This window comes from Tachyglossus aculeatus, chromosome 16 (assembly GCF_015852505.1).
Source record: "Tachyglossus aculeatus isolate mTacAcu1 chromosome 16, mTacAcu1.pri, whole genome shotgun sequence".
Classification (NCBI taxonomy): domain Eukaryota; kingdom Metazoa; phylum Chordata; class Mammalia; order Monotremata; family Tachyglossidae; genus Tachyglossus; species Tachyglossus aculeatus.
In genome coordinates this window covers 5013884-5084701 of record NC_052081.1, presented here as the reverse complement: position 1 = coordinate 5084701, position 70818 = coordinate 5013884, and the positions used below count along the sequence as shown (strand labels likewise).

At 48.4% G+C, this 70818-nt stretch overlaps 3 protein-coding genes across 4 annotated transcripts; all 3 read right to left on the bottom strand.

Annotated features, from left to right (window-relative positions):
- Positions 1-15555: 15555 nt before the first annotated feature.
- On the bottom strand, positions 15556-37251 carry TBX19 (T-box transcription factor 19). The gene is made up of 8 exons (XM_038757860.1): positions 37028-37251; positions 30027-30291; positions 26123-26257; positions 25140-25201; positions 19778-19839; positions 19072-19263; positions 16829-16964; positions 15556-15781 (listed from the first exon to the last, which is right to left on the bottom strand). Exons 1-8 carry the CDS (start codon positions 37249-37251, stop codon positions 15556-15558), a joined length of 1302 nt encoding a protein of 433 aa, XP_038613788.1.
- A 6937-nt stretch (positions 37252-44188) lies between these two features.
- On the bottom strand, positions 44189-55641 carry SFT2D2 (SFT2 domain containing 2). Its single transcript, XM_038758148.1, has 8 exons — positions 55562-55641; positions 50094-50180; positions 49842-49927; positions 49183-49264; positions 48203-48238; positions 47972-48030; positions 47222-47251; positions 44189-45067 (listed from the first exon to the last, which is right to left on the bottom strand). Exons 1-8 carry the CDS (start codon positions 55622-55624, stop codon positions 45028-45030), a joined length of 483 nt encoding a protein of 160 aa, XP_038614076.1. The 5' UTR covers positions 55625-55641; the 3' UTR covers positions 44189-45027.
- Positions 55642-60576: 4935 nt separating this feature from the next.
- Positions 60577-70452, bottom strand: TIPRL (TOR signaling pathway regulator). 2 transcript variants are annotated; one of them, XM_038758174.1, is made up of 7 exons: positions 70264-70452; positions 66673-66852; positions 65281-65380; positions 64763-64894; positions 63612-63707; positions 62011-62073; positions 60577-61625 (listed from the first exon to the last, which is right to left on the bottom strand). In XM_038758174.1, exons 1-7 carry the CDS (start codon positions 70365-70367, stop codon positions 61476-61478), a joined length of 825 nt encoding a protein of 274 aa, XP_038614102.1. In that variant the 5' UTR covers positions 70368-70452; the 3' UTR covers positions 60577-61475. The 2 variants fall into 2 exon arrangements, with proteins under 2 accessions (XP_038614102.1, XP_038614103.1); XM_038758175.1 differs by lacking the exon at positions 63612-63707.
- Positions 70453-70818: the final 366 nt, after the last annotated feature.

Genomic DNA, 70818 nt, shown 5'->3' with positions numbered 1-70818 from the left:
AGGAAAGGACGTTCTGGAGAAAGTGTATCCTTGGAGCCCTATGAATCAGAAATGACTCGACGGCACTTAATAATAATAATAACATTCCAACTCCCAGGCCTGGGCTCCAACTCCCAGGTCCAGGCTCTATCCGCAAGACCATGCCGCTGTGAGCCAGAAACGTGTCTGCCAACTCTCCGGAGCGCTTACCACAGTGCTTTGCACACAGTATGAGCCCCATAATGACAGGCTACACCCACTACAAGCCCAGGAGGCACCTCAGAAGCCAGGGCCAGGCAAGGGTTAAGGTCTTGTTTTATGATCTGGCCTAGACTTTAGCTGCCCACAGGGACCACAGAGAAAAGACAACCTGGTTGCGGTGCTTCAAAAATAAACGTGTCAAATTCAGCCCTCGATTGTGTAGAGTAGTGGGAAGTGGGGGCAGAAGGCAGGAAGGAAAAGCCTTCTGGGGTCGCTAAGGCCTTCTCTCCAGAAACAAACCCCCCTCCCCCCATGTTGTTGTTGAGGAACAACATGGCCTGGTGGGAAGAGACCAGGCCTGGAAATCAGACCCACCACTATTGTGTGATCTTGGACAAGTCACTTTAGTAGACTCGTCTGTAAAATGAGGATTCGATCCCTGTCCTCCCTCGTACTTAGACCATGAGTCCCCAGCTGGGACTGAGACTGTGTTCAACCTGATGGTCTTATCTCTACCCCGACGCTTAGGACGGTGCTTGACACATAGTATGTGCTTCTTTTTTAAGATTATTATTAGCAGGGGCTTCCAGGGCTTTCAGCGCTGTCCGCTTGGGAAGAAAAATATCTTCTCTTCCATGGGCTTCTTATGGACTCTGCCTCCAACTGCCCTTTGGAGACAGTTTTCTGTCTCCTCCGCAGTGTTCCTGAGCCCAGGTTTGAGAGCTGATTGGTATTCCTGGGTGGCAGTGTGGCCTAGGGGAAGGAGCATGTGTCTGGAAGCCAGGAGTCCCAACTTCTAGTCCTGGCTCTACTCATTCCCCGCTGTGTGACCCCAGGCAAGTCACTTAACTTCTCTGGGCTTTCCTCATTTATAAAAGGGGAAGAAAATCCCCGTTCTCTCTTCCTCTTAGACTGTGAGCCCCGTGTGGGGCAGGGACTGTGTCCTATCTTGTCTCTTTCCCCAGTGCCCAGCAACCTGTCTAACACTTTTGGAGAAGCAGTGTTGCCTAGTGTATGGCATAGTGGATAGAGCACAGGTCTGGGAGTTAGAAGGACCTGGGTTCTAATCCCGGCTCCACCACTTGCCTGCTATGTGTCCTTGGGCAACTCACTTCACCTCTCTGGGCCTCCAATGCAGTAGTGTGAACGCGATCCACTCGAGCCGAGGAGTATGAAAGTGAAGCTTGCGACAGCAGTGTGAACCCACAGTACAACACAAACTCACACACACACATGACCAGGGAATGTGTGAAGACCCATTTGTCACAGCAGCAGCCATTAGACAGCGGATCCTATTTTTGCATGTGCCACACTCCTATGGCAACCTCTGGTCCTGCTACAGGGTACCAGCAAACCCAGATAATAATAATAATAGCATTTGTTAAGCGCTTACTATGTGCAAAGCACTGTTCTAAGCGCTAGATGCACTCGTGCCCGCAGTTTCTGCTGTCTGTGTGTCTGAGGGGGCAGGGATCTTAATCATTAAAACTAATTGTTGAGCGCTTACTATTTGCCAGGCTATTACTATTTGCCATTTGTACTAAGCACTGGGGTAGATACAAAATCAGCAGGTTGGACACAGTCTACGCCCCACATGGGGCTCACAGTTTTAAGCCCCGTTTTACGGTTGAGGTAAACTCGTTAAGGGCCAGGAACTTGTCTGTTAATTCTGTTGTATTGCACTGTCCCAGGGCTCTGCACATAGTAAGTGCTCAATAAACACCACTGATTGATTGATTGATTGATTGATCGATTGTTGAGGTAATGGAGGGCCAAATAATTTAAGTGACTTGTCCAAGATCACCCAGAAGACAAGTGGCAGAGCTGAGATTAGAACCCAGGTCGTTCTGACTCCCGGGACTGTGCTTTATCCATTAGGCCACGCTACTGCTGTGATTGTCTGTTTGATTGATTTATTGATCATCTGGTTCTTAAAAGGATGCTGTATTGCTACCTGGTAACAGTTCCCACTTCTTCCTTTTCCCTTTAAGACGGTCAGCACCTGGTTCTTTCCCAGCACATTTTGATGTTAGCCAGGATCGGGATAGAAGGGCTAGAAAAGCAACATACCTTAGTGGATAGATCCCAGGTCCTGGGAATCAGAAGAACCTGGGTTCTCATCCCGGCTCAGCCACTTGTATGACCTTGGGCAAGCCACTTGACTTCTCTGTGCCTCAGTTACCTCATCTGTAAAATGGGGAATAAGACTGTGAGCCCCTTGTGAGACAGGGACTGTGTCCAACCTGATTAGCTTGTATCTACCCCAGTGCTAAGTATAGTTCCTAGCAATCAATCAATCAATCAATCAGTAAATCGTATTTATTGAGTGCTTACTGTGTGCAGAGCACTGTACTGAGCGCTTGGGAAGTACAAGTTGGCAACATATAGAGACAGTCCCTGCCCAACAGTGGGCTCACTCACATATAGAGACAGTCTAAAAGGGGAGTCTAAAAGTAGTAGTTTAAAAGTCTACTAGCACATAATAAAGCCTTAACAAATGTCATAAACAAAAGGACTCAAGTAGAATGAAGCTCTCAGAATTGAATTCCTCACAGCTCATTTCTAGTGGTCCCAAGCCAACTACATATTTCCCATCGGGAAAATCAATATGGGCATTACTGGCATGACCAAGCTGGCCTCCATGGGACACTGCTTCTGAATTGTGGTATTTCTTGAGTGCTTATTATGTGCCAGGCACTGTACTAAGCACTGGGATCGATACAAGTAGAAGTAGAAGTAACGTGGCTCAGTGGAAAGAGCACGGGCTTGGGAGGCAGAGGTCGTGGGTTCTAATCCCGGCTCTGCCACTTGTCAGCTGTGTGACTTTGGGCGAATCACTTAACTTCTCTGTGCCTGTTACCTCATCTGTAAAATGGGGATTAAGACTGTGAGCCCCACGTGGGACAACCTGATCACCTTGTTTTCCCCCAGCGCTTAAAACAGCACTTTGCACATAGTAAGTGCTTAACAAATGCCATCATTATTATTATTACAAGCAAATCGGGTTGGACACAGTCCCTGTCCCACATGAGGCTCACAGTCTTAATCCCCATCTGACAGGAGAGGTAACTGAGGCCCAGAGAAGTGAAGTGACTTGCCCAAGGTCAAAAGCAAACAAGTGGCAGAGCAGGGATTAGAACCCAGGTCCTTCTGACTCCCAAGCCCAGGCTCAATCCACTAGGCCACACTGCTTTGAGTGTAGTAATTGTTCAATCAATTCTGTAACCTCGTTACGGTTAGGATTAGGGCTAGGATTAGGGCTAGAGCTGGGGTTGGGGTTAGGGTAAGGAGTGAGGAGTGAGGAATTGTGGAGAGAGGTGAGCCGATCTCAATTCCTTCTTTGGCAAGGGCACGGAGGAGTGTAAATCCGGACCATGTTCAAAAGTCCAGACTGCCTCAGAGCCCAACCTCCGGACAGGGTCCTACTCTAGAGTCTGGAGAACAAAGACATAATGTCACACTTAAAAGAAAAAAAAAAGGACCAAAATCCATCCCGGGGCCAGAAGAAGTAGCGTGACCTGGAGGAAAGCACACAGGCCTGAGCATCAGAGGACCTGAGTTCTAATCCCAGCTCCGCCACCTGTCTGACGCTTGACTTGAGCAAGCCACTTCACTTCTCTATGCCCCAGCTTCATCATCTGTAAAAAGGGGATTAAATAATAATAATAATAATAATGTCATTTGTTAAGTGTTTACTATGCGCCAAGCACTGCTCTAAGCACTGGGGGAATACAAGGAAATCAGATTGTCCCGCATGGGGCTCACAGTTTTAATCCCCATTTTACAGATGAGGTAACTGAGGCACAGAGAAGTTAAGTGACTTGCCCAAAGTCACAGAGCTGACAAGTGGCAGAGCTGTGATTAGAACCCATGAAAATCCTACTCCTTCCTACTTAGACTTGAGAGAGACAGGGACTGTGTCCAACCTGATTATGTTTTAGGTCCCTCAGCACTTAGTACAGTGCTCCATTTATGATGGATTCCCCCCCAACCCTTACAGGCTGAGCCCAGCTGTCTCCTCCCTTTACATCTCTGTTTAGTCCCAAATCCCATCCTCTCCCATTGCTTCCAAGCTGTTTTACAGCCAGGCAAGTCTCCCCTCCCTGAACCTCACCAACTATTCAAAATAAACCTTAGTACAGTACTTAATAAATACCCTAAGTGTAGATACTGCTCTGTGCACCCCATATTATGCTGTTAAAATCCCACTCTGTGACTTCTGGCAGGCTCAGAGAATTTATGGAAGGCTCCTGAAAGCCCACCACCTCTGCTGAGTTCAATGCCAGCAACTAATAATACTCCACAGAGGGACAGTGGACAGGATTTAATCTTGCAGCTCGTCATTCAACGCCCGATCCTCAGCCCTATTCGAGGTCGGAAGGAAAGTAGGTGGAGGCTTTAAAAAAGCTGCATAGGAGGGGAAGTGACGTCCTTGAAACAACCTTTGGAAAATGCTGACTGACATCCCATTTGGTCCTGACAAATCTGGGAGGGAATCTCTAAGACCAACAAAAAGGATCCTTTTCCTCCGCAGAGCTGAGCTGAGAAAAGATGCTTTATTATGAAAATTATGAAGTGTGCTTTCCCTACTCATTGGCTTCAAGACAGCTCTCCCCAATTCCCAACATCTAGAAAGGATGGAAGGAAGGCACATTGTAAGCTTCCAGAGTGCAGAGATCATGTCAGCATGGCCTAGTGGATAGAGCAGGGTCCTGGGAGTCAGAAGGACCTGAGTTCTAATCCCAGTTCCGCCGCTTGTCTGCTATGTGACCTTGGGCCAATCACTTAACTTCTCTGTGCTCATTTGTAAACCAGGAATTAAGATCGTAAGCCCTATATGGGACAGGGACTATGTCCAACCTGATTATCTTGTATCTACCCCAGCACTTAGAACAGTGCCTAGCACATAGTAAGCACTTAACAAATACCATTATTATTAACTCTATTATACTCTTCCGATCACCCAGTACAGTAGCAGCATTGCTCAGTGGAAAGAGCCCGGGCTTTAAAGTCAGAGGTCATGGATTCAAATCCCGGCTCCGCCACTTGTCAGCTTTGTGACTTTGGGCAAGTCACCTCACTTCTCTGTGCCACAGTTCCCTCATCTGTGAAATGGGGATTAAGACTGTGAGCCCCCCATGGGACAACCTGACCACCTTGTAACCTCCCCAGCGCTTAGAACAGTGCTTTGCACATAGTAAGTGATTAATAAATGCCATTATTATTATTATTATTATTAATACAGCATTCTACCCACCATGACCTCTCCGTAAATAGCAGATTGATTGATTGATGGTCTAATGCAAAAAGCGCAGGATGGAGTAGACAGAAAGCTACAGTTCAGCTACTGACTAGCTATGCCACCTTAGCCAGTTTCCTCACCCTCTCTGAGCCTTCATTTCTCCAGCTACAGACACGGAATGCCTTGTCTCTGGCTCTACCTCCCGGGGTCATCAACCTCCCCAAAATGTTGGAAGGACAAAGAGCAACAGAAAACCGAAAGCACTCCTGATCACTCAGGGCATCCGAACGGCCGAGGATGCGGTTTGGAAGTAAAGTGTGATGGACACAGGTGCCTTGATAGGAGCCGGATGGCAGCGAGAATTTTGCAACAAGGCAATTTCAAGGTTTATTTTGAATAGCTGGCGGGGTTTAGGGAGGGGTGATTTGCCTGGCTGTAAAACGGCTTGGCAGCAATGGGAGAGGATGGGATTTGGGACTAAACAGGGATGTAAAGGGAGGAGACAGCTGGGTTCAGCCTGTAAGGGTTGGGGGGGAATCCATCATAAATGGAGGAAAACAGGCCTCCCCTCGCAAGTCTGCAATATGCAGATATGCAGGGGACAGGATTTGACACTGGAGAGGGAGCAGGTGGATGTAGTTTCTAAGCAAGAAAAGAGGCAGGAGGGAGGAGTGAAAAAGGGCCAGAATCAAAAACCTCTGGAAAATTCCTGCAGCCTCATGATTCCCGCGGCTTCCAGCCTAAGCTGGAGTCATCCCCCGGTTGCCTAGGCAACAGCTCTTCTGCTGCTGCTGCAGTTCATCTGTCCAAACGTCCCAGGAAACCATGAGCTGTGAAATTGAGGCGCTCTGAGTGGCACAAACTGCTTCCAGGCAAAGGTGGCATTGCCAGTGTGGAATTAGGGAGGCTAGCGCATTTTCAGGTGTACACATACACAAATGCATAAATGCCCAGGCTCCTTTCACAGTTATGCTTCCTGGAGCTGGCTGGTGTGCTAGATGCTTCAGAGGAGGTGGGTATTTAGTGCTGGGAAAATAAATGCCCCACCTGGCTGGCTCTGCCCAGAGACAGGATGGAAGCTGGAAAAATCTTTGACATTTCAGAAGTCCGCATACTCCCGCTGATGGACCAAAACCACCCAGGTGGTCAGGCTGAGAAATCACTCCCCAACTCAGGTCCAACTGTGGCTTCCTCTGGGCTGACCCTCTGACCACGCTAGTGCTCGGGGGGAGCACTGTGGCTTAATGGGTAGAGCCCGGGCCTGGGAGCCAGAAGGACCTGGGTTCTAATCCCAACTCTGTTGTTGTGTGACCCCGGGCAAGTCACTTCACTTCTCCGGGCTTCAGTTATCTCATCTGTAAAATGGGGATTAAAATTGTGAGCCCCGTGTGGGACAGGGACTGTATCCAACCTGATTGACTTGTATCGACTCCAGCACTTAGTACAGTGCCTGGAATGTACTAAGCACTTAACAAATGCCATTAACAACAAGAACAAAAAACATGTGTAGCGGAAAGGGCATTCATTCATTCATTCAATCAATCATATTTAGTGAGCGCTTACTGTGTGCAGAGCACTGTACTAAGCGCTTGGGATGTACAAGTTGGCAACATATAGGGACGGTCCCTACCCAACAGCAGGCTCACAGTCTAGAAGGGGGAGACAGACAACAAAACAAGGCATATTAACAAAACAAAATTAATAGAATAGTAAATACGTACAAGTAAAATAACCCTGGGAGTCAGAAGATCCAGGCTCAAATCTCGTCTAACTGCTGTGTGACCTTGGATGAGTCTCTTAAACTTCTGGATCTTCATTTTTTAAAAAAATGGTATTTTTTAAAAGTGCTTACTAAGAGCCAGGTGCTGCAGTAAGTGATAATGTAGATACAAGCTAATCATGTTGGATACAGTCCATGCCCCACATGGGGCTCCCAGCCTTAATCCCCATTTTACAGATGAGGTAACTGAGGCATTGAGAAGTGAAGTGACTTACTCAAGGTCACACAGTAGACAGGTGGCAGACCTGGCATCTGACTCTCTGGCCCGTGTCCTATCCACTAGCTAATGCTGCTTCTCTCCATCAGTTTCCTCCTCTGTAAAATGGAGATAAAATACCTGTTCTCAGCAAATGTGACTGTTGTGTTATTGCGTTGTCCTCTCCTAAGTGCTTAGCACAGTGCTCTGCACACAGTAAGTGCTTAATAAATACAATTGATTGATTGATTGGTTTTTCTCCCTCACTCTGAGACTGTGAGCTCCGGGTGGGATAAGGACTGCGTCCTATCCGATGATTTTTGGATCTATCCCAGCATTTAGCACAGTGCTTGGGCCCTATTAAGTGCTTAATAAATGCCATCATATTATTGGGAACTTACAGCCAGTTTCAGCTTTACAATACTTCGACTGGGCCCGATCTAATTATTTATTCTAGCACTTGGTAAATACAAAAACATCCGCAGGATCTTCTAGCCAAATTCCCTCTGGTTAGATCCATCAGTCAATCAGGCAGTCAGTCGTACTTATCATCATCATCAATCGTATTTATTGAGCGCTTACTATGTGCAGAGCACTGTACTAAGCGCTTGGGAAGTACAAATTGGCAACATATAGAGACAGTCCCTACCGAACAGTGGGCTCACAGTCTAAAAGGGGGAGACATTTGGAGTACTTATGGAGCATTTACTGTGTGCAGAGCACTGTACTAAGTGCTTGGGAGAAAGAGCATGGCCTAGTAGATAGAGCCCTGGCCTGGGAATCAAAAGGACTCTAACCCACCTTTGCCATCTGTCTGCTGTTGGACCTCGGGTAAGTCACTTAACTTTTCCGTGCCTCAGGTCCTTCAGCTGTAAAATGGGGATTAAGATTGTGAGCCCTATGTGTCCATCCTGATCAGCTTATATCTACCCCAGCGCTTAGTACAGTGCCTGCAACCTTCACACTGAGAAAAGTGCTCTCGGCTCAGAGAGAGCTATGTGGTTTCCTGTGCGCTTTCACTTCGAGGTGTAGGGCTCGCCAAATCTGAGGCCTTGGAGTCGTGCACGGAGGATATGCTGTGAACAAAGTGCAAAGTGATCAAATCGCTTTCTGTTTTGGTCAAGATGGTTTAGTCAGATTCTTCATATTCCTTAACCCTTAACTCTGTTAACCCTTAACAGACGATTCCTTAACCCTTGTCATTCGTCACTGCTGCGGGATGGAGACCCAGGGAGCAGTGAGAAGAGAGGGCTTTTCAAATTGCCTGTTCATGACGGAACCAAAAATCGCCACCTCTTCTGGGCAGCCTGCTGTGGACCGGGATCATGTCTACCAATCCCATAGTGTTATCCGCTCCCCAGCGCTCAACACAGTGCTCTGAACACATTAAGCGCTCAATAAATGCCACTGACTGGTGCTAATGCCCTTGGTGAAGAACTACATGTCAGGTGCTGGGGTTGAGATGAGATCATCAGTCCGGACTCCTGTCCTGGCCTCCCTGATCTAATGGGGCAGCATGGCCTAGTGGATAGAGCCCGGGCATGGGAGTCAGAAGGTCATCATCATCATCATCAATCGTATTTATTGAGCACTTACTATGTGCAGAGCACTGTACTAAGCGCTTGGGAAGTACAAATTTGTAACATATAGAGACAGTCCCTACCCAACAGTGGGCTCACAGTCTAAAAGGGGGAGACAGAGAACAAAACCAAACATACTAACAAAATAAAATAAGGTCATGGGTTCTAATCCCACCTCTGCCACTTGTCTGCTGGGTGGCCTTGGGCAAGTCGCTTCACTTCTCTCTGCCTCAGTTCCCTCATCTGTAAAATGGGGATTAAGACTGTGTCCAACCTGTTTGTTTGTATCCACCCCAGGGCTTAGTCTGGAGGCTGGCACATAGTAAACACTTAATACCATTATTATAATAATTATTACTATCATTTTTAATGGGGAGGGTCAGATTCAACGTCACCTGAGACGCAGATCTCAGGTGTGAGCATCTATTTCCCCTCAGAAGAGCCAAATGGGGAAGCCAGCCAGCTCCGGGGAAGCCAGGAGGTTTTCTTTGTGGTCCATTAAGGAATCGACCTCAGGGAAACGGAACTTATGCTAGGTAGTACTCTGCAACAGTCATGCAGTCCATCATATTTATTGAGTGCTTACTGTGTGCAGAGCACTATACTAAGCGCTTGGGAGAGGGCAGTGGAACAATAGAACAGATGCATTCCCTGCCCGCAACAAGCTTATAGCTTCTGGTTAGACAGACGGATGAAATTCCCATTACTGCTTGGGGAGAAGAGCCAAGTAGGAAGAGCCTGGGCCTAGTAGACTGAGGGCTGGGTTCTAATCCTGCCTCCACCACTTGTCTGCTGGGAAGCCTTGAGAGTCACTTCACCTGCATTTCCTCAGCTGCAAATCAATCCACCCACGGTATTCATTGAGCGCTTACTGTGCACAGCGCAACGTACTAAGCGTTTGGACGAGAACAATATAAAGAGTAGTAGATGTGTTCCCAGCTCACAAGGAGCTCATTTTTTACGGTATTTGTTAAGCGCTTACTCTGTGCCAGGCACCGTACTCTGCACTAGGGTAGATATAAGCTAATCAGGTTGAACATAGTCCCTGTCCCACATGGGGCTCACAGTCTTAACCTCCATTTTACAGATGAGGGAACTGAGGCACAGAGAAGTAAAGTGACTTTCACAAGGTCACACAGCAGACAAGTGACAGCGCCAGGATTAGAACCCAGGTCCTTCTGATTCCCAGGCCCGGGCTCTACCTAAGACCACGGGCTTGGGAGTCAGAAATCATGGGTTCTAATCCCAGCTCCGCCACTTGTCAGCTGTGTGACTTTGGGCAAGGCACTTAACTTCTCTGTGCCTCGGTTCCCTCATCTGTAAAATGGGGATTAAGACGGTGAGCCCCAAGTGGGACAATCTTGATTACCTTGTATTCCTCCAGCGCTTAGAACAGTGCTTGGGACATAGTAAGTGCTTAACAAATACCAACATTATTATTATTATTATTACATACTTAGTTCATGCCACTTCTCCTTTATTGAAGATGAAATACCTGTTCTCCCCGCCCCCGCTTAGACTGGGAGCCCCACGTGGGACAGAGACTTGATCTGATCTGATTTTAATAACAATAATAATAATAATGATGGCATTTATTAAGCACTTACTATGTGCACAGCACTGTTCTAAGTGCTAGTGAGTAGTGAGGGGGGGTACAAGGTAATCAGGTTGTCCCACGGGGGGGGCTCACAGACCTCATCCTCATTTTACAGATGAGGCAACTGAGGCCCGGAGAAGTGAAATGACTTGCCCAAAGTCACACAGCTGACAATTGGCGGAGCCGGGATTTGAACCCATGAACTCTGACTCCAAAGCCCGGTCTCTTTCCGCTGAGCCACGCTGCTTCCCCTACCTCAGCACGTGACACAGAGTAAAACATTTAACTGATGGTACTATGAATTATTAGTATTATTCTTATTATGAATCTCACCAAGTAGGTTGGGAAATTTCCCTTGCAGGTCTGTAAGAATGAGACAGAGGCTCATCCATGGAAATGAATCAATTCTGCCTGGACAAATAAAAGCAGCAGTAACAGTATTTCTATCTCTATGGGGTGCCTTGTGCTGAGCGGATTATAGATCCTCTAGGATCTGAGCCAGGCTAGCCAGGAGCCCATTAAGAGCGCAATCCTTGTGCCCCCCAAAAAGGAGTTAATATCCGCCGATTCCCGGAATACAAGCCAAACAACAATCTTCAAGATCCAAGCGCTGTCATCCTAGCAAACCAGTGATTGTGCTAGCTAGTCACGCACATTCATTCGTATAGACCCATTCGCCAGTCGCGTCACTCCTCTGTGCCTCAGTTTCTCCTCTACAATAAAAGGGATGAAACTTCTGCTCTCCCCCCCACTTAGACCAAGAGACCCACGCGGGGCTGGGGATGCGTCCGATGTGATTACGTTTCGAAGACGCCAGCGCCGAGACCGCACGCTTGGCACGTAGGAAGCGCTTAACAAATACCTCAACGATTATGATGAAGTGTGAAGAATTTTGAGGTGGTGGGAATGTTTAGAGGAATGTCTGTTCACCCAGTCATATTTATTGAGCGTTTATTCTGTGCGGAGCACTGAACTAAGCACTTGGGAGAGGACAAAAGAACAAGAAACGGACATATTCCCTGCCCGCAAAGTACTGTGTGTTCAGAGTCACCCCAGAATCCCTCAGGCTAAGGGTTAGGGCTTAGTACAGTGCTCTGCACACAGTAAGCGCTCAATAAATACGATTGATTGATTGTTCCTGGTTCGGTGCAGGCGGAACCCAGAGAGAACCCCAGCTCAATCAATCAATCAGTCGTATTTATTGAGGGCTTACTGTGTGCAGAGAACTGGACTAAGCATTTGAGAGAGTACAATACAACAGAGGTGGTAGATAGGTCCCCTGCCGACAAGGAGCTTATAGTCTAGAGATGGAGACAGACATTAATATAAATCAATAAATTACAGATATGGACACGAGTACTGCGGTGCTGAGGGAGGGGTGAATAAAGAGAGCAAATTCAAGATGCCCTCAGTTCTATAGCAGTGTAGGATACTATGGGATACAGAACAAGAAGCAGCAGAGCTTAGTGGATAGAGCACAGACCTGGGTTCTAATCCCGGCTCTACTGCGTGTCTTCCGTGTGACCTTGGGCAGGGCACGTCACCTCTCTGGGCCTCAGTTACCTCATCTGTAAAATGGTGATTAAGAGCACGAACCCCATGTGGGATAGGGACTGTCCAACCCGATTTGCTTGTATGGACCCCAGGGCTTGGAACAGTGCTTGGCACATAGTAAGTGCTTAATAAGTGCTCTAATTATCATCTTTATTATTATTATTCTCTCCTTTCCCACTCTCACTGAGGCTGAAAGGGATTAAAATGAGAGATTTTCTTTTCTTCATTGTTTTTTCTTCATTCATCCTCCCTTCCTTCCCCCCAGCACAAATGTATAGATCTGTAATTTATTTATTTATTTATATTAATGTCCGTCATCCCCTCTAGACTGTGAGCTCGTTGTGGGCAGGAATGTATCTGTTTATTGTTATATTGGACTCTCCCAAGCGCTTAGTACAGTGCTATGCACACAGTAAGCTCTCAATAATTGATTGATTGATTGATTTTCTCCATAAGACAGGAGAGCTAAGTCCCAGCTGGAGAGCTAGGCCCATTCCTCCCCTCTCCATCCCCTGTCCCAGCTCAGGGATCAGTGGCCTGATCAGTGTTTGTTGCGTTAGCTTTCCTGCCCACCCACCAAGAGAGCAGAGGGGGAAAGGGCCATGTGGATCCTTAACCTCCTTTATCTCATACCTGAGTTTATTAATAATAATAATAATAATAATGGTATTTGTTAAATGTTTACCATGTGCCAGGCACTGAACTAAGCACTGGGGTGGGTACAAGCAAATTGGGTTGGACACAGTCCCTATCCCACATCAGTCTTCATCCCCATTTGACAGGTGAGGTAACTGAGGCCCAGAGAAGTGAAGCGACTTGCCCAAAGTCACACAGCAGACAAGGGGCGGAGCCGGGATTAGAACCCATGACCCTCCGACTCCCAAACCCGGGCTCCAGCCACTGCTGGGCCTGTTTGGTCCCAACCAGAATCAAGGCTGCATTTCAACCTCCCCAGACCACAGAATCCAAGCCTCTTCCCTCCCTGGTTCTGGTGGTATTCACCTGGCTCACTCGGGAGTAGACACTCTCCCCCTCACCCCACTTCAATCCACCTCTTCCTGCCCGTTGGGGCCCTCGGGAGGATCTGCTTCTACCGAGAAATCCTGGATTTGGGAAGGGAAGAAGCCCCAGGAGCTCCTTGGAAAGGAGAGGGAAAGAGAGGGAGGAGCAGCGTGGCTCAGTGGAAAGCGCACGGGCTTTGGAGTCAGAGGCCATGGGTTCGAATCCCAACTCCCCCACATGTCTTCTGTGTGACCTTGGGCAAGTCACTTAACTTCTCTGAGCCTCAGTTACCTCACCTATAAAATGGGGATTAAGACTGTGAGCCCCACGTGGGACAACTTGATCACCTTGTAAACCCCCTCCAGCGCTTAGAACAGTGTTCTGCACATAGTGAGTGCTTAACAAATGCCATTATCATTATTATTATTATTCTGTCCCCCTCTCCATCCCCCCATCTTACCTCCTTCCCTTCCCCACAGCACCTGTATATATGTATATAGGTTTGTACATATTTATTACTCTATTTATTTATTTGACTTGTACATATCTATTCTATTTATTTATTTTAGTTTGTTAGTATGTTTGGTTCTGTTGTCTGTCTCCCCCCTTTTAGACTGTGAGCCCGCTGTTGGGTAGGGACTGTCTCTGTGTGTTGTCAACTTGTACTTCCCAAGCGCTTCGTCCAGTGCTCTGCACACAGGAAGCGCTCAATAAATCCGATTGATTGATTGATTGATTGATTGATTGATTGAGAGGTCCCAAAGCTTTCCAAGCTGAGGCTGCGGGGGCCCTTTAAGGCCCAGGGGCGTTTCTGGAGCTGTGCTGCCCCCTGGTGGCCTGCGCCCCGCATGACCCAGAGGATCTGGAAGAATTCAACTCATAGAAAATTTCATGAAATTCAATCAATCAATCAATCAATCGTATTTATTGAGCGTTTACTGTGTGCAGAGCACTGTACTAAGCGCTTGGGAAGTCCAAGTTGGCAACATATAGAGACGGTCCCTACCCAACAGTGGGCTCACAGTCTAAAAGGGGGAGACAGAGAACAAAACCAAACATACTAACAAAATAAAATAAATAGATCTCAACTTTAAGGGGCTGCCGGGCGTTTGTCCAGCCTGATGTCCAGGACCCCAAGCTCTACCCCTAATAATAATAATAATTGTGGTATTTCTTAAGCGCTTACTATGTGCCTAAGTGCTGTACTAAGCGCTGGGGTAGATGCAAGATAAGCGGGTTGGACAAAGACCTTGTCATGGGTTTTAATCCCCTCGTTTGCTGTGTGTGCTTGGGCAAATCACTTCACTTCTCGGGGCCTCAGTTAACTCATCTATAAAATGGGGATTGAGCGTGTGAGCCCCCATGTGAGACAGGGACTGTGTCCAAACTGGTTTGCTTGTACCCGCCCCAGTGCTTAGTACAGTGCCTGGCACCTGGTAAGTGCTTAACAAATACCAAAATTCTTATAATTAATTATTATTATTATCTCTGAGGGAGGGACCTAGCCTCACTCCCTCTGGGAGAGGAGTGACAAGCAGCCATGTTGACACAGAAAACAAAACTTGTGCATGATGCCATGGGGAAAGAAGAAGAAGAAAAGAAGAAGAAGAAGAAAAGAAGAAGAAGAAGAAAAGAAGAAGAAGAAGAAGAAGAAGAAGAAGAAGAAGAAGAAGAAGAAGAAGAAGAAGAAGAAGAAGAAGAAGAAGAAGGAAGAAAAAGGAAGAAGAAGAAGAAGAAGAAGAAGAAGAAGAAGAAGAAGAAGAAGAAAGAAGAAGGAAGAAGAAGAAGAAGAAGAAGAAGAAGAGGAAGAAGAGGAAGAAGAAGGAAGAAGAAGAAGAAGAAGAAGAGGAAGAAGAAGGAGGAAGAAGAAGAAGAAGAAGAAGAAGAAGAAGAAGAAGGAAGAAGAAGAAGAAGAAGAAGAAGAAGAAGAAGAAGAAGAAGAAGAAGAAGAAAGAAGAAGGAAGAAGAAGAAGAAGAAGGAGGAGGAGGAGGAGGAGGAGGAGAAGAACTGAAATTTGTTAAGTGCTTACTATGTGTCAGGCACTGTACTAAGCGCTGGAGTGGACCCAAGCAAATTGGGATAGACCCAGTCCCTGTCCCATGTGGGGCGCACACGCTCAACCCCCATTTTACAGATGAGGTAACTGATTCCCAGAGACGTGAAGTAACTTGCCCAAGGTCACATCGCAGACAGGTGGCAGAGCCAGGATTAGAACCCAGGTCCTTCTGACTCCCAGGCTGTGCTCTATCCACTAGGCCACGCTGCTGTCAACCTGTCTCCCCACCCCCCCACCCAGCAGGGTGTCCGGGGTGGGGGGATGGAGGATGGGATCAGGGGGACAGGCAAGGGGACGGAGCTTCTTCTTTGCTCTGTGGCCCCAGGTGCAAGAGAGCCGATCTGGTGCCACCCTTCTTCCCCTCCAGCTAGAAGGAATGGGCAGGTAGGGCTGTCCAGGTGGGCAGAGCGATGCTGGGCAGGGAGGCGTCCCCCGGGGTCTCGGGGCCTGCAGAGGGGGCTCCTGGTAGGGGGACGGTGGATGCTGCAGGGGCAGGGAGGACTGGGTTGCTTCGGAGGAATGTGCCCGGTGAGGCGGGGGCTCCGTCCGGCCCCCCGCTCCCGCTCCCGATGGTCCACAGGCAGGGGTAGTGGCTACAGACAGAGACACAGACAGACACAGAGAACAGATGAGGAGCCTGAGGATTGGAGCCTCAACCTCCCCCCTAACCTCTCCTCGGCCTCAGCCCCTCAGGCCCCGATGGATGTCTCAATCTGAGCTTCTCGCCTTGCCCTCCACCCATAACGGCAATAACTATAGTACTTAAACACTTACTACTTGCCAGGCGCTGTACCAAGCGCTGAGGCGGATACAAGCAAATCAGGTTGGACGCAATCCCTATCCCACATGGGGCTCACCATCTTCGTCAGCAGCGTGAAGCAACGTGGCTCAGTGGAAAGAGCCCGGGCTTTGGAGTCAGAGGTCATGGGTTCAAATCCCGGCTCCGCCAATTGTCAGCTGCGTGAGTTTGGGCAAGTCACTTAATTTCTCTGTGCCTAACAGATACCTCATCTATAAAGTGGGGATTAAGACTGTGAGCCCCCCGTGGGGCAACCCGATCACCTTGTAACCTCTCCAGCGCTTAGAACAGTGCTTTGCACATAGTAAGCACTTAATAAATGCCGTTATTATGATTATTATCCCCATTTTACAGATGAGGGAACTGAGGGACAGTTTAGAACAGTGCTTAGACCAGTGCCTGACACCTAGTAAGCACTTAACAAATACCATCATCATCATGATTATTATTTTTATAACTGAGCCTCTTCGCGGCCTCCCTGCCTCCGGCCTCCATCTCTCCGCTACCTGAACCCCTCCTACCTCCCTCAAGTCAGACTCTTGGCTTCTCACCAGCTCTTCTCCCAACTGCCCTTTACCCTCACCTCTCCTGGGAGTTAGAGGACCTGGGTTCTCTTCCCGGCTCTGCCACTTGTCTACTGTGTGACCTTGGGCGAGTCACTTTACTTCTCTGTGCTTCAGTTCCCTCATCTGTAAAATGGGGACACCTGTTCTCCCGCCTACTTAGACTGCGAGCCCCACGCGGCACAGGGATTGTGTCCAACCTAATTAACCCCAGCGCTTAGAACAGTGTTTGACACATAGTAAGCGCTTAAGAAATGCCATAAAGGATACATCCATACCTGGGGCCGGGGGCGGGGGCCGAGCCGGCGAGGGGTCCGGGCTGCCCGCTGGAGTGGTGGGCGGAGGGTAGGGCCGTCCAGCTGTCATGGCCGGGGAAAACCTGAAGGTTATGGCTTGAGTTCTCCATGAAATTCACTGCGGGAAGAATCACAACAGTCGGGAGTTACGTCAGTCAATCTTCTCTTGTCTTATGCTGTCGAGTCGTCTCCGACCCATAGCGACGCCATGGACACATCCGTCCCGGAATGACCCACTCTCCATCTGCAATCACTCTGGTAGTGTTTTCTTGGTAACGATATGGAAGTAGTTGACCACTGCCTTCTTCCGCACCGTCAACTTGAGTCTCCACCCTCAACTTTCTCCTATGCTGCTGTTGCCCAGGACGGGTGAGTTTTGACCTCTAGTAGATGGCCTTTTAGACTGTGAGCCCACTGTTGGGTAGGGACTGTCTCTCTATGTTGCCAATTTGTACTTCCCAAGCGCTTAGTACAGTGCTCTGCACATAGTAAGCGCTCAATAAATACGATTGATGATGATGATGATGGCCTTCCACTCACAAGCCGCTGCCCAAGCTAGGAATGGAATGGGTATGCCTCTGCTTACTCCCATAGCCAAGACTGGTAGACCACTGGAAACACTCCAGGTGCAATCCTGAAAGGGGAGTCAGTCAGTCAGTCATTTATTGAGCGCTCACTGTGTGCCAAGCACTGTATTAAGTGTTTGGGAGAGGACAACGGAACAATAAATAGACATGTTCCCTGCCCAGAACAAGGTTATAGTCTAGAGGGGGAGACAGACCTTACTAGAAGTAAATAAATGACAAATTTGTGCTGTGGGGCTGAGAGAGGGGATGAATAAAGGGAGCAACTCAGGGCGATGCAGGAGGGAGTGGGAGAAGAGAAAAGGAGGACTTAGTTGAAGAAGGCCTCTTGGAGGAGATGGACCTTCAATAAGGCTCTGAACTGGAGGGAGAGGAAATGGGTGTCGGATTTAAGGAGGGAAGAGGTTCCTGAGGCCCGGCAGGACGTAGGCGAGAGGTCCACAATGTGATAAACAGATGGAGGGACAGTGAGAAGATTGGCATTACAGGTGCAAGGTGTGTGGGCTGGGTTGTAGTCGGAGAGCTGCATTGAAGGAAGAGGCAGGGGATTGCCAAGGATGACAGAAAATGGAGATTAGAAGCACCTGCAGGGAAAAGATGGTGTCTTACCTGCACTGCATTCCGTCAAGCGTCCAATACAGTGCTCTGCCCTCAGTGGTAATGACAGTGTTCGGTGCCTAGCCCTATACTGAGCGCTGTTCCTGTTCCACCGAGGCTTGATCCATACTATTGATTGGTGAGCCCCATAGGGGACAGGAATTGTACTCAATCTGCTTGTAAGGGTATCTATCCCAGTGCTTAGCACAGAGTTTGGCACCTAGGAAGTGTTAAACAAATAGCACAATTATTATTATTTTTTATAGGTATTTGTTAAGCACTTCCTGTGTGCCAGGCATTGTAATAATAATAGTAATTGCGGTATTTGTTAAGCGCTGACTATGTACTTTGTTTAGGCAGTGCTAAACAAATAGCACAATTATTCTTATTTTTTATGGTAGTAGTTAAGCACTTCCTGTGTGCCAGGCATTGTAATAATAATAATAATTGTGGTATTTGTTAAACACTTACTATGTACTTTGTTTAGGAAATGTTACACAAATAGCACAATCATTCTTAATTTTTATGGTATTTGCTAAGCACTTCCGATGTGTCAGGCATTATAATAATAATAACTGTGATATTTGTTAAGCGCATACTAGGTGCCAAGCACTGTTCTAAGCACAGGGGTAGATACGAGTTTATCAGGTTGGACAACTGTCTCTGTCCCACATGGGGCTCACGGGCTCAGTCCCCATTTTACAGATGAGGGAACTGAGGCGCAGAGAAATGAAGTGACTCATCCAAAGTCACACAGCAGGCAAGTTGTGGAGCCGGGATTAGAACCCAGGTCTTTCTGGCACCCAGGCCCGGGCTCTAACCATTAGACCACACTGCTTCTCTCCCTTAAGACAAGCCAGAAGAAGCCAAACGGCAGACCCTGTGGGGGGCTGAGGAAGGGGAAGGCTTAATTCAGAACCATCGCTAGATGGGTTTGTCTCTAGGCAGATTTTGAGGTCAGAAAGGTTGCGCTCTGGGGCAGTCTTCCCTTGCACCGGGGTCGCCAACCCCATCCCCTCTGGGCTTCAGTTAGCCAAGTCCCACCTGTCTGGGCATCATTCCTGGGGGGCAGATAGGGGGCCGGGTAGGGGGAGGCCCGGGCCCCTCGAAGCCCCCCGTAGCGTTCGCAGCCGTGGTGGGAGTGAGGAACCGGCAGAGGCAAACGGCCCAGGTACTGGTAGTTGGAGTTTCCGGCCGGGCCCACCGCGTCGGGATTGGAAACCAACCAGCCTCCCACTGGAACGAGAAACAGAGAGACACAGAGACACACAGAGAGACACAGAGATGAGAGAAAGAGACTGACATATTTTTCCCCTCTCTTTGATCTTAAATTCAAAGTCAGGAAGGCTGTGTCCAACCTGATTACTCTGGACTTACCCCAGCGCTTAACAAATACCATCATTATTATAATTATTATTATCCAACAGAATTAGCAGGTATTCCCTGTCCATAAGGAGCTTACAGCCTAGAAGGGGAGGAAGAGGGTTAGAGCTGATCTTGGCCAGTCGGGGCTAACAGGGGCCGAGGACTGTGAGCCCACTGTTGGGTAGGGACTGTCTCTATATGTTGCCAATTTGTACTTCCCAAGCGCTCAGTACAGTGCTCTGCACATAGTAAGCACTCAATAAATACGATTGATGATGAGGACGAGGGTTTGGCTCTAGATGGATTTTGAGTGGGGGGCAGATAAGGGGCTGAGAAGGCCCCTTCCTCTTGACATTTACCCCTGAGCCCCCAGGGCGACACTCACAGTGGGAGAAGGTCATGTGTTGGCCCTCCGGAATGGCTTCCGGCACTTCCTTGGGATGGTTTCTGAAAAAGGAAAGAGAGATCCAACCGCTGGCTAGGTTCACGTCTTCCACTAGCCCTCTCTGGTCAGGCAGCCGCTACATGGGAGCGGCGGGGGTAGGGGGGGTCATTCAGAGCTTGCCCTTGGGGGACCAGCCAATCCACCAATCGATCGATGGGATGTATTGAGCGCTCACTATGTGCAGAGCACTGAACTGGACTGGTAAATTGTCAGCAGGCAGGGCTCAGGGGAAGGAGACTGAAGTGGTTGTGTAGAGCAAGAGATGGAGGTTGTCGGGCCCGCTGGGTGTCGTTCAGATGGAGTGCTTTCATCAATCGGTTAATCAGTGGTATTTATGGAGCACTTACAATGTGCAGATTACTGTACTGAGCGCTTGGGAGAGTACGATATAACAAGATTAGCAGACTCATTCTCTGCCCATAATGAACCTGGCTTCCAGGGGGTCTCTAACCTAACCTGCCCCTTTACCCAGTCTCACTCAACCTTCCCTCCTCCTCCATTCTCCCAATCCTGGCTCCATCTTGAGACACTGGTGGCATGGAAAGCGCTTAGTACAGTGCTCTGCACAAAGTAAATGCTCAGTCAGTCAGTCAGTTGTATTGATTGAGGGCTTAGTGTTAGTACAGCACTGTATTAAGCAGTTGGGAGAGTACTATACAACAATAAACAGCTACATTCCCTGCCCACAACGAACTTACAGTCTAGAGGATAAATATGATTGATTGATTGATTAATTAATTAATTAAAACACTCGAGTTGGACCACATCCAGAGGGCCCGACAACTTCCAACTCTTGCTCTACACAGCAACTTTAGTCTCCATCTCCTGAGTCGTGCCTGCTGGCAACTTACTGGCCTGATTTCCTTCATTTCAACCAATTAATCAGTGTTATTTAGTGAGCACTTATTATACGCAGAGCACTGTACTAAGAGCTTGAGAGAGCACAGTACACCAGAGTTGGTAGACACGGACCCCGTCCACAAGGAGCTTACAATTTCGATGGAGTTCAGAGAAGCAGTGTAGCCTAGTGGATAGAGCAGGGGCCTGGGCCTAGGAGTCCCGGCTCCACCATTTGTCTTCTGTGTGACTTTGAGCAAGTAACTTAACGTCTCTGTGCCACAGTTACCTCATCTGTTAAAATGAGGATTAAGACCGCGAGCCCCACGTGGGACAGGAATTGTGTCCAACCTGGTTTGTTTGTATCCACCTCAGTGCTTTAAACAGTGCCTGCCAAATAATAATAATAATGGCATTTATTAAGCATTTACTATGTGCACAGCACTGTTCTAAGCACTGGGGAGGTTACAAGGTGATCCGGTTGTCCCACGGGGGGCTCACAGTCTTAACCCCCCATTTTACAGATGAGGTAACAGGCACAGAGAAGTTAAGTGACTTGCCCAAAGTCACACAGCTAAGTGGCGGAGCCGGGATTTGAACCCTTGACTCCTGATTCCAAAGCCTGTGCTCTTTCCACGCTGCCAAATAGTAAGTGCTGAACAAATACCACAATTGTTATTATTATGTATCCCAGCACTGAGGACAGTGCCTGGCACATAGTGAGAGCTTAACGAATTCTATTAAAAAAGGTGGGGGAAACATAAATTATGGACATATCTGTCCATACAATATAAGTTTATATATTTATATTTTATTATATATGTATAACATATAAAACATAATATATTATTATATAATATATAGCAATATAATAACCTATAATATATTGTATTATATAGTATATGATATAATAAATTACATATATTTATTATATAACATATAATGCAATATTTTATAGGTTATTATATCATATGCGTGATATATGATATATGTATGAAAATATATAATGTGTATATTATATGTATATTATAAAATATATTATATAATATGATATACTTATATACATAAGTGCTATAGGGTTGAGGCTGGGTGACTATCAAGAGCTTAAAGGGTATAGAGCCAAGTGTGTAGGTAAAACAGAAGGGAGAGAGAGTAGAAAGAATGAGGATTTAGTCGGGGAAGGTGTGATTTTAATAAAATCACGTGGCTCAGTGGAAAGAGCGAGGGCTTTGGAATCAGAAGTCATGGGTTCAAATCCAGGCTCCGCCAATTGTCAGCTGTGTGACTTGGGCAAGTCACTTAACTTCTCTGGGCCTCAGTTACCTCATCTGGAAAATGGGGATTAAGACTGTGAGCCCCATGTGGGACAACCTGATCACCTCATAACCTCCCCAGCTCTCAGAACAGTGCTTTGCACGTAGTAAGCGCTTAATAAATGCCATTATCATTATTATTAATAAGGATTTGAAGGCGGGGAGCGTGGTGGTCTGTCGGATGTAAAGGGGGTGGGAGTTTTAGGCCAGAGGGAGGATGAGGCCAAGGAGCTGCCGGAGGCAGATGCAAAGCGAGAGAGATAAAGAGGAAGAAAGGGAGGGTGAGAAGCAGAAGGGAAAGAGCGGAGGGACTGGATAATCCGCAAACTCTTTGGCAACTGTGTGGAAAATCCAGAGTGGGTCAAGGCGTTTGTCTCCACCTCCAATCCACCATTGGCAGCAGCCAACAAGATGGCACCTTCCCCCCAGCCCGACAAATACATCCCTCCAGACCGGAGAGCGGGGAGTTCCACTCAAGATGTTCTGTACGTTCTGTTCCCCTCTCGTCGGCCCTTCAAAGAAAATTATGGCCCAAGATGCTGACTGGGAAATGATGCATTATTTAGCACATTTTCCCCTTGTGGATAAACAAAGGCAAACTCCATTTAGTTTGTAAAAACGGCAGCTTTCCCCTCAATAGCATTTCCTGTCAGTAAAACCCATTTTATTTACCTGCTGCATTTTCTGGGGCTGAATGCGGATTTGCCAGACTCTCTAAATGGAACTAAAAGATTTAATTAGCACGTATCTTAGTGGGTAGCGCTACTGCGATGGTAGAGAATGACTGAATGCGGGGTTTGTGATTGGAAAGCAGATAGAACCTCAGAAATTACCGCAGATGCTATTGCAAGACTGGCCTCAGAGCACAAAAGGACATGAAGAAATATTATCCCATTGCATTTATTAATCTATTCATTATCATCATTTCCTGTACATTATCACATAAAACCCCCCAAGAGGTCAGAGGGTCAGCGCCTATCATTAGCCCTATTTTACAAGTGGGAAACTGAGTCACAGGCTGCTGAAAGGAGCAGATTGGGGTCCAGGCATTAGGAATGAGAGAGAGCACTAGAATCAATTCCATCACACAGATTCCCGGTCCTGAAGCCCCAGGAGGATTCCATCTCCATCTATTGTTTCTAGTTGGAGACTCCAACGATTAATTAATGCTATTTAATGAGCACCGTCTTTGTATAGAGCACTGTACTGAGCGCTTGGGAGAGAGAAGCAGAGTGGCCTAGTGGATAGAGCATGGGCCTGGGAGTTGGAAGGACTTGTTGTTAATCCCAGCTCCACCACTCAACTGCTGTGTGACCTTAGGCAAGTCATCTAACTATTCTGGGCCTCAGTTACCTCAACTGCAAAATGGGAATTCAATACCTCCTCCCTCCTCCTTATACTGGGAGCCCCATGCAGGACTTGATTATCTTTTATCTTCCCCAGGGCTCAATACAGTGCTTGGCACATAGTAAGGGCTTAACGAATACCACAATTATTATTATTACTAAGTGGCACCCAGTTTCTGTCCCACATGGGGCTCCCAGCCCAAGTAGGTCGGGGAACAGCTATTGAATCCCCATTTTACAGAGGAGGCAACTGAGGCATTGAGAAGTTTAGTGACTTGCCCAAGGTCACATAGCAGCTAATTGGTGGAGCCGAGAGGCCTTGTGCCTCAGTTGTCGGTCCTTAATGCGAAGCAGAGTGTCTCCATCTAGTAGGTGCTCAATAAATTCATTCATTCACTCAATCGTATTTATTGGGCGCTTACTGTGTGCAGAGCATCATCATCATCATCATCAATCGTATTTATTGAGTGCTTACTATGTGCAGAGCACTGTACTAAGCTCTTGGGAAGTACAAATTGGCAACATATAGAGACAGTCCCTACCCAACAGTGGGCTCACAGTCTAAAAGGGGGAGACAGAGAACAAAACCAAACATACTAACAAAATAAAATAAATAGAATAGATATGTACAAGTAAAATAAATAAATAAATAAATAAATATGTACAAACATATATACATATATACAGGTGCTGTGGGGAAGGGAAGGAGGTAAGATGGGGGGGATGGAGAGGGGGACGAGGGGGAGAGCACTGTACTAAGCTCCCGGAAAGTACAATTCATCAACCAATAGAGATAATCCCACAACAGGCTCACACTGCCCATACCACTACTGTTATGAGTAGCAGCAGAGCTCAGTGGAAAGAGCATGGGCTTGGGAGTCAGAGTTCGTGGGCTCTAATCTCGGCTCTGCCACTTGTCAGCTGTGTGACTTTGGGCAAGTCACTTAGCTTCTCTGTGCCTCAGTTACCTCATCTGTAAAATGGGGATTAAGACTGTGAGTCCCACATGGGACAACCTGCTTACCTTGTATCTACCCCAGCGCTTAGGACAGTGCTTGACACATAGTAAGCACTTAACAAATACCATCATCATTATTATTTTTATTACTGCTACTGCTAATCCTACTCTCACTTCTTCTATTACCCTGTGGAACAGAAATCAGTTCATACATCTCAATACCACGTGAGCCGATTGCTCACTCATTCAACTTCTGGTCCACTAGGACCCTCAGTTCCTTTTCTGCACCGCTCACGTGAAGCCAACCTCTTCCTGTTTAACCCTGACCCTACCAAGGGATCCTTTTTTTTCTGAGCAATGTTTCCTAAATAATTTATATCCATCTGGTTATAGACGGGTGTGCTGTCACCACACTTTTGTTGTTCATTCGTGCATTCATTCTATCACATCTATTGAGCACTTACTGTGTGCAGAGCACTGTACTAAGCTCTTAGGTCAAAAGAGCACCCTCCGTAGTGCTTATAATATGCAAAACCATTGAGCCCATTATATGAAAATCACGTGGAATTTGATTAGAACCCAGAGCGTCTGTGCCTCAGCTCCCTCATCTGTAAAATGGGGATTAAGACCGAGAGCCCCACGTGGGACATGGACTGTGCCCAGTCTGATTAGCTTGCACCTACTTCAGTGCTTAGTACAGTACCTGGCACGTAGTAAGCACTTAACAGATACCATTAAAAAAAAAAAAAGGCCGATAGCCTGGCTCCCCACCCCCACAGTATTCGGCCGCCCCAACTCCCTCGCCCGTCTTTGGACTTGGTCTCCTCAGTTGCCCGCAGAGAGCTCACCTTTCCTTGGCATCCAGAAAGGCTTTGGCGAAAGGGTTGTACTTGATTTTGAGAGCCGTGATCTTGAGGGAGCAAAGACAAGCAGGGTCAGTGGAGCTGCCATGAGCAAAGACACAGAGGCTTTATCGCTGGGACAGTCTAGGGAAATTGTTTCCTGGGAGATCACTCTGACTTCTTCTCTCTGAATCCACCTCCCAAAGGGACCTCAGTGGGTAGGAAGGGACGCGGACTGGGTAGGGAGGGGCCATTCCTATTAGAGAAGCAGTGTGGCTCAGTGGAAAGAGCCCGGGCTTTGGAGTCAGGGGTCATGGGTTCAAATCCCGGCTCTGCCAATTGTCAGCTGTGTGACTTTGGGCAAGTCACTTAACTTCTCTGTGCCTCAGTTCCCTCATCTGGAAAATGGGGATTAAGACTGTGAGCCCCCCGTGGGACAACCTGATCACCTGTAACCTCCCCAGAGCTTAGAACAGTGCTTTGCACATAGTAAGGACTTAATAAATGCCATTATTATTATTGTTGGCCACTGGGGAACTAAACTAGACATGAAGATAGTTGCTTGCCTGCTCGCCCAGAGTGAGGAGTAATTTGTGCTGGGGAGAAAGTTGTGCTCATTTGTTCTTCCTCTGTGAGAAGAGCAAGGAGCTTCCCAAGCAAACCAAGGTCAGGGGGAGCCATCTGCCCATCCTGCCAGCCAATCTGCCAGCCAACTAGCCAGCTGGCCGACGAACCAGCCGGTCAACCATCCAGTGAGCCAACAAGCCAGTAAGCCAACCAGCCAACCAGGCAGACAGACATTGTCCCATTTGTCTACCCAGCCAATCAGCCAACCAACCAGCCAGCCTGCCAGACAGACAGATATTTTGCCATCCATCCATCCATCCATCCATCCATCCATCTATCCATCCATCCATCCAACCATCCATCCATCCATCCACCCAACTAATCAGAAATCGTGCCCTCCCTGTGCTACCCTCCCCACCTACCTCCTCGTTCTGGTAGGCCGTCACGGCTATGAACTGGGTCTCGGGGAAGGAGCAGTTCATCACCATCTGGTGGGTGCTTCCCACGCGTACTATGTGAACCTGCGGCTCATACTTGTGCAGGGAGTTCAACATGATCTAGGAGAGACGGTCGGAGGCCACGGAGAGAGACACTCAGGTAAGGGCAGAGAGAGAGAGAGATGGACAAGGAGAGACAGAAGGAGGCAAGGAAAGAGAAAGGTAGGAGAATGAGGAGAAACATGCAAGGAAGAGACAGACAAGGGACAGATAAGGAAAGAGGGACAGGCAGAGACACCCAGGAAGAGAGAGAGAGAGAACAGTCAGATGAGAAGAAAGACATACAAAGAGAGAGAAACCGATGAGTGGCAGAGACAGACAAGGAGAGCCGGATGAGGAAAGGAACCAGGAGAGAAAAAGAGAGAGAGAAACAGGGGAGAGAGATAGAGGGTGACAGGGGACGCGAAAGGGGGATACAGAGAGGAGAGAGAAAAATTGTTATCTTAGTCAACAGAGCTAAGGTTGGTAATAATAATAATAATTGTGGTATTTGTTAAGCACTTACCATGTGCCCGGCACTGTATTAGCGCAGAGGTGGACACAGGCCCTGACCCACATGGGGCTTACAGTCTCACACCCCATATTATAGATGAGGTAACTGAGGCATAGAAGAGTGAAGTGACTTGTCCAAGGTTGTGACACAGCAGACAAGTGGCAAAACCGGGATTAGAACCCATAACCTTCTGGCTCACCAGCCTGTGCTTTATCCACTCTTCCAGGTAGGTATACAACCAATGCACTGTTCTTGGCTCCCAAGCTATTGACCCCTGTGTGGTCAGTGGCTTGGCTTGATACTGGACAGTCCAGTTATCAAATGCTCTGTCTCCCATCTGGAATTTGGGGGAGGGGAGAGGGAAACAGACAGAGGGGTGCCTGGTGTTCTTGGTGGCCACCAGTAGCCTTGCCAACTAGCCCTCCCCGTTTCAGCCACTTTCCACTTCCCAGTGGGAGTCGGAATAGCAGGCGGGGCATGGATATTGTTGTAAGGGACCATTGCTCACCCAGCAGCCCAAAACAAGCAAACATTTCAGTGCTTTAATGATCAATTCATTAATAATTATGGAATCTATTAAATGCTTACTATGTGTCAAGCACTGTTCTCAGAGCTGAGGGAGATAATACTTCATTAGGTTAGACACAATCCCTGCCCTACACATGGGGCTCAGAGACTAAGTAGGAGGGAGAACAGGGATTGAATCCCCACTTGACAGATGAGGTCACTGAGCAGCAGAGAAGTGAAGTGACTTGCCCAAGGTCACACAGCCGGCCGGTGGCAGAGCCAGAATTAAAATCCAGGACCTCTGGACACAAAGATCCGGGCTCTTTTCACTGGGCTATCCTGCCTCTCTCTCCCTGATTTTATTTCCTGGGGTCACTCCAGAGAGGGACCAAACTGATATACCAAATTGGGGTGAGCCTGTAATCTTGTGGCATTAGGGGTCCCCTGAATTCTACAGAATCCGGGGTGGTGTGAATGGAACTACTGAAAACTCTGGAGAGAACCCAACTCCAGATAATATCCACTATATTGCTAATGTTTCTGGTATATTGTTTTATTATCCTCTCCCAAGTGCTTAGTTCAATGCTCTGCACACAGCGAGTGCTCAGTAAATACGATTGACTGACTAAAGTCATTTGCTTTTGGATTTAATATCTACCCTCTCCACCTTCAAAACCTAATTGAAGGCACATCTCCCTCAAAAAGCCTTCCCTGACTAAGCCCTCATTTTCTCTTTCCCCACTACTTTCTTTGTCACCCTGACTTGCTCCCTTTATTCACCACAACCACCCCCAGCCCCACAAAATTTATGTCCATATATGTAATTTATTTATTTATATTAACATATCTGTCTCCCCTCTAGACTGTAAACTCATTGTGGGCAGGGAATGTGTCCGTTTGCAGCTGTCCTCTCCCAAGTGCTTAAAACAGTGCTCTGCACACAATAAGCACTCAATAAATATGATTAACTGACTGTGCAAAATGAGCATACAGTCTCAAGGGGAAGACAGGCTCTACAGAGAGTGATGAGTCAATCAGATGTTTGTATTGAGAATTTATTGTGTGCAGAGCCCTATAGTAAACAGAATGCTTAGAACAGTGCTTTGCACATAGTAAGCGCTTAACAAATACCATTATTATTGTTATTATTAAACGTTTGGGAGTGTCCAAGACAATAGTGTGGGTCAACACATTCCCTGACCACAGTGAGCTTATGGTCATTCATTCAAACGTATTTATTGAGCGCTTACTGTGTGCAGAGCACTGTACTAAGGGCTTGGGAAGTACAATTCAGCAACAGAGATAATCCCTGCCCACAACGGGCTCACAGTCTAGAAGTCAGGGGAGAGGTGGGAGACAGACCCTGATATGGATAAATAAACTAAGGAAACCCAAGTCTGATGGAGCGACCCGAATCAACACCCCGGATCAGCCAAGACATGAGAGAGAACTCCGCTCCCTCTCCGGCTCGCCAGTATCCTTTACTCCCATTTCACAGCTGAGCAAACTGAGGCTCCAACGGACCGAGAGGTTGGCCCGAGGGGGTTCAGATCGTGGGGCCGAGCAGAGGCCAGGATGCAGATTCCTCTTCCAGGCCCTCCCTTCCATCTGACTGGCCTCAGCTCCCACCTGCAGACTGATGCTCTTGTGTTACCCTACTGAAAATATCTCGGCAAAAGCCAGCCGTGCCAATTCAAGGACCTTAGAAGGAGACATTCCTCACTGGAGCCTTTTTTCCTGAAAACCGACGCGCATCCAATAATCTACCGATAATTACCATTCCGCGGAAGTGGAGACGGTAATTATTTCATTTAGGGGTAGCTTTTTACTCAGGTATTTGACTATTGCCAACATGCCACTTTACCCCCCGACAAAAGGGACCACAAAGCCCCAGTACTCATCAACAATTTCTTCTCCTCCCTCCCACCCCGCCCCAGCACCTTCAAATCCTGGGAAAGAGTCGGGTTTTTGAAATGGTCTCTAAAATGGACCCCCACCCTTCCCCCAGCCTCGAATCCCCTGCTCCCCCTTCGCCCTCTCTTCAGTATCAGGAAGCCCATTAAAATATGAAAGCCCCAATTAAGAGCTGTTTATTCCTGTTTACATCTGGACTCCGGGGACTAATTGGCTTCCGTGGGAGAAGAGGTCTGAGAGGGTCCTTCTAATTGTCTAAATGCACCCTTGTTATTTCTTGATGCCCACACAGAGAAGCAGTGTGGCCTAGTGGTTAGAGCCCCGGGCCTGAGAGTCAGAAGGACCTGGGTTCTAATTCCGGCTCTGACACTCATCTGCTGTGTGACCTTGGGTGAGTTATTTCACTTCTCTATGCCTCAGATCCCTCCTCTGTAAAAGGGGGATTGAGACTGTGAACCCCATGTGGGACAGGGACTGTGTGCACCCCAACCCTACTCTATGTACTCCATTTCCCCTCTCTCTAATTTATCTTAATCTCCGTCGTTCCCTGAAGACCATAAGCTCCTTGTGGGCAGGGATCACCTCCACCCACTCTGTAGTATCGTACCTTCTCAAGCGCCTAGTGAGTGCTCTGCACACAGTAGGCACTCACTAAATATCCCTGACGGATAGACCACGCTCGCTGCCCTCAAGGTGATCCTCCTCATCTCCTGGTTCCTACCAGCACTTAGTACAGTGCCTGCCACATAGTAAGTGCTTAACAAGTACCACAATTATTATTATTATGTGGAACAAGGATTGGGTCCAATCTGACTACCTTTTATCTACCCCAGTGCTTAGAACAGGGCCTGGCACATAGTAAGTGCTTAACTTATACCATTAAAAAAATAAAAAGATGAAGGAACACAGGCATACCTGCCCCCCTCCGCTCAGCTTGTTGGTGAGCTTGACCTTGCTGAAGGAGACCGGAGCCTTCATCCAGTGGGCTCCGAAGTTGGGGGAGTCGGGGTGGATGTAGACGCAGCTGTGGCCGGAGGGCTCGGGCTTGCCGGCGGGCACCCACTCGCCGCTGACGTACTTCCAGCGGTGACCGTCCGTGGGGGCAAAGTCCAGCAGGAAGGAGTACATGGCGTCTGAGTCCAGGCCCGTCACGCTGACCTTCAAGACCGGGAACATCCGTCTGAAGGGGACGTGGTCGGCAGGGATGACAATAATAATAATAATCGTAGTAACCGTGGCATTTATTAAGGGCCTCATTCATTCATTCAATCACATTTATTGAGCGCTTACTGTGTGCAGAGCTCTGTACCAAGTGTACCAAGTACATATATACCTGTATATATACATATATGTATATATACATATATATATGTATATATGTTTGTACATATTTATTACTCTATTTTACTTGTACATATCTATTCTATTTATTTTATTTTGTTAGTATGTTTGGTTTTGTTCTCTGTCTCCCCCTTTTAGACTGTGAGCTCACTGTTGGGTAGGGACTGTCTCTATATGTTGCCAATTTGTACTTCCCAAGCGCTTAGTACAGTGCTCTGCACATAGTAAGCGCTCAATAAATACGATTGATGATGATGAAGTGCTTGGAAAGTGCAATTCAGCAATAAAGAGAGACAATCCCTGTCCACACCGGGCTTACTGTCTATGTGACAGGCATTGTACTGAGCGCTGGGGTAGATACGAGCAAATAAGGATGAAACAGGTATCGGGCTGTCAATTGCCCCAGTCCCTTGTGGCTGGGGAAGTCCCGTTCCCTGGGGTCCTGGCCCCAGAAGCCACCTGTTTTTTTTTCTTTTTTTTTTTCATGGTACTTGTTAAACTCTTATTATGTGCTAACCATATTTAACAGGTTGGACACAATCCTGTCTCGCAAGGGGCTCACAGTCTTAATCCCCATTTTACAGATGAGGAAACTGAGGGACAGGGAGATTAAGTGACTTGCTCAGGTCACACAGAGCAGGTAAGTAGGGGAATTGGGACAACCACCCAGGTCTCCTGTTTCCCAGGCCTGTGCTTCCCATAACTTCACACCCCATCTCTTCCCGTGCCTGGAGATCCCAGGAAGGCCCCAAACCAAGCCAGACAATGTTAGCCATTGGCCACCGCAGGAACAAGATGGCTTGGAAATGAAAAGCACTGGGAGGCAGGATGGCCTAAGTGAAAGAGTCAGGAAGCTGGGGACTTGGGTTCTAATCCCAGTTTGGCCAGGGACCTGCTGTGTGATCTTGGGCGAGGCAGTTAATCTACTTAGGCCTCATTCTCCTCGTCTGTAAAGTATGGGTATAAGACTTCTTCTCCCCCCACCTTAGACTGTGAGCCCCTAATGGGTCAAGGACTGTCAGTGCTGATCATCCTATATCTATCACAGTGCTTGGCACATTATAAATGCTGAATAAGTGCCGTAATTAGTACTTGATATAATAATAATAATAATAATGGCATTTGTTAAGCACTTACTATGTGCAAAGCACTGTTCTAAGCACTGGGAAGGATATAAAGTGATCAGGTTGTCCCACGTGGGGCTCACAGTCTTAATCCCCATTTTGCAGATGGGGTAACTGAGGCACAGAGAAGTTAAATGACTTGCCCAAAATCACACAGCTGATATGAAAATAGCCGCTCCTGCTCTTTGATCTCCACAGAGTAAACATGCTGTCGACAGTGCCATAATTAAATGCTTACATGCAATAGACCACTTGCCTGTTGTGTGACCTTGGGTGAGTCACTTAACTTCTCTATGCTCATCTGTAAAATTGGGATTCAATCCCGAGACTCCCTCCTACTTAGACTGTGAGTCCCGTGCGGGAGAGAGATGTGTCCGACCTGAGATGTGTCCGACCTGATTATCTTGTATCTACTCTAATGCTTAGTGCATTGCTTGGCACAGAGTAAGCACGTGACAAATGCCACCATTATTCTTGTTGCTGTTATTACTATTATTATTATTATACAAGGTCCGATCAACAGAGCCAGATCAAGAGAACAATACGCTATTATTATTATTAAGTGGCATCGAGTATATATGTATATATTTGTACATATTTATTACTCTATTTATTTATCTTACTTGTACATATCTATTCTATTTATTTTATTTTGTTAGTATGTTTTGTTCTCTGTTTCCCCCTTTTAGACTGTGAGCCCACTGTTGGGTAGGGACTGTCTCTATATGTTGCCAACTTGTACTTCTCCAGCGCTTAGTACAGTGCTCTGCACACAGTAAGTGCTCAATAAATACGATTGATGATGATGAGTCATTTCCGATTCATAGCGACTCCATGGATATACTTTCTCCAGAACGCCCTGTCCTCTGCCATAATCCGCAACCTTTCTAACGGTTCTTCCGTTATCGTTGTTATGGTATCTATCCAACTAGCTGCCAGTCTTCCTCTTCCACATTTTCCCTGGACTTTTCCTAGCATTAGTGTCTTCTCCGGAGAATTAGTCTTCCTGATTCTGTGTCCGAAACATGCTAATCTAAGTCGAGTTATTTGGCCTTCCAAAGACCACTTAGGTTTAATTTGCTAACCTGTCTCTAACAGGTGTTTTCAGTTAGCCTCCAAGCCCTGATTTTTGCCAGAGATACAATCAGCTGGGCTGCAGGGGTGTGTGGGGGTGCGTGTGTGTTGTGTGTGTGTGAGTATATGTTTGGGGGGGCAGGGGAGGGTGACCTTTCTCTTCAGGGGGCCTGCTGGAGGTGACCCCTCCCGCCACCACAACACCCCACAAATCACACTGGATGGTTTGGAAAGAAACCTCCCCAGGATCCCACAGGACATTTTTCTTTTTGGGGAAGTTTGCGTTCTTTTCACTCTCCCTCTGAAATTAGCTCATTGTGGGCAGGAATGTATCTTAGTACAGTGCTTTGCACACAGTAAGCACTCAATAAATACAATTGAAGGAAAGAATGAATGAACCCAACGGGGAGGAGGCTTGGCTGGGCAGAACTGGGCCTGGGTCAAGTCATCTGGGACCAGAGCGAGATTTAGGCTGGAGCGAGGCGAAGCCTGCTAACCCGGAATCAAGACATCTGCGTTCCCGGTTTTTATCCCCAGCTCCAGCTAGGGATGAAGGAGCCTTCTCCCATCTGCCCGTCCCTGTGCCCTACCCGTGTGGAGAGAGAACACCGAGGGAGTCAAGAAAGAGAGCCACTCCATCCCAAGAAAACAGAAGGAGCGGAAGGAGAGGGGAAAAGGGAAATGCCAAAGGTTTCCTAAAATGTATTTCAAGGATCAGTCAATCTGTGGTATTTATTTAGTGCTTACTGTGTGCACAGCACTGTACTAAACACTTGGGAGAGTACAACAGAGTTGGTAGACATGTTCCATGCCCACAACAAGCTTACAGCCTAGAGGGGGAAACATTAATATAAACAAATACATGACTAACTAAATAAATAAATACTCTATGGATATGTGCATAGGTGCGGTGGGGCTGAGGGTGGGCTGACTACTAAATACTCAGATGTACCAAGCAAGAGCAAGGAATTTAAGCCATTACCCGACGCATCACACTGAAGGCTGTAAGCCCGTTATGGAAAGGGAACGGGTCTGCAAATTCTGCTGTATTGTACTCTCCCAAGCGCTTAGTACAGTGCTCTGCACATAGTAAGGGCTCAATGAATATGATGGATTGACTGATTGATTTTACTCATTTACTCTTGGATGGAAAAGCTGCACTCCCGCTCTTTGGATCTTTATTCTTAATCTTTTCAGCTTTATAAGAGACCTTGTCCTCGTGAAAAAGCAGACAGATCAGTTGGTAAGTGGGAGGGGGAGTAGGAAGGTAGGGGAGTTAGGGTGAGAGGGTAAAAAGAGGGAAAAGTGGCTAGGTAGAATCGATGAAACAATGGTATCTATTGAGCACTTACTGTGTGTAGAGTCCTGTACTGACCACTTGGAAAAGTACAAGTAGAGAAGCAGTTTGGCCTAGTGGAAAGAGCCGGGGATTGGGTTCATTCATTCAGTCGTATTTATTGAGTGCTTTCTGTGTGCAGAGCACTGTACTAAGTGCTTGGAAAATACAGTTCAACAACAGAAACAATCCCTGCCCACAATAGGCTCACGGACTAGAAGTGGGGTGGTGGGGGGAAGATAGACATCAAAACAAGTAAACAGGCAGCAAGCTAAGCACTTGCTGTGTACCAGGCACTGTACTACGTGCTGGGGTAGATAAAAGCAAATCGATTTGGACACAGTCCCTGCCCCATGTGGAGTTCACGGTCTCAATTCCCATTTTCCAATACCGGCTTCAGTGCCGGGGTAGATAAAAGCAAATCGATTTGGACACAGTCCCTGCCCCATGTGGAGTTCACAGTCTCAATCCCCATTTTCCAATACAGGCTCCATCACTTGTCTGCCGTGTGACCTTGGGTAAGTCATTTCACTTCTCCGGGCCTCAGTTCCCTCATCTGCAAGATGGGGGTTCAATCCCTGTTCTCCCTCCTCCTTAGACTGTAAGCCTCACGTGAGACCTAATGATCTTGTATCTCCCCCAGAGCTAAGTTCTTGACACATAGTAAACTCTTAACAAATACTGCCATTATTATTATGATTATTGTTTTTATTCCAATATAATAGAGTCGACAGATGCAATTTTCACCCACGAGGAGCCTACAGTCTTTGGAGGGAGGCAGACATTAAAAGAAAATACGGAAATAGCAAATCAGAAGGATGTTTACAAAAGCATTGTGGGGCTTCAGTGAATATCAAAGTACTTAAGAGGTACACAGAGCCGACAAGAAGGTGGAGATTTTAGACTTGCTTCCTAACTCCTACTCCCTAGAAATCAGAGACCTCCGAGCCAGGAGGAAATGAAAATGCCCAAGTCTATCTCTCTTCATTTCCCCTGAGAAGTAATGAAAGAGAAATTCAGTCCGGCAAGTCGGGGCAACGGAATGAAAAGGTTCTCCGGAACTACCGTCTCTTACGTTAAAGAGAACTGAACGCGGGCGAGGAGCTGGGATGATTCCAAGCGATTGCACAGCCCAGCCTCACTCCCTGCCCCAGCTGCTCCCAGCCAATTTGATCATATTTATCGAGCGCTTACCGTGTGCACAGCACTGTACTAAGTGCTTGGATGAGTCCGATATAACAGATTTGGTAGACACGTTCCCCTGCCCACAATGAGCATCTAACCTGATTATCTTGTATCTACCCCAGTGCACAGAACACTGCTTGGTGTGTAGTAAGCACTTAACAAATGCCATTATTATCATCATTATTATTATTTAGAGGGGGATGCCCTTGGGGTCCCTATGACTCTTTCACTGAGGTGGCACCAGTGTGGCTCGAAGCCAAGGAGCCATCTCACTGGCCAGGGTGATCGTTTGCCCCGATGAGGTTGGCAGGTGCCCAGCCTGCCACAAGCTGATTGACCAGATCTGTCCTCCCCGGGGGACAATCCCCAGAAACTACAGTTCACCCCAGGAAATCATCACCCAATTAAATCCTGATTCATCCCAGAAGAAAGTGTGCGGATGGCCTTCTCTCTCCCCCAAATTGGAATTGTGGAACCCCACAAAAATACACCTCATATATCCACTCACCTCCTTGTTCCCAGAGGGGCAAGCTTGAGCTTGGATTCCCTCCCAAAGGAGGAGAAAGGAAGCCAGCATGGCTTGGTGGCTAGAACCTGGGCGTCAGAAGGACCTGGGTTCTAATCCCAGCTCCGCCACATGTCTGCTTTTTGACCTTAGGCAAGTCACTTCATTTCTCTGGGCCTCAATGACCTCCTCTGGAAAATGGGGATGAAGAGTGTGAGCCCCATATGGGACAGGAACTGGGTCCAAACTGATTAACTTGTATCTATCCCAGTGTTTAGAACAGTGCTTGGCACATAGTAAATGCTTAACCAGTAACATAATTAAGCCATCAGTGGCCCTCTGGTCATCCCTTTCGAGTGGTGGATGACCACTAAGCTGGTTTTAGACTTGGGGTTCTGATCAAGTTCAAATTACACGTGCTTAGGACAGTGCTAAGTGCTTAGTAAGGTGCTCTGCACACAGTAAGCGTTCAATAAATATGATTGAATGAATGAATGAATGCAAGGAGCTTGGGCAGAGTTGGATAAATCCCAGCTGCCTCTGACACCCAACCACCCAGGGCATCCAACGGCCCCGTTTTCCGGCACCGGCGACTCCTTGGCCTGAAAATTCCAGGCTGGACACCTCAGCCCCGGCAGGTGCTGCATCCGGCCAGATGAGTCCCCAACATCGCCGCTAAGCTATACGGGAGGAAAGCACCTGTCACCTGCCTGGACCGCTGGGCCTGTTTAATAATCAATAATAACTGTGGCATTTGTTAAATGCGCACTATGTTCCAGGCACCATCGTAAGCGCTGGGGTAGAGCCAACCTAATCAGGTTGGATAAAGTTTCTGTCCCATGTGGGGCTCCCAGTCTCCATCCCCATTTTCCAGATGAGGGAACCGAGGTCCAGAGAAGTGAAGTGACTCACCCAAGGTCACGCTGCAGACGCCTTGGGCGGGAAATGTGTCTGTTTATTGCTGTATTCGCCCAAGCATTTAGGACAGGGCTCTGCATACATTCAGTCATTCAATCACATTTATTGTGCACTTACTGCGTACAGAGCACCGTACTAAGCGCTTGGGAAAGTACAATACAGCAATAAACAGTCACATTCCCCGCCCATGACAGGCTTAAGCACTCCATAAATCCAACTGAATGAAGTGGCAGAGCCAGGATTAGAACCCAGGCCCAGAGCTCTAGCCACCAGGCCAAGCTGCTTCTCTAATCAGCTGATGAAACTAATTGAATCAATCTGATTAAAGATTAATCAGCCAGTCTCGTGGGAAGCACAGTGGCTTTCTTAATATTTCTGGGGAATTCCTTCTCCCTGGCCCATCCCCGGCCCAGCCCCAGGACAAACAGCTCACCTGCCGTTCTTGGTCACGATCATTTCGTTGGTGACCTGTCGGAACTGCTGCCATAGAGCCGCATCTTCCAGCACCACCCGGAGCTGCTTCTCTGAGGGATCCCCTTTCTCCCGCCCAGCCTGGAGTTCGTTTTCCACTACGTCCAGGAGTCGGGAAACGGCGCGATCGCCTTCGCTCTGCCAGCCTGGTTCGCTCATGCTGACTTTGTTCATGGCAAACTTCATGGGCTGCGGAGGAGCTGCCCAACAAACCCTCAACCTTCACCCCCTCCCTCAGTGATCTCTCCCAGGGGGTCGCGGGAGTAACTTCCCCTCCTCGCCCTTTCCCGCTCGCCTTGTTGGATGCCCCCTGAAGTCCCCAAAATGTACCACCAGCATGTTAACGTTTGGGGAGGGGGGGAAAAAAAAAAAGAAGAGGACTCTTAATTACTCGTAGGGTCAGGTGAGAGGGAACCTGCGTTTCCCATTGGCTGCCACACATAAAGTAGACATTTAAGAAGAGTACTCCATCCAAATTACCAGGCTTTTATCTTGTTGTACCTGAAGAGGTCTAATCAGTGTGGTTGAGGACCATTTTTCCATTAATGAAAATCGTTCCGTGCCCAGGTTGCAACAATGCGGGGGAAATCAAGCTTCTGTATACACGGAAGAAAGTGGCACTCCAGGGCTAGAAGATTTGGGGAAGATGGGTGGGTGGGTGGAGGGCGACAGGTCAAAAAAGACCTGGGTGCCTTCTGGGGCTTAACCTGGGCAGAAGACAGCATCCTCTGAGGTCGTTTTCTGTGCTGGCATAAGCGATCGACTGATTGACCGACGGCAGGAATCATGACAACTTACTCAATTGTCCTCTGCCAAGTGCTTAGTAATTATAGCAATAATGATGGTATTGGTCAAGCGCTTACTATGTGCCAGTTGCTGTTCTAAGCGCTGGGTCGATACAAAGGAATCAGGTTGGACATTGGCCCTGTCCCACATGGGGCTCACCGTCTTAATCCCCATTTTACAGATGAGGGAACTGAGGCCCAGAGAAGTGAAGTGAATTGCCCAAGGTCACACAGCAGACAAGTGACAGTGCCAGGATTAGAACCCATGACCTTCTGTCTCCCAGGCCTGTGCTCTATCCACTACACCATGCTGCTTCTCTAGTACAGTGCTCTGCAAACAGGGGATTGTAAGATTCATTCAATAGTATTTACTGAGCACTTACTGTGAGGCTGAGCACTGCACTAAACGCTTGGAAGAGCACAATGCAACAATAAACAGACACATGCCCTGCCCACAAGCTTCCAGTCTAGAGATGCCAGAGAGCAGGGGTTGTATCTACTTACTCACTCGTCCTCTGCCAAGTGCTTAATACAGTGCTCAGCAAACAGGGTGGGGGTAAGATGCAGGGATATCTGCTTATTCTGCTGTAGTACAGTGCTCTGCACACAGTAAGTGCTCAATAAATACCACTGATTGATGGGTTGATAGTGACCCTACACCATCATGAATAGATGGTGAGAGACCCCTATAGATAGGGACCCCCCCCCCCAGCCCTCAAGAAGATCCACTTGCTGGGCATTTTCAGAGAACATCCTCATCTCTCCCATCTAATTTGGCCAGAATCCTCTAGGTTCTGAGTTCAAACAATCAATGGTAATTGTTGAGCTCCTACTATGTTCGGAAAGCACCGTACTAAGCCCTTGGGAGACTTCAATACAACAGAATTAGCAGACATGTTCCCTGCCCTTAGCAAACTTGCTGGGGGGTGATCTTTGGAATCTGAGGTCATGGGTTCAAATCCCGGCTCCGCCAACTGTCAGCTGGGTGACTTTGGGCAAGTCACTTTACTTCTCTGGGCCTCAGTTCCCTCATCTGTAAAATGGGGATGAAGACTGTGAGGCCCCCGTGGGACAACCTCATCACCTTGTATCCTCCCCAGAGCTTAGAACAGTGCTTTGCACATAGTAAGCGCTTAATAAATGCCATTATTATTATTATTATTATTATTATTATTATTATTATTATCTGTGGAGTGTTGTAGTGGTGGGAGGGGTCACCTCCAGCTGGCCCCCTGAAGAGAAAGGTCTGCTTTATTCCTGCACACAGTTAACGCTCAATAAATATCATTGATTGATTCACACACACACACTCTCTCTCTCTCTGAAGTGAGCTCTAAAATAGGAATCCCCAAAACAAGAAAATGAGGGGATTGATTCCCGTTGATTCCTTGGCCTTTTCCCTGATCCTGCATGTTCTCTTTTTCCCATTCTATTGCTGATCCTATTGGACGAGGACCCAAAAACAGTAGAAAGGGGAAAAGGGTGATATTTTCTGAGGTTCCAATTCAGACTAAAAGGTTGAATGGTTTGGGAAACGTCACCATCCAGGTGAAATCGCGGCAACCGTGTTTCCCCATCCTCCTGTTCTAGGCTCCGTCCAATGTGGAACAAGTAGGGTGGCCAACTGGATTTCCCTTTTTCAGGCTGTCTGTCCGCTGCCGCTGTAGTCCCATCCTGGAAGGAGAGGTGGGGATGTAATAATACATAATAATAATAATAATAATAATAATAAGAATAATAATAATACATCATCATAATAATAATCATAATGGAATTTACTAAGTGCTTACCATGTGCAAAGCACTGTTCTAAGCACTGGAGGAGCATGGGGGATAGTGGCGGAGGGGCTGGGGGTGGAGGAGGCTGGGGGGTGGAGGTAATAATAATAATAATAATAATAATAATAATAATAATAATAATGGTGGCATTTGTTAAGCACTTACTATGTGCGAAGCACTGTTGTAAGCACTGGGGGGGATACAAGGTGATCGGGTTGTCCCACATGGGGCTGACAGTCTTAATCCCCATTTTACAGATGAGATAACTGAGGCACTGAGAAGTGGCTGCACAAGGTCACACAGCTGACAAGTGACTAAGCTGGGATTCGAACCCATGACCTCTGACTTCCAACCCATGCTCTTTCCACTGAGCCACGCTGCTTCTCAATAATAATGGCATTTATTAAGCGCTTACTATGTGCAAAGCACTGTTCTAAGCACTGGGGAAGTTACAAGGTGATCAGGTTGTCCCACAGGGAGCTCCCAGTCTTAATCCCCATTTTACAGATGAGGTAACTGAGGCACAGAGAAGTTAAGTGACTTGCCCAAAGTCACAGAGCTGACAATTGGCAGAGCCGGGATTTGAACCCATGACCTCTGACTCCAAAGCCCAGGCTCCTTCCACTGAGCCACGCTGCTTCTCTAGAAGCAGGCTGAGGAGGGGCCTAGAGGGGTGGAGGGACTCTGGGGGGGCTGGGAAGGGGTCAGAGAGACTACAGGGGTGGAATGGTTATGTACAACTATATGGTTGTACATATTTATTACTCTATTTATTTATTTATTTTACTGGTACATATCTATCCTATTTATTTTATTTTGTCGGTATGTTTGGTTTTGTTCTCTGTCTCACCCTTTTAGACTGTGAGCCCACTGTTGGGTAGGGACTGTCTCTATGTGTTGCCAATTTGTACTTCCCAAGCGCTTAGTACAGTGCTCTGCACATAGTAAGCGCTCAATAAATACGATTGATGATGATGATGAAAGGCAGGGGAGTTGGGAGGGTGAAGGGGTTGGGGGCAAAGGAGGGAAGGGGATCCTGGGGGAGTCAGAGGGGCAGGAGGGACAGGAGTTGCTGGGGGATACGAAGGACTGAGGGGTCACAGGGGCTGGAGGGATGAAAAGTCTTGTGCGGAGGGTCCAAGGGCTGGGAGGCTGGGGGGCAGAGGGGCAGGGTGTCGTGGGGCCTAGTTCAGCGGGGCCCTGGTGACCCCTGCCCGGCCACAAGGCCCAGGCCTGGCATGGATGCGCTCGGGGCTCCGTCCCCCGGCCGTCTCTGGGGTCCCTGCCCAGAGCATACCCCTCTGCCCCCCACGGCCCCCAGCCCTGGGCCCAGCAGCAGGGACACCCGACACCGCCGCCCGCCGGGAAATCCAGCCGGGCCCTGTGCTAGGGCCTAATTAAGTTGGACAAAAAGGCAGCTGCTCCGGCCCCCCTTCTTTCCCCCACCGCCCCCCATCTCCACCGCCCCCGCCCCAGCTCTAATCATCGGCCAGCAGCCCGGAGATTACGGGCCCATTCATCTCCCATTACCGGGCCGGCCCACCGCCCACCACCCCCCGGACCTCTGGGGACCCCGGCTTCCTGGAACAGGTCTCCTTGGAGCCCCAGTTGGGTTCACAGGGATGCAAGGGGAGGGGGGAAGAGGTTGGGCCCCCCAGCCTCACACCTGCCACGCTGGCCAACGTCACGAGGAAGAGGCCAGAGAAAATTAAATCCCAAGCAGTACGGGCATGCTGCTTCTGTTTATTGTTGTAGTGGACCCTCCCGAGCATTTAGTACAGTGCTCTGCCACAGTAGACACTCAATAAATACAATTGACTGACCTCCTTCAGGAAGCTCGCTATCATTAAACCACCTCCCCACCTTCTATTCCCCCTTGAAAAAAGGCAGCTATTTCAACCCTTCTTCCCATCTCCGTCACCCCAGCCCCACCATAGCACCCTCCCAGTACTTAGGTACTTATATTTACACCCGATGTCTTCCTCCTATCACTAGACTGTAAGCTCGTTATGGGCAGGGAATGTGTCTGCTGCATTGTACTCTCCCAAGTTTTTACTACAGTGCTCTGCACATAATAAGCATTCAATAAATGCCATGGATTGACTGATTGTAATCTATTTTCTGGTCCATCTCCCCTCCTTGAGGGCAGAAATCATGTCTTCTAACTCTGGGGTACTCTCCCCAGTGTTTCGTCCAGTGCTCTGCACACGATAAACTGTGAGCTCCTTGAGGGCAGGGATCATGTCTTGTTAACTGTGATATTCGCTCCCAGGAGCTTAGTTCAGTGCTCTTCACCCAGTAGACACTCACTCGATATCGGGAGAGGTCCCAGAGAGCTGTGGGCAGTGACTTGTGAGGATGGACAAGCGGGGTAGGGTGGCTGGCCAGACCCCAGGGGGTGAAGATTGGAGAGGGTTTTCTCTGCTAAAAAAAACACCCTCCAGGGTATGATCTGCTGTGGTGCTCTGGCCAAAAGCAAGAGAATCCAGGGCATGGTTTGGGAGACACTGTGGCCTGTGGGAACAGCTAAATAATCAGAAGTCCCAGGTTCTAGTCTAGCCTGCTGTGTGACCTGGGGCAGGTCACTTAACCACTCTGGGCTCAGCTAAAACACAATCATCTCCCAAATGTGCCAACCCCACGCTACCAGATGTGAAAACGAAGCCCTCGTTCCATCGCCTCTCATCCACCCCCCTGACCCACAGCCCGGCTAGAAATGACCAGTCAGCACCGGGGCTGGAGGGCACACAGAGCCAAATTTTAATCGGAAAACAATAACAAAGGCAGTGATGGTTGCCATGGGACTACAGGAAAGACTAGCAGCTGTGGCCACGGGAGTGGGGAACAAATTTCAGGTCAGGGGAGGTCGTCAAAGGACAGACGGGGGCCCGGGGAAGAGAACTTTCTGAATAAGAGTTCTAATAAGCTAATGTAGCAGCATAGAAAACTAGGGAGGAGTTTCTGCATGATTAGAAAAAAAAAATCTCTGGTTCAGGTCAAGGGTGAAGTAGCTAGTCACATCAGGAGACGAAGCTGTGTTCAGTAGATTGCTAGGCCAGTGAGGGATGTCTGTCAAGGGCTCCCTTTTCTACCTCAGCAGTCAGAATCCACCCCTGACAAGTGATGGAAAAGTCAGACTTTTTTTTAAAATAGTATTTAAGTGCTATCTGCCCAGCACCGTTAAGTGCTGGGGTAGATGCAACTTTATCGGGCCATACTCGGTCCACCCCACATGGGGCTCAGAGTCTAAGCAGGAGGGGCACGGTATTGAATCCCCATTTTTCAGTTGAGGAAACCAAGGCACAGAGAAGTGACTTGCCCAAGGTCACACAGCAGGCAAGTGGTGGAGTCAGGATTAGAACCCAGGTCCTCTGGCTCCCAGGTCTGTGCTCTTTTCACTGGGCCACGTTGTTCTCCGAGATGCAGCCATGTAGCCCCACAGATGTGGGGGAAAATAGCTGTGTAGGAAATATATTCCAAACATATAACGGATGCAGACTGCAACATCAAGAGGAAAATATATCTGTTTGGGAAATATATCCCAAACATATAATGGATGCGGACTGCAACATCAAGGGGAAAACCAGTGTTGAAAACTTTGCTCAAATGAGGCAGCCCCCATGTCCATGTGCAAGAGGCGCAGGGATGCTGTGTTGAACCTCTCTTCCCAGGCAGCATCAAACAGGGAATCTGATCCACCCTCACGCTGGATCCTGATATCCCGCTTGTGAGGGCCCCAGGCCTGTGGAACTCATCTTGGTCCGAGATATTTTGTCTACTCTTTTCAGAGTAGCCCAGCTGGTGACATTTGGTTTTTTTTATTATTATTTTAAATTAGTCTCCAGTATTCGCCCACATCTTAAGAAGAAAAAATCACTTTAATTCATTTCCATCTCTGCTGGGATGAAATCTCTGGGCTGTCAGGCTTGTAGCCGAAAGAGGTTGTGTGGGTTGTCGGAAACTGAAATCACGCGGTCCACCACGTCAGAGGGCAGGGGCAGGGCAGGACTTCTTCTCCACTACACCCCTCCCTCCTCAGTCTGGGAAATACTCTGCCCTGCCTCCTGAGCTCCTCCCCACCCCTTCTTCAACTGCTTCCCTGCCCGGAAACCAGGAATCCAGCTGTGGTTCAAGGGCCCACCCAACGTTCACTAGCTGCTTTCAGACGGCTCCGGGCAGCAGAGCGCAAGGCTCGGTTTCTCGGGCTAGAGGGAAAAGCTGCCCCTTTGGTGGTGGGACGGGATTATTGGAGGCAGTGGGGAGGGGAAGACTGCAGGGATAGCTGCCCGCATACACCTGCAGCATTCTGGGCTGTTGGAAAAAAGGCACTTGGCTCCCTGGACCAACCACAAGGCCACTGGAGGCAACCAGCCCAAATTAGCCTACTTTGATTTTGGAGGGGAGAAGGCAGTCAGGCCTCCCTCCTCCGTAGCTGAGAAAAACGGGGTCAACGGGACAATTCTGGGAGCCCCGTAAGGGGTGGGGCTGTGTCCAGCCTCCATTTGCTGTATCTCCTAGAGCTGCCCTGTCCCAGTGATTAACACACCATCAATGCTTCACGCCCACCATGATATTTACATGCTGTAGCTACTTTTGCTTGCACCCACGGGAGGGGAAACGGAGGGAGAAACAGGGTGGCCGGTGGAAATTTCCCACGGGGAGAGAGAAGGGTCGGCATGATGGCTTACGCCACCTTCGCTGGGATCCATCCTGAGATGGAGGAAGAGCAGGGGGCAGAGTGACCTCAAAGTGTGGCTAAGGGGATGGACAGATGGGTCACGCATAAAAGAGTGGGGGGTTGGGGAGGACAGAAAGGCAACCCCCAGTGGCCTCTTCCTGCTTTCAGCTTCAGCCTCCTTGTCGCTCCATCTCAGACCAGCTCCTGCCCTGGTTTGGGATAAGGGAGGGCAGAGAACACGGGAAAAATGGGCACCGGGAAGCAGGAGATGTGGCCAGAGATCAGGACTCTCAGGTGGAATGTGGAAGCGGGGAGAGCTAAATGTCCGAACCCTAATCAGAAGCCTCTTTCCTCTCCTGGCCTCCCACGGCGAGGATGGCCCTGGCCTCTCTGAAATGGTGGCCGGGCCAGGGTGACCAGCCCACGGGGGGTGAGGGGCAGGACCCAGATGGCTCTCTGGCTGCTGGGAGGAGAAGTCGTCCCTGAGGTCAGGGCGGGAACTAGCTGGGCATCAACCCCCGCTTGGAGATCTCTTAATTCCTAGAAATCCAGCGAGGCCCAAGCCAGGGACCGAGACTCGTTTTCAGTCATTTGTCCGAGAGGGGCTCCCTCCGGGGTGTGGGAGACGGCTTGCTACCCGGACCCCTCAGGGCTGGCCCAAAGCAGACGCTGGAAGGCACTGGTCGGGGGAGAAGCGAAAGTGCGAATGTACTTATCCAGCTTATGCCAGGCACGCAGCGAAGCACTTCTTCACCGCATCCCTGGGGAGAGATCACAGGAGTGGGAACGTGAGGAAAGGGAGAAAGTGTCTACCAGCGCTGTTGTAGTGTATACTCCCAAATGCTTAGTCCAGTGCCTTGCACACAGGAAGAATCCAATAAATATAGCTGATTAGGTGGCAAGAACAAACTTCGCTCTCTGGGATGAGCCGTTTCCCACTCCCATCCCTTCCCTCCACACGGGATGTTTACACCCCAGGGACCACAGTCCACTCTTTTCCCTCTCCTCCTCCCCATCCCCCCCCGCCCTACCACCTTCCCTTCCCCACAACACCTGTATATATGTTTGTACAGATTTATTACTCTATTTATTATACTTGTACGTATTTACTATTCTATTTGTTAATGATGTGCATTTAGCTTTAATTCTATTTGTTCTGATGACTTGACACCTGTCCACATGTTTCGTTTTGTTGTCTGTCTCCCCCTTCTAGACCGTGAGCCCGTGGTTGGGTAGGGACCATCTCTATATGTTGCCAGCTTGTACTTCCCAAGCACTTAGTACCGTGCTCTGCACGCAATAAGTGCTCAATAAATAAGAATGAATGAATGAATGAACACTGGGGGCCAAGAGACAGGAATTCTCTGCTTCACCACACTGCGGCCAGGCCTCTAACTCCTGCCCGGAGATGTGGGTGCAGGTCACAGCTGTCTGTTCTCAGCCAATGACTGTATAAATTCCCCTGCTAATTCCCCTGCTTCCTGTAGTGTTTCACGTTCTCCAGTCGTCGGATGGGGCTACAGCCAGAGATCTGGAGGGAGCCACGGGGCCCAGGGAGAGGTCAAAGGTCACCTTTGGAGCCCACAGTCTGATTTGGGGTGCAGGGCAGATCTGGGACGCCTCAGCCGTTTTCTTTTCCCCATCCTCTCACCCCAGGGCAGACGGCACCGTCCAAATGCAAGCAGTTCTGCCCGCCCCCCTCAGGCGGGAGTTTCCGCTTGGGGGCTCTTGCCACGTTATCCCAGTTCCTCCGGGTCCCCCAGCCCACCCCTAGGCCCTGTGCCAACCGGTGCCTGGGCCCAAGGGCTCAGGTTCCCGATCTCAAACTTGCCCCCCTCCCCACATGGCCCGGCCCACGCTAACCATCGCGACCACATCCTAACGGCCAAAGAACCTGGGCCTGAGGCGAATTACCAAACGGAGAAGAGACCGGTGAAAACAGGAAGTCCCAGTGGCAATCGCTGAGAGCAATTGTCCCGGCTCCTCCACGGAGAGGGAAGGACGGAGAGGACGACTGAACCAAGTCCCGCTTTGCAGCACCCACCCTGGGCAGAGGCCGTTTCGGTGGAGCTGAGGGCTGCTGGGTTAAGGGGGACACTTCGTGCCCAGGCCCCAGTAGAAGAGAAGCAACTCTAGTCTGTAAGCTCACTGTGGGCAGGGAATGTGTCTTTTATTTTTATATTGTCCTCTCCCTAGTGCTTAGTACAGTGTTCTGCACACAGTAAGCGCTCAATAAATACAATTGATTGCAGCAGCGGGGTCTAGTGGAAAGAGCCTGGGCCTCGTTGTCAGAGGGACTGGTTCTAATCCTGGCTCTTCCACTTGCTTGCTGTGTGACCTTGGGCCTGTCACTTCACATCTCTAGGCCTTGGTTTCCTCAACTGTAAAATAGGGATTAAATACCTGTTCTCCCTCCTACTTAGACAGTGAGTCCCATGCGGGACAGGGACTGTATCCAACCTTATTAACCTGTAGTAGTAATAATAATGATGGTATTTGTTAAGCGCTTACTATGTGCCAAGTACTTTCTAAGCGCTTGGGTAGATACAACATAATCAGGTTGTCCCATGTGGGGCACACAGTCTTAATCCCCATTTTACAGATGAGGTAACAGACACAGAGAAGTAACTTGCCCAGTCACACATCTGATAAGTGGCAGAGCTGGAATTAGAACCCGTGATCCTGACTCCCAATCCCTTGCTCTTTCCACTAAGCCACACTGCTTCTCTTTGAACAGTGCTTGACGATAATTAAGCACTTAACCAATGAAATACCATTAAAAAAAACCCAGAGGATGCTATCTCTGCTTTTCCAGGGCTTTCAAGCCTGCCTCTTCAGCATTTAAAGTCAATGGTTCCACAATGCTTCTCCGACAGCAATGAGGGCAGGAAGACAGACACAACCCCAGAACTTACCTGGCAAATGGAATGAAGGAAAGACTGTACCTAAAAGGGAAAAAAAAAAGACAAGACAACACGCAAATCAATCAGCGCATCGTCAGAGACCACTCACAGCAGTCCTCCCAGGTAGTGGTACCCCATGAGAACCAACAGCCCTCTTCAACCCAAATTTTGTCAAGTATCAATTGAATAATGAATTACTTATTCAGCTGTCTCACCCTCACACATCTTTACAAGTTCCTGTTGTGGCCTTATTCCCATTCCCTGACTCCGTCTCCCCTGTCAGATTTTAAGTTCCTTGAAGACAGGGAATAATAATCACATTTGATAAGCTCTTACTCTGTTCCCATCAACTTACCAAGTGCTGGGGTGGATGCAAGATATATAGATCAGATACAGTCCCTGCACCAGTTAAGTAGGAGAGACAACAGGAATCTTATCCCCATTTTATAGATGAAGGTGCTGAGGCCCACAGAGGTTATATAAATTGGCCAGGGTCACACAGCTAGGTCGCAGCAGAGCTGGGAATAGAACCTAGGTCTACTGACACCCAATCCTATGCTCTTTCCACCACGACACAGTGACACCATTAAGACAACAAATGATCCCAGGGCACCAATTTGGGAGCCCAATGGGGTGCATGTCCCCTGATACAATCAAGGGTTCCCTTCCATACCTTCCCCACCATTTGTGGGAACCCCCGGGGTTTTTCCCAGGGTGGTCTCCGACAGTCCCACTACTGTCATTTGCCAAACTAGTACTTACCACGTCAAGGCTAAAGACTGCAAAATGCAGAAGATGACAGCAAGGCCTTTGTTCTTCCACTGAAAAAAATAAAGACATCAAGTCACGGCTGTCCAATGTATCCCTTTCTCATATGTCCCAGGGTCCTTAGTACAGCACACGGCATCCGATGGATGCTCAATAAAGACTATTAAATTCACGAGTGCGGCCATCAGCCAGAGATACTGGATGGGCAAACCCAAATCCACTTACCCAGAAGGCAGAGCACAGGGTCAGTATGAGGCACAACTGGATAGAAATAAAGAGAATAACAAGAATAAGCATTAGTAGACAACGCCATTATCCTTCCTGTCTCACAAGCCTGTATCCTAGGCATTCTCAGCTCAACTCTCATTCAACCCACATAATCTGTCACCAAATCCTGTCAGTTCTGCCTTTGCGATTTCACTAAATATCCACCCAAATTGCAACTGCTCATCCTATCCTGACTTTACTGCATCAGCTTCCTCACTGACCTCCCTGCTTCCTGACTCTCTCCATTCCAGGCCATACTTCACTCTGCTGCTTGGAGCACCTATTAAAAAAAAAGTCAACCCACATCTATCACTCCTCAAGAATCCTGGGGAGAGGGATGTGCCCCAGCAGAAGATGGGAGGAAAAGAAGGGGAGGCTTATGCTTGGGGGAAAATTCTAAGTAAAGGGGATGGATTAAAGGAAACAAGCACAGAGGAGTTAAGAGACTTGCCCAAGGTCACACAGCAAGAAACTGGCAGAGCCAGTTTTAGAACCCAGGTTATTGTTTGGGTCAGCATGGCCTAATGGAAAGAGCAAAGTGTGTTTTTTAGGGGTGTTTTTTTAAGGAATTTGTGAAGTGCTTACTGTGTACTGGCATTGTCCTAAGCACTGGGGTAGACACAAACTAATCAGGTAAGACACAGTCCCTGTCCCGCAAAGGGCTCACAGTCTAAAACCCCATTTTACAAATGAGACAACTGAGGCACGGAGATGTGATGTCACAGGGCAGACAAGTGGCGAAGCTGGGATTAGAACCCACGAACATCTGACGCCTAGGCCCAGGCTCTACCCATTAAGCCATGCTGCTTGTGCAGCGTGGGTGCACGTGTTTTTTTGGTTTTGATTTTCTACACCACGGTCCCTACTCCCCTCAGAGGCCGCAAAGACTCCCGACCCCTCACAGGGGAAGTCAAACCAGGCAGGCAGGCGTCACTTACCAACATCACAATGGTGGCGATCAAGCGCGTCATCTCAAACATTCTCTTCAGCTGCTTCATGGGTCCCATGAGGAAGAGTGTACTGGAACAGGTAAGCAGCAAGGCACCCCAGCCACTCGAGACCGAGACAACACGGCCGCCAAGCAACGCCACGCAACCCAGCCCCGAACGCCCGGCGCCTCCCTGAGCCCCGCCCTCACTGTCTCCCTGCAGACTTTGGGGGAGACTTGGTTCTCATGGGGTACCACTCCATCAGAGGACTGCTGTCAGTGGTCTCTGAGAACGCGCTGACTTCTCGAAAGATGGGCAGCTAACTGATTTGCCCAGCGAAGGCAGCGCGGGAGAAGCTACAAAAAGGTGCCATCTTCCCCTCGAGCGTGAGGGCCGGGACCGGGGGGGACTTTGATGACCCGACAGGCCTGAGAGGTGCCATTTTGGGCCCTTGTCAGCTCTGACTGAAAACCCTCCAGCTTCATTAGATGCCTGGGGAAATCTATGCAATCAGCTGACCCAGCTGTGGGCCCCTTTGGACTGGCTTTTCCTGGAGTTTCCTCAGCAGGGCCCTGCCAGCCTGGCCTCCTCAGGAGCGAAGAAATAAATTAAGGCCGAGAAGCGACACCCTCCCTCATCCCCCGCCCTGCCAATGCCCATCGGGTTACCTTCCTAGTGATGCGATGTTCCCAAACGTGTAGAAGACGGCAAAGAGGGTCAGGCCTTTAGAAGGCACCCACAGCAAGAAGGTTCCCTGGATCACCAGAGGCAAAAAATAAAATAAAGTCAACCCCAAAAACTCCCCTCTCCCCTACCCTGGTCCCCTCCCCTAGATCTCTGCAGCTTCCTGAGCGCCAACAGTGTGAAATCACCCAGCGACTAAAGTAGCAACCCATCCAGCTAGAAACCAAGGACCTTACCAGCACAGAGAACAGAATGCCGATGGCAAAACACGCGATGAAACCTTTAATTCTGGTGCCCCAGCTTAAGGAAGGGGTATCAATCACCTGGGGGGCAAGGAGATAGAAGACACAGACAAATAAGTACAAAGAAGATCGCACTTAGAAGCAAGAGAACTCAGGGAATTCAGAATAATTATAATAGTAATAATTATGGTATTTGTTAAGTCTTAATATGTGCCAAGCACTATTCTAAAAGGTAGGGGAAGATACAAGATAATTGGGTTGGTCAGAGTTCCAGTCCCACCATCTAAGGCAGAAGTCTCTGCACATAGTAAGCGCTCAATAAATACGATTGATGATGAAGGAGAACTGGTATTTAATCCCCATTTTGCAGAGGGGAAAACTGAGGCACAGGGAATTAATCAAAGGTATTTCCTGAATGCTTACTGGGTGCAGAGCACTGTACTAAGCACTTTGGTTTTTGCTTAAATGGTATTTGTTACGCACTTACTATGTGCCAGGCACTGTACTAAGCACTTAGGAAAGTACGATATAACAATAAGTAGACACATTTCCTGCCCACAGTGAGCTTACAGTCGAAGAGGAAACAGACATTAATATAATTAAAACGGACACATATGGACATAAGTGCTGTGGGGTTGGGAAGGGGGATGAATAAAGGGAGCAAGTCAGGGAGACGCAGAAGGGAGTGGGGGCTTTTAGACTGTGAGCCCACTGTTGGGTAGGGACTGTCTCTATATGTTGCCAACTTGTACTTCCCAAGCGCTAGCGCTCAATACAATTGATTGATTGATTGATTGGGAGAGGAAAGGAGGGCGCAGTCAGAGAAGGCCTCAGTGTGCCTTCAGTAACGCTTCGAAGGCGGGGAGAGAAATCATCTGGAAGATTTGAGGAGGGAGAGTGTTCCAGGCCAGAGGCAGGATGCGGGCGAGGGGTCGGCGGCGAGTTAGACGAAGTCAAGGAACAGCGAGAAGGTTAGCACAGTTCTCGGCACATAGTAAGCTCTCAACAAGTACTACTGATTGATTGGTTTCCCCAGCAGGGCCCTTTTACTGTGCTGGTCTAACAGGAGCCAAACCAGTCCATAAAGGCTGCAGTGACCGAACCGGCTTCCCCACCCAGCCCTGTACAAGACCAGAATCCACCGAATAGCCATGCTATTTCCTAAGTCCTCCTTCTGGCTCAAGCGCTGTACTGAGACACAATAATGATTAACAATTATGGCACTTATGAAACATTTACTAAGTGTCTGGCACTGTATGAAGTGCCGGGGTGGATACAGGTTAATCAGGTTGGATGCAATCCCCGTCCCACATGGGGCTCACGGTTTAAGTGGGAGGGTTGTAGGATTTAATCCCCATTTTACAGAGGAGGAAACTGAGGCTGACAGAAATGAAATTTTTTTAAAATGTTATTTAAGTGCATACTCTGTATCAAGCACTGTTCTAAGCACTAAGCTCAACAAGAGGGGCACAGTTCATGGCCCACATGGGGCTTGCAGGCAAGTAGGAGGGAGAACAGATATCGAATCCCCATTTTGCAATTGAGGACCCTGAAGCACAGAGAAGTGACTTGCCCAAGGTCCCACAACAGGCAAGGATAAGAACCCAGATCCATTTTCCTTAAAAAAAAAAATGGTATTTGTTAAGTGCTTACTATGTACCAGACACTGTACAAAGTGCTGGGGTACATGAAAGCTTGTCAGGTTGCACCCAGCCTCTGTCCCGCATGGGGTTTACATCTTAATCTCCATTTTACAGATGAGGTAACTGAGGCCTAGAGAAGTGAAGTGACTTTCCCATGGTCACACAGCAAGCAAGTGGCAGAGGCAAGATTAGAACCCAGGTCCGGGTTCTTTCCACTAGGTCATGCTGCTTCACAAGATAAGATCGGACACAGTCCCTGTCCCAGCTAAGAGGGACGGAGAGCAGGGGCGAACTTCATACCCATTATACAGATAAGGCAACCGAGTCCCAGAGAGGATAAGCACCTTGCTAATGTCTCACGCTGCAGGGCAAGTGAGCCGGAGGCCTTAATTCCAAGCCCTCTGCTCTTTCCAATCAGCCATGCTGCTCTCTATTAGGAGAAACAATGTGGCTTAGTGGAAAGAGCCCGGGCTTGGGAGTCAGAGGTCGTGGGTTCTAATCCTGACTGCCATGTGTCTACTGTGTGACCCTGGGCAAGCCACTTAACTTCTCTGAGCCTCAGTGATCTCATCTGGAAAATGGGGATTAAGACTGTGAGCCCCACGTGGGACAACCTGATCACCTTGTATCCCCCCAGTGCTTAGAACAGTGCTTTGCACAAAGTAAGCGCTTAACAAATACCATCATTATTATTATTATTATTACTAGGTACTGAACTCAGTAGGTGCTCAATACAAACAACAATTACATCAAAATGTAATTTAGGCCAATTGCTCCCTAGCCAAAAAGTTAAAAAAAAGGAGAGGGAGGGGAAAATGAAAAAGAAATTAATCAACTGCAATACGCTATGATAAAAAGTAGACAAGGGTACACTGACTGAAACGTAACCTTCAGTTAAGAGAATGAGTGGCCTGCGAGGGTATCACTCTGCACGGGTAACCTAAGACAACAGACAAGACGTCCAGAAGAGGTACTAAAGTCTTTAAAAAAGAACTTGGTAGGGGGAGGTGTCAGAGCCGATAGCCTGCTTCGCTTCATCTTTTCCACGTGGTTTTCTAGTCATCATCATCATCATCATCAATCGTATTTATTGAGCACTTACTGTGTGCAAAGCACTGTACTAAGCGCTTGGGAAGTCCAAGTTGGCAACATATAGAGACAGTCCCTACCCAACAGTCCATGGATGCCCTGTGGGCAGGGAATGTACAAGTCTCTAGACTGGAAGCTCTTTGTGGGCAGGACACCTATCTACTGACTCTGTTGTATTGGACTCTTTCAAGTGCTTCACTCCAGCAATCTACACACGGTAAGCGCTCAAGTAAATAGGATTGATAGCTTGATCTGAGTCATAAACAATCTGCAGTGCATAGTCTACAGGGCTGTCAGGCTCTCAGTAGGCTAGGGCAGAGGCCTGTTTTAGATAATAATAATAATAATGGCATTTATTAAGCACTTACTATGTGCAAAGCACTGTTCTAAGCGCTGGGGTGGTTACAAGGTGATCAGGTTGTGTCACGGGGGGCTGACAGTCTTAATCCTCATTTTACAGATGAGGTAACAGGCACAGAGAAGTTAAATGACTTGCCCAAAGCCACACAGCTGACAAATGGCAGAGCTGGGATTTGAACTCATGACCTTTGACTCCAAAGCCCGGGCTCTTTCCACTGAGCCACGCTGCTTCTCTACTGGATACTGGAGTGGGGGGTATGGGTCGGCCTTTGGTTATGAATAATAATAATTATGGCATTTGTTAAGTGCTTACTATGTGCCAGAGCAAATCGGGTTGGACACAGTCCCTGTCCCATGTGGGGCTCACAGTCTCAATCCCCATTTTCCAGACGAGGAACTGAGGACCAGGGAAGTGAAGCGACTTGCCCAAGGTCACACGGCAGACAAGCGGCGAAGCCGGAATTAGAACCCATGACCTTCTGACACCGAAAGTGCTCTATCCACTACACCTGCCTGGGTCTTTGGTGGGGGCAGAGCGCAATTCTTTACTGCCCCAGAAGCTCTGATCTGACTGTCAGCAGTCAATCCAACAGTGGTATTTATTGAGCACTTGTGTGCACAGCCCTGTACTAAGCGCTTGGGAGAGTACCCTACAGTGGGTAGACACATTCCCCACCCACAAGGAGCTCAAGTACTACAATGCTCATAGAAATAATAATAATTCTAGTGATAATTATTATTATTAGGGCGTTTTGAGAGGACACATACCAATCAGGAAGGTGGAACTGAAACCTAATGGGCTGAACGCTAGAAGCTGTGTTGGGAAGCACCCGAGTCTGGGAGTCGGAAGGCCCTGTGTTCTAATCCCGGCTCCGCCTCTTGCTGGCTGTGTGACCTTGGGCAAGTCACTTCACTGGGCCTCAGTCCCCTTATCTGCAAAACGAGGATTCAATGCCTGTTTTCTCTCCTCCTCCACTGTGGGCAGGGAATGATCTCTTATCTGTCAGCTCCTTGGGGGCAGGGAAGGTGTCTCCTAACTCTACTGACTCTGTGGCAGTGGACTCTCCCAAGGGCTTAGTACGGTGCTCAATAAATAATAATAATTATGGTATTTGTTAAGGGCTTAACTATGTGCCTGCTTTCTCTCCTACTCCACTGTGGGCAGGGAATGACCTCTTATCTGTCAGCTCCTTGTGGGCAGGGAAGGTGTCTCCTAACTCTACTGACTCTGTGGCAGTGGACTCTCCCAAGGGCTTAGTACGGTGCTCAATAAATAACAATAATTATGGTATTTGTTAAGGGCTTAACTATGTGCCTGCTTTCTCTCCTACTCCACTGTGGGCAGGGAATGATCTTTTATCTGTCAGCTCCTTGTCGGCAGGGAAGGTGTCTCCTAACTCTACTGACTCTGTGGCAGTGGACTCTCCCAAGGGCCTAGTACGGTGCTCAATAAATAATAATAATTATGGTATTTGTTAAGCGCTTAACTATGTGCCTGCTTTCTCTCCCACTCCACTGTGGGCAGGGAATGACCTCTTATCTGTCAGCTCCTTGTGGGCAGGGAAGGTGTCTCCTAACTCTGCTGACTCTGTGGCAGTGGACTCTCCCAAGGGCCTAGTACGGTGCTCAATAAATAATAATAATTATGGTATTTGCTAATCAATCAATCAATCGTATTTATTGAGCGCTTACTGTGTGCAGAGCACTGTACTAAGTGCTTGGGAAGTCCAAGTTGGCAACATACAGAGACAGTCCCTACCCAACAGTGGGCTCACAGTGTAAAAGGGGGAGACGGCGAACAAAACCAAACATACTAACAAAATAAAATAGAGATGTACAAGTAAAATAAATAGAGTAATAAATATGTACAAACATATATACTATGTGCCAGGCACTGTACTAAGCGCTGGATTGGACTGTGCCACGGATTAGACAGTATCTACTCCAGTGCTCGGCTCAAAATGAGCGTTTAACACCAATACCCGGCTTTGTTGATTTTCTATTTTCTTCTCCACGGGCAAAGAGGGGAGGAAGGGCGAGGTGGGTGGAGTGGGAGGGACCCAGGTCCCACCCCAGCCCCCCAAATCCCCCTGACCCTTGACCTCTCTCCTCCGAGGGAGGCCCTCCAGGGAGCAGCGCGGGATGGAGAGGGAAGAGAAGGGAATCAATCAATCAATCGTATTTATTGAGCGCTTACTGTGTGCAGAGCACTGGACTAGGCGCTTGGGAAGCACAAGTTGGCAACATAGAGAGACGGTCCCTACCCAACAGTGGGCTCACAGTCTGAGGAAGAGGGAGGGACACCTGCACAACTTTTGGGGGGGGTTGGGAGAGGATGTGTCCGGTCAGAATGCGTGCCCGGTTGCTCACCTCGGCCAGCCCGCCCCGGTCCTCCGTGTCCTGGCCGCTCAGTACCTTCTTCAGCTTGTCCATGGCCCTGTTGGCAATGCCCACCCTGCCAGCCCCTCTGCCCACCCCTTCCGGGCTTTATCTCTCCGCCCACCGCCCCCCGATGCCCCGCCACCCGGAGCCTGCCAGGAAAGCGTTGGGAGGAGGAGAAGGGAGGAGTAAGAGGAGGGAGGAGTTAGAGGAGGAAGAGGAGGAGCGTGGCCTGATAGAAAGAGCCCGGGGCTGGACGGCAGAGGAACTGGTTTGTAATCCCGGCCCTGCCACCTGTGTGAGCTTGGGCAACTCACTCCGCTTCCCTGGGCCTCAGTTACCTCACCCGTAAAGGGTGAGCTTCAGGTGGGACAACCTGATTAAATTGCGTATTTCCCGGCCCTTAGTTCAGGGCCTGGCACAGGATAAGTGCTCCGCAGACACCACAAAAAAAGGTTCATCAGGTAGACAACAGATACCACTAATAAAGCTCATCAGGTAGACAACAGATGCCACAAAAAAAGCTCATCAGGTAGACAACAGATACCACAAAAAAAGCTCATCAGGTAGACAACAGATACCACAAAAAAGTTCATCAGGCAGACAACAGATACAACAAAAAAAGCTCTTCAGGTAGACAACAGATACCACAAAAAAAGTTCATCAGGTAGACAACAGATACCACAAAAAAAGCTCATCAGGTAGACAACCGATACCACAAAAAAAGTTCATCAGGTAGACAACAGATACCACAAAAAAAGCTCATCAGGTAGACAACAGATACTACAAAAAAAAGCTCATCAGGTAGACAACAGATACCACAAAAAAGCTTATCGGGTAGACAACAGATACCACAAAAAAAGCTCATCGGGTAGACAACAGATACCACAAAAAAAGCTCATCGGGTAGACAACAGATACAACAAAAAAAAGCTCATCAGGTAGACAACAGATACCACAAAAAAAGCTCAACAGGTAGACAACAGATACCACAAAAAAAGTTCATCAGGTAGACAACAGATACCACCAAAAAAGCTCATCAGGTAGACAACAGATACTACAAAAAAAAGCTCATCAGGTAGACAACAGATACCACAAAAAAGCTTATCGGGTAGACAACAGATACCACAAAAAAAGCTCATCGGGTAGACAACAGATACCACAAAAAAAGCTCATCGGGTAGACAACAGATACAACAAAAAAAGCTCATCAGGTAGACAACAGATACCACAAAAAAAGCTCAACAGGTAGACAACAGATACCACAAAAAAAGTTCATCAGGTAGACAACAGATACCACCAAAAAAGCTCATCAGGTAGACAACAGATACAACAAAAAAAGTTCATCAGGTAGACAACAGATACAACAAAAAAAGCTCTTCAGGTAGACAACAGATACTACATAAAAAGCTCATCAGGTAGACAACCGATACCACAAAAAAAGCTCATCAGGTAGACAACAGATACCACAAAAAAAGCTCATCAGGTATACAACAGATACCACAAAAAAAGTTCATCAGGTAGACAACAGATACCACAAAAAAAGCTCATCAGGTAGACAACAGATACCACAAAAAAAGCTCATTAGGTAGACAACAGATACCACAAAAAAAAAGCTCATCAGGTAGACAACAGATACCACAAAAAAAGGTCATCCGGTAGACAACAGATACCACAAAAAAAGTTCATCGGGTAGACAACAGATACCACAAAAAAAGGTCATCCGGTAGACAACAGATACCACAAAAAAAGTTCATCAGGTAGACAACAGATACCACAAAAAAAGGTCATCAGGTGGACACAGACCCTGTCCCACATGAGGCTCACAGTCAAGAGAGAGGACACGTATTGAATCCTCATTTTATAGATGAGGGAATTAAGACAGAGACTTGGTTTGCCCAAGGTCCCACAGCAGGCAAGCGACAGCGTCGGAATGAGAACCCGGGTCCTCTGATTCCAGGCCCTGGACTCTTTCCACCGGGCCTCGCTGCTTCTCTACAAAAGTGCCAGGGTGCAAACTCCTCAGTGTGTGGTTGGCACCCATTTCGGGGGGGAAATTAGTGGGGGACAAAACCAATAAAGTTGGATATCATGGCACACAATCATCACACTAGTCCTTCAAGCAGCTTTGTTTATCACACTTGGAGGCGTCTCTCAAAAAGTCACTCCCATTTATTTTATTTTGTCAGTATGTTTGGTTTTGTTCTGTCTCCCCCTTTTAGACTGTGAGCCCACTGTTGGGTAGGGACTGTCTCTATATGTTGCCAATTTGTACTTCCCAAGCGCTTAGTACGGTGCTCTGCACATAGTAAGCGCTCAATAGATACAATTGATGATGATGATTTATGGTTGCTGTCTCACCCAAAACAAGCACCATTTTCAAACTGAAAGACAATCTGCTCTGACTCGGAAAGGACATATTGCCATTTCGTCTTTCCGTGCTTGTCCCTGTTCTCCTCTTCCCCTCAGGGGACAGGGTCTGATGCTCATCTGAATAGTCTTTCTCAGGGCTTACCACAATGTCCCGCACACAGGGGCCCAGTAAATACCATTACTACTAAATTCTTGTGCATAACTCAAGATGGAGGTCAACCCTCACAACCTTTGTCTTTCCTCTTTAGAAATAATCTTTAGCTTTCAAAAAGGTTACCACCTACCCTGCAGTTGGAGGGGGAGACAAGAATAATAATTGTGGTATTTGCTAAGTGCTTACTATGTTCCAAGCACTGTACTAAAGTCCTGGGGTAGATGGATGATAATCAGGTCTCACAGTCTAAGTAGGAGGGAAAACACGCATCGGATCCCCACTTTGTGAGGAATCTGAGGTGCAGAGAAGTTGTGTGACTTGCCCAAGGTCACACAGGAGGTATGTGGCAGAGGTGGGGTGAGAACCCAAATAATAATGACATTTATTAAGCGCTTACTATGTGCAAAGCACTGTTCTAAGCACTGGGGAGGTTACAAGTTGATCAGGTTGTCCCACTGGGGGCTCTCAGTCTTAATCCCCATTTTACAGATGAGGTAACTGAGGCAGAGAGAAGTGACTTGCCCAAAGTCACACAGCTGACAATTGGCAGAGCCAGGATTTGAACCCATGACCTCTGACTCCAAAGCCCGGGCTCTTTCCATGGAGCCACGCTGCTTCTCTGATCTTCCCGGATCTTCTGACTCCTGGGTAAGTGCTCTTTCCACTAGGCCACACTGCTTCCCCGAGAACAGCGGGTGAATGTGAATCCATCTGGCGAGGAAGACCTGTATAGTGAAAGTGTATCCAAGGAAGACCACAACTGAATTGTAAAGTGTCTTGGCGGGGCTGATTTATGCCAACGGTTCTTCATGGTAGTAAAAACAAAAGCCGACAATCCACTCAGCTTTCCAGAGAGCCTCCAACCAGGAAGCAATGGCTGCCTGAAATATCTGCAGGCACGTTTAGTTCTGAGAGTCCTCGGTTTCACCTGAATTTAACAGAATATTTAATCTACTTCACCATTATCATGGTTATAATCTCTAGACCGTAGGCTCCTTGTGGGCAAGGAACATATCTACCAACCCTGCTACGTTGTACTCTCCCAAGCGCTTAGTTCAGTGCTCTGTGCACAGTAAGAGCTCAATCAATACGATTGTGAAAGAAGCAGCACATCCCAACCTCCTCTGGCAGTGGGCTATCACACCGACAAGGAACGTCTTTGGGTGCGCACAGTGAGGTCAGGACCGTGAAACCTGTCATCAACATTTTCCATCACACACACGCACCCCTTAAGTGAAACACCCCACCAGTGGCTTAAGAAGGGCAGTCGGCTTCCCCCTCCCCCGGCTCCTAAACATCTACACAAACACAAGCGCTTCTACCGAGAAACGAAACAAATCCACCAAAACGCGGGCCGGTCATTCTTTGTTGTGTTTATTTTTTCCATGGGAAGTTTTCACTTACAAAAAAGACATTCGGAACAAATAAATAGAAAATGTGATCATTCACTTTCCTTAGTGATGGACAAAGACGGGTTTCCCAAATCAAGTCAGAGGACTGCTGAGCGCATCTCCCCCCCACCCCGTGATTGACTCTTTCTCTGCCGTTTTTAATCGGGCAGTTTGTGCTAGGGAAGTGTAGGGTGCAGCTGAGGTGAGACCTGTATGGTGACATACAACCAGCGAGTCCTGACAAAGAAGAGTCTTGCTTTTTGGATGTCGTAGCTGATTATTCCCCGTGGGAGTCTGTTCCATTCAAAACCGTGATGGGTCCTCCTTCAAACGGCTTCACGTAAACCCCACCCCTGATCTTTTGAGAGGAAATTTCCACCTCTGTAACACATATGTGATGTAAGGTAAACATGCAGCGCATTCTCGGGAACGCTCGGACCGCCTTGGGAGTGGGGCGGCAGTGTGGAAAAGCAGTCCTTGGGGATTTTGTCACTGAACTTGGCTGGAACGCCGGCTCGAACGGTACACTTTGTTTGCAACAATCTACTGAGCCTTGACTGTGAATCCAGGATGCCATTTTAAATTTTCCTTTGCTTCCCTGCAAACAAGCCATTTCTGCCAAGATGAGAACCAGCAATGTCTCCCAATTAATCCTTTCTCTGCCCAAGAATGACCAGCTGAATTCAGAGCTGGGTTAAAGGGATCATAAGAGGATCCAATTTTCAGTAGAAGAGAGGGCTGAAAAACAGCCCTATAGAACAGACATTTTTTCGCTTAAAAATTAAGTAACCAAAAATAAACGTTTCAACAAATACAACAGTTGCTGCTCTCTTTGGAGAACACGCAGAATGGGATAAACGTGTATAAAATGCCAAAAAGAAACTATTTTCATAGCTTTTTCACTCATTCTATTTACTATTTGTGGTTTTTGTGCCCCCCCCCCCCCCCCCCCCCCCGCCCCAACCGCAAAACTATCCAGCTCGATTTTATTTCCTGGATCTCATCTGTTAATTCCATTTCACTGCCCCGCCTGCCGTGCAGAACTAGGACCTGAGTGTTTCAGATACAAAAAAACTAGTTTAAAAAAAACCCACAAATAAACACCTTTTATTTTTCCCCTCTGCAGGCAAAAAGATCTTACTTTAGAGTTGACAAAACTGAGGTGTCCTTTTAAACATTAACAGTGTCATTCCAACTTTTAAATACTGATGCTAACTTCAGTTTCATTCTGCTTTTTAATTCAGAAAGATGCTCCCATGGAAAATGGCAACACAAGATCGGCGGGTCGGCTCCCTAAAACTGTTGAAGGGGACGGGGAGGATGATTTAACAGTGGACTGGAGATTCAAAATAAAAAAACTCCCTCCGCCTCTCACCACAGATCCAGGGATGTGCTCGCTTGAAACCCCTCCTCCGTCTGAACCCGATTTTTCTGTTCCATTTCTGCCGGCTTTACCTCAAAACCTCGTGAAAGGATCGGCTTAAAGAGAGGAGCGACTGGAAAGGTTTTTGTTCCGGGAGGCGATCCAAGAGGGCGGATTAACGAACTGCTGGAGTGGCGGGTCTTCGCAGTGGCTCCCTTGCCGTTCACGATCCGGGAACGTTACAGAGGTTTGCAAAGAGAAACCGCGATCGGGGAGACCGCATTCGTGGGGGGTGGGACTTCTCAACGGACACGGGTCCCTCCCGTCACGACTGACTGCCAGCCGCCGAGATTCGACTTGGCGGCACTGGCTGCTCCTGGTCCGCCCAACCCATCTCCCTCAACGTGGCCTCGGGGATGGACGGGACGAAACGGCAGCCGGGTGGAACCGGTGGCGAGGTCTGCGGCTTTTTCTTTCCCTGGAGATCGCCGCGAACCTGACCGTGGGCAAGGGTGCCTGGTTCTTTCCAGGAGAGAAACCGTTGTGGGGAGCGGGGTTGAAAACCCTAAGGATGGGGGTGGGGAAGGTGGCAGGTTCGGCTGCGAGGTCACCAGGGAAGGCGTTTTTTACTTGGACACGGGGTTCAGACCGGCTGGCTTCTCTGTCGGCGGAGCCTCGATCCTCTCGGGGAATTCCAGCTTTTCGCACATCGCCTCCCTGATGGGCAGATACTGGGATATCTCGTTGGGCTCCGTGAAGAGGGACGGGGGGACGTGCTGGAGAGACAGAGCGCAGAAACCGGGTTCGCATCCCATTTGGGTTTTGATGTATGCCCCAGCTATGCTTACCTCCCAGTTTCTTGCAGGCAATGAGTTTCGGAAACCAAGAACCCACCTTGTACAAACACCCCCAGTGGAACCACAATCCCCTACAACGGACAGCTTTTTAGCTTAAAAATAAAGTAACCTAATTTCATCACTTCAACGAACGCAACGGTGGCCACCCTCCTTAGAGGGCAAGACTGGGACAAAAGTGCATAAAATGCCACTTTTTCAGTCATTCGTTTTCTTGACTACTTATCGCTTCTGGATTTCACCACAAAACCTCCCACTAGGGCAAACACTGTCACCAGAAATGGGTAAAATATATTTAACTGAATACCATTAGGTTGCCGATTTTGCTCTCTCTCGAGGTGTACTCTCGTAACATGAAGGACTTGTCAGCCTGTTGGAAAAGAGAGGACAACATGCTTTAGTGTCCTGGCTTGCAAAATATTTTTTTTTAAATGGTATTTGTTAAGCAATTACTATGTGACAGGCACTGTACTAAACCCTAGGGTAGATACAATCTAATCAGATTGGACACAGTCCATGCCCTGTATGGGGTTCCGTCTTAATCCCCATTTTGCAGATGAGGGAACTGAGGCCCAGAGAAGTGTCTTTCCCAAGGTCTCCCAGCAGAGAAGTGGCAGAGCTGGGATTGGAACCCAGGTCCTTCTGACGTCCATGCCTGGGCTCTATCCTCTAGGCCACGCTGCTTATCTGCTGAAACATGCCATCACAACTGCATACACTTGGGAACCCTAGTGAGAGTATCAGGTGATTGCTCAGATCTGAGATTTGTCTCATATTTATTGCTTTCATACAGAATTAGAGGACATTGATTCCATTAGACTCCAATAGAGAGGGCCCCATTCTCCCCCTGGTATTTCAGGTATTTGCCAAACGCCACTCAGAAGATGCCTGAGCACGGGGTCTGGAAGGGATTTTGTCGGGGACGGGCAAGTGTCCAGACGGGGCACAAAGGAGGATTAATGTTCTACGTGTCTGAGATGCCAGCAACTTAGAGCAGCCTCACTTGGAAACAAAACCATTTTCACATCGCTTGGAAAACTCCCTCCTCCCCAGTTCTACAGCTGGGGGAAGAAGAACAGCAGCTCTCAGATTCCTCTCCTTTCACCGTTCATTCACTCAATCGAATTTATTGAGCATTTTCTGTGTGCAGAGCCCTGTACTATGCATTCCTTCCCTCTCAGAACCCTACACAGGTGCCCAAAACAGGTTGAGGGGGCAAAGGGAATCCAAACTTAGTTTTTTGGGTGTTTTTTTTTAATTGTGAAGCACTTACTATGTGCCAGGCACTGTTCTAAGTGCTGGGGTAGAAACTAATCGGGTTGGACACAGTCCCTGTCCCACACGGGGCTCACGGTCTTAATCCCCATTTTGCAGATGAGGGAACTGAGGCCTTGAGAAGTGAAGTGACTTGCCCGAGGTCACACAGCAGACAAGTGGCAGAGCCTGGATGAGACCCTAAGTCCTCAGCCTCCCAAGCCAATACTCATTTCACTAGGCCTCACCCTTCTCGGGATCTTTTCCTGAATTCGCCTTCGACCACGAACCCCTCCTTGCCCTTCCGCCGGGTAAAAACGTTTAACGCGGCTCAACTTCGCCACGCAGAAAACTGATCAATCAATCAATACTCCACCGGCAGCCATGCCGTCGGCTGACTCTGGCAATCACGACCGCAAAGACCATTCCATTTTGAAGTCCAGGACGACAGTCGTACTTTACCTCTGTCTCAGTCAACTGTATTTACAGAGCCCTTACTTTGTGCAGAGTACTGTACTAACTGCTTGGGAGAGTACAATATAACAGACACATTCCCTGCCCACAACGAGCTTATAGTCTAGAGTCAGGGAGCCAGCAGGTAAAGCAGAATCCCCCTCCCCACTTGCTAGTCCACCCGCCCAATGAGAATGGTACCTCATGGTAAAGCCTGGTATCATTCATCCTTATGAGCACACCATCCACCCTCAGGAAAAATCTTAACAACAAGAAGAAGCTGGAGGGCATGACTCTCTGCAGAAGGAAAAGAGAGAAAAAAAAAGGCCTCTTGGTTTTATTGGTTTTTTTTGACAGAAGATCCTCCCGCTTTGCGTCACATTCATTCATTCATCCCATCGTATTTATAGAGCGCTTACTATGTACAAAGCACCGTTGGCTCTTCTGAGGCATGAAGATGTACCACAAGAACTGTCTTGAATTTTTGTAAGCTGGATGAGGTCAGTTTTACAAGAGTCTAAAACCTTATTCTCCCCCCTCTGGTGGGACCTGCTCTAAGAAATCTCGAATGAGAAAGCTAACAGTTGATTCCTTTAGCGTAATCTTTCAATTTGGGGATGTCGACAGACCGCTTCTTAGTAAAGGAATTTTTTGCCCCTCCTACTAAGAAATTTTTATGAGACTAAAACTATGACAAGATGTACATTTTTCACCTCGAAATGACAGGACAGGCAATAATTCCGCTTACTTTTCCTTGGTAGACATCAACTTTGCTTAGCTTCCAAAATCATATTTAGATGGGACAATTTCTCTCTCCACCTCTTAGGATTGTGAGCCCGGTGTGGGATGGGGTGCTGTGTCTGACCTGATTATCCTCAAATCAGTCAGTCAACTGCATTTACTAAGCATTTACTGTTACATAGCACTGTACTAGGCTCTTGGGAGAGTACAATACAACTGACAAATTCCCTTCCCACGAGTTTATGGCCCAGTGGGTTTAACGTAGGGCGTGGCCGGTGGTGAGCACTGAATAAACACCATTATCATCACCAGCGCCATTGTGAATTAATTGGATTTAACACTGCAATTTGGTAGTGCTGCCTGGGCTTTTGGCTTCACTTAGATGACAACCAGGTCTGGAATAGGTTAGCTGAAACTTGGAACAGACTTGGAACGAGAAAACTGTCCTGTTTCCAATCTCAGAGGTCAAGGACGGGGGCAGACTGTCACACGGTGATGAGACTTCCACCATTACAATTACATCTGGGAAACCCGCCCTATTAAATCCTTGGCCTTGGGGAGGTCGGGATGAAGGAAATCAGCGTTAAAAGGAAGGAGCGAAGCGCACTCACAATTTTCACACTCAAGCTTGACACGCCGTGGTCGTGAAGTTCATCCTCAAAGAGCAGGACTTCCTCAAAGAACCGGATCTGTTCCCTGGCTTTCAATTTCTCCGTGTCTATGTGGTCGGTGGTAGGCACAACCTGGAAGCCAAAACATCACATCAATTATTAATTTGAATAATAGTAGTAAGTGCAATATTAGTTAAGCGCTACGTGCCAGGCATTGTACTGAGCGCTGAAGCGGAATCAAGATCATCAGGTCCCACGTGGGGCTCACAGTTTAAGTAGGAGGGAGAACAGATGAGGGAACTGAGGCACGGAGGAGTCAAGTGACTTGCCCAAGGTCACACAGCAGGTAAAGGGTGGAGATGGAAATAAGAACCCAGGTCTTCTGGCTTCCGCGCTTAGCACGGCGCCTGGCACGTAATAAGCGCTTAAAAACGAGTCCACTGCTTCCACTTTAGAGTTGCTTATGTGGGAAGGGAACGGAGCGAGAGGAAACACGGCAAGTTGGAAGCGAGATTTACCTTCAACTTCACGGTCTCTCCCAGTAACGTTCCTTTGTAGTCTGTTGTATAGGTCCAGTCGTACGGCTTCACCACCTCCTTAGAGTGTTCGCCCTCGGCCCTTCGAAGAACGAGAAAAGGAACCAGATGTGTCGAATTACCACAGGGCAACCCAGAGCAGTGAGTGGTAGCCATCCACATTTTTATGCCCGTTGCCCCTGGTACGGTGCAAACTGTCTGGGGGAAGGAGTTGTCTCGAGCTTTTGTTTTACTTCCCAAGTGCTTAGTTCAGAGCACCCGATGGGGGCTCAAAAATCAATTGGTCAATGGTATATAGCGAGCAGCAGAACCTCATGGGGAGAGCCCATGCCTGGGAGTCAGAGGACCTGGGTTCTAATCCAGGCTCCGCCACTTGTCTGCCGTGTGACCTTGAAAAAGTCGTTCTCGACTCTGTGCCTCAGTTTCCTCATCTGTAAAATGGAGATTAAGGCAGCGAGCCCCATGTGAGGCAGGGACTGTGTCCGACCCCACAATCTAGTCCAATGGCTGGCATGTAGTAAGTGCTTAACAAATACCAAAATTATTATTACTTACTCTGGGTAGAGCATTGTATTGAGTACTTGGGAGAGTCCAATAGATTTAACGGGCACGATCCTTAACCTCAAGGAATTTAGAGTCTGAGGGCAGGGCATGGTACTGAGCACTGGGGAGAGTCCTACAGAGTTAGCAGGCATGATCCCTGCCCTGAGGGAGCTGTCTATAAATGCCATCACCACCAAGAGTAAAAATGACATCACACATGTTAGTTATGCATCCTAGATGGCCACTCTTCGCCTCTGGGCACGACCTCCCTCAGCTCCTAATTGCAGGACTCCACTAAGAGGAGGTGAGCACCAAGTGGGACGGAGCCTCTGTGAGCAACACCGAGTTCCAAATGCAAATCACAAGAAGAGAGCATCTAATTTGAATGAGTCCCAAAAAGAGACGGGAAAAACCAAAAGCAGCCTTTGAGGGCTCTCAAAACCAAACCTCGGCTTCCCCCAGCCCTTTGCCGAACCCCGTTCCGAGACCGTAAGCTCCTTGTGGACAGGGATCGTGTCTCCCAGCTCTCCTGCAGAGTGCTTTCTCAAGCGCTCAGTCCAGTGGTCTGCGCCCAGTAAGCGCTCAATGCACTGATGGATAAAGAATGGTGCAGACTGTCAAGCCCATGAAGTCCCCACTGAAAAGGCCGGCCAGTCCACTCGCTGGGTACCATATTCAATGCCGTTTCCATGACTGCACTAGTCGCAAAGCGTTTATTGAGCACCCACTGGGTGGAATGCTCTCTACCGAGTGCCAGGGAGGTTCCAGATCGAGAAGTGTCACTTTCCCCAGCCCACGGGGTGCTTTCCCTCCAACGACCGCATCTCTCACCTGCTCTCTTGCCATTCTTCGGCACAGGCCACTTTCAGCATTCCTTGGTAATTGTTAACACATCTCAGAGCGTCGGTGGCATTGAACTCAATCCCAAAGCCAGAACCGTGCTGGATTCGTAGGACATTGTCTCCAAACATCATTTCGGGGAGGGAAGGCATATGCAGTTCATCAGCTAGCCTGCCCGAGGACAGAAGTTACAAAAGGTGAATTCCTTGAAACTGAGGAGTTCCCTCTATTTTTCCCTCAGTTTAACAGGACCCATGAGTACCATGTTTTTTATGGTATTTGTTAAGCGCCAACTATGTGAGAGGCTCTGTTCTAAGCACTGGGGTAGATGCAAGATAATCAGGTTGGAAACAGCCCCTGTCCCACATGGGGCTCACGGTCTTAATCCCCATTTTCCAGAGGGGGAAATTTTAATTTTCCAGATTAAATCACTTTGCTGGGCCTCAGTTTCCTCATCTAGAAAATGGGAATGGAACAACTGCTGCTTCTCCCTGCTTAGACTGTGAGCCCCTTATGGGGCAGAGCCTGGGTCTGATCTGACTGTTTCTGCCATAGGACTTGGTCCACGGCTGGGCGCCCAGCAAATACCACCGTTCTTGGGGGACGCGGCTGCCCGGGGACCAAGCTCAGCTCGGACGTTGCAATGAGAAGTAGGAGTTCCAAGTAACGGGTTCTAATCCTGGCTCTACCACTAGAGCTGCACGGCCTTGGGCAAATCGCATCACTAAAGAGAAGCAGCATGGCATAGTGGAGAAAGCCCAGGCCTGGGAATCAGATAGCCTTGGGTACTGATCTCCGCTCTGCCACGTCTGCTGTGTGACCTTGGGCAAATCACTTCACTTCTCTGCACCTCAGTTCCCTCATCTGTAAAATGGGGATTGAGACTGAAGCTGTGGGGACAGGGACTGTGTCCAACCCAATTTGCTGGTATCCACCCCAGCGCTTCATTCATTCATTCAATCGTATTTATTGAGCGCTTACTGTGTGCAGGGCACTGTACTAAGAGCTTGGGAAGTACAAGTTGGCAACATATAGAGACGGTCCCTACCCCACAGCGGGCTCACAGCCTAGGAGGGGGAGACAGACAACAAAACAAAACATATTAACAAAATAAAATAAATAGAATATGTACAAGTAAAATAAATAGAGTAATAAATATGTGCAAACATATATACATATATACAGGTGCTGTGGGGAGGGGAAGGAGGCAAGGCCGGGGGGATGGGGAGGGGGAGGAGGGGGAGAAGAAGGAGGGAGCTCAGTGTGGGAAGGCCTCCTGGAGGAGGTGAGCTCTCAGTAGGGCCTTGAAGGGAGGAAGAGAGCTAGCTTGGCGGATGTGCGGAGGGAGGGCATTCCGGGCCAGGGGAGGACGTGGGCCGGGGGTCGACGGCGGGAGTGCCTGGCATATAGTAAGTGTTTAATACCATAATTATTATAGTTATCACTACTCTCTGGGCCTCAGTTTCCTCATCTGGAAAATGGGGATTAAGACTGTGAGCCCCCCGTGGGACAACCTGATCACGTTGTAACCTCCCCAGCGCTTAGAACAGTGCTTTGCACATACTAAGCGCTTAATAAATGCCATCATCATTATTATTATTATTATTATTGGGTAGGGACTGTCTCTATATGTTGCCAACTTGTACTTCCCAAGCACTTAGTACAGTGCTCTGCACACAGTAAGCGCTCAATACGATTGAATGAATGAATTTTACTCTCTGTCTCCCTCTTCTAGACTGTGAACCCGCTGCTGGGTAGGGACCGTCTCTATATGTTGCCAACTTGTACTTCCCAACCACTTAGTAGAGTGCTCTGCACACAGTAAGCGCTCAATAAATACAATTGAATTAATTTTGTTGTCTGTCTCCCCCTTCTAGCCTGTGAACCCGCTGTTGGGTAGGGACCGTCTCTAGATGTTGCCAACTTGGACTTCCCAAGCGCTTAGTACAGTGCTCTGCAAACAGTAGGCACTCAATAAATACGATTGAATGAATGAAGGAATTTTACTGTCTGTCTCCCCCTTCTAGACTGTGAACCCGCTGTTGGGTAGGGACCGTCTCTAGACGTTGCCAACTTGGACTTCCCAAGCGCTTAGTACAGTGCTCTGCACACAGTAAGCGCTCAATAAATACGATTGAATGAATGAAGGAATTTTGTTGTCTGTCTCACCCTTCTAGACTGTGAACCCGCTGTTGGGTAGGGACCGTCTCTAGACGTTGCCAACTTGGACTTCCCAAGCACTCAGTACAGTGCTCTGCACACAGTAAGCGCTCAATAAATACGACTGACTGAATGAATGAATTTTACTGTCTGTCTCCCCCTTCTAGCCTGTGAACCCGCTGTTGGGTAGGGACCGTCCTTAGATGTTGCCAACTTGGACTTCCCAAGCGCTTAGTACACTGCTCTGCACACAGTAAGCGCTCAATAAATACAATTGAATGAATGAATTTTACTGTCTCCCCCTTCTAGACTGTGAACCCACTGTTGGGTAGGGACCATCTCTAGATGGTGCCAACTTGGACTTCCCAAGCGCTTAGTACAGTGCTCTGCACACAGTAAGCGCTCAATACCATTGAATGAATGAATTTTGTTGTCTGTCTCCCCATTCTAGCCTGTGAACCCGCTGTTGGGTAGGGACCGTCTCTATATGTTGCCAACTTGTACTTCCCAAGTGCTTAGTACAGTGCTCTGCACACAGTAAGCGCTCAATAAATACGATTGAATGAATGAATTTTACTGTCTGTCTCCCCCTTCTAGCCTGTGAACCCGCTGTTGGGTAGGGACCGTCCCTAGATGTTGCCAACTTGGACTTCCCAAGCGCTTAGTAATAATAATAATAATAATGATGATGGCATGTGTTAAGCGCTTACTATGTGCGAAGCATCATCATCATCATCAATCGTATTTATTGAGCGCTTACTATGTGCAGAGCAGTGGACTAAGCGCTTGGGAAGTACAAATTGGCAACATCTAGAGACGGTCCCTACCCAACAGTGGGCTCACAGTCTAAAAGGGGGAGACAGAGAACAAAACCAAACATACTAACAAAATAAAATAAATAGAATAGATACGTACAAATAAAATAGAGTAATAAACATGTACAAACATATATACAGGTTCTAAGCGCTGGGGGGGCTACAAGGTGATCAGGTTGTCCCACGTGGGGCTCACAGTCTTAATCCCCATTTTCCAGATGAGGGAACTGAGGCTCAGAGAAGTGAAGTGAGTTGCCCAAGGTCACACAGCAGACGTGTGGCGGGGCCGGGATTCGAACCCACGACCTCGGACTCCAAAGCCCGGGCTCTTTCCATTGAGCCACGCGGCTTCTCTTCTCTCTTAGTCCGGCGCTCTGCACACAGTAAGCGCTCCATAAATACGAATGAATGAATGAATGGACGGATGGATGAATGAATGAATCCGCCCCCCTCGTCGCCTGGGCGGCGCGATGAGGTGGGCTGAGGCGGCGCGCGCGCATGCGCGTCGCCCCCCCCCCCGCGCTGCGCCGCTGGACGCGCATGCGCGGGCCCCCCACCACCACCCCCACCACCCCTCCCACCCCCCGGCCCGGGGACCCTCCCTCACTTCTCCACATCGGCCGACTTCATGATGTGCGTCTTGGCCGCCGTCAGCTTCCAGGGCCCGAAGGAGAAGTCCTGGTGGCTGCTCTGGAACCCGTGGATCATCATGTCGGGGCCGGGCCAGACCGGACCGAACCGGTCCGAACCGGTCCCCAAGCCGGACGGCGGCGGCGGCGGCAGCGGCGGCTGCCGGCCCAACGTCCTCCGCCGCCGGCCCTGGCCCCGCCCCCCCGCCGCCGGCTCATCCAATCCCCTCCCTCCTTCCGCTTCCGACACCGGTGACGTCACCGGTGACGTCGCCGCCGCCGAGGCGGGGGCGCGCGTGCGCACTGCCGCGTGTGACGTCAGCGGGCGGCCCCCTGAGGCGAGAGACCAGCTGGGTCGTCGATTGGCTGGAATAATAAAAATAATAATGATAATAAAGGCATTTATTAAGCGCTTACTATGTACAAATCACTGTTCTAAGCGCTGGGGACGTTACAAAGTGATCAGGTTGTCCCACGGGGGGCTCACAGTCTTCATCCCCATTTTACAGATGAGGTCACTGAGGCACAGAATA

Bases quoted from the DNA above. Each gene is read 5' to 3' on its own strand.
- SFT2D2 (XM_038758148.1), bottom strand. From the start codon at position 55,624: ATGGACAAGCTGAAGAAGGTACTGAGCGGCCAGGACACGGAGGACCGG. The intron at 50,181-55,561 runs GTGAGCAACCGG...CTTGCCCCCCAG, and splicing joins ACCGGGGCGGGCTGGCCGAG to GTGATTGATACCCCTTCCTT. The intron at 48,239-49,182 runs GTAAGTGACGCC...ATTTCTATCCAG, and splicing joins TCGCCACCATTGTGATGTTG to TTGTGCCTCATACTGACCCT.
- TBX19 (XM_038757860.1), bottom strand. From the start codon at position 37,251: ATGAAGTTTGCCATGAACAAAGTCAGCATGAGCGAACCAGGCTGGCAG. The intron at 16,965-19,071 runs GTGGGACTTGGC...TTCTTCCCGCAG, and splicing joins CAGGAATGATGCCCAGACAG to TGAATTTCATGGAGAACTCA. The intron at 15,782-16,828 runs GTATGGATGTAT...CTCTGTCTGTAG, and splicing joins GCCCCCGCCCCCGGCCCCAG to CCACTACCCCTGCCTGTGGA.
- TIPRL (XM_038758174.1), bottom strand. From the start codon at position 70,367: ATGATGATCCACGGGTTCCAGAGCAGCCACCAGGACTTCTCCTTCGGG. The intron at 66,853-70,263 runs GTGAGGGAGGGT...GTCCTCGGGCAG, and splicing joins AAGTCGGCCGATGTGGAGAA to GCTAGCTGATGAACTGCATA. The intron at 61,626-62,010 runs GTATTCAGTTAA...CTGTCTCTCCAG, and splicing joins GCAAAATCGGCAACCTAATG to CACGTCCCCCCGTCCCTCTT.